Consider the following 72,089-nt stretch of genomic DNA (forward strand, 5'->3'; position numbering starts at 1 on the left):
TGTGGGAGCTGTATATAGTAATTACTGGGGCTGCATATAGTGATTGCTAGGGGCAGTATAAAGGAATTGCTGTGGAAGCTGTATATAGTGATTCCTGGGGGTTGTATATAGTGATTACTGGGGGAGCGGTATATAGTGATTACTGGAGGAGCTGTATATAGTGATTACTGGGAGCTGTAAATAGTGATTACAGGGGGCTGTGCATAGTGATTGCTAGGGACTGTATACAGTGATTGCTGTGGGAAGCGGTATATAGTGATTACTGGGGGCTGTATATAGTGATTGCTAGGGGCTGTATAAAGAGATTGCTGTGGGAGCTGTATATAGTGATTACTGGGGGAGCTGTATATAGTGATTACTGGGGGAGCTGTATATAGTGATTCCTTGGAGAGCTGTGTATAGTCATTGCTAGGGTCTGTATAAAGTGATTGTTGTGGGAGCTGTATATAGTGATTACTGGGGGCTGTATATAGTGATTACTGGGGGAGCTGTACATAGTGATTGCTAGGAACTGTGTAAAGTGATTGCTGTGGGAGCATTATATAGTGATTGCTAGCGGCAGTATAAAGGGGGCAGTATAAAGGGATTGCTGTAGGAGCTGTATATAGTGATTCCTGGGGGCTGTATATAGTGATTACTGGGGGAGCTGTATACAGTGATTACTGGGGGAGCTGTATACAGTGATTACTGGGGGAGATGTATATAGTGATTAGTTGGCGCTGTATATAGTAATTACTGGGAGCTGTAAATAGTGATTACAGGGGGCTGTACATAGTGATTGCTAGGGGCTGTATAAAGTGATTGCTGTGGGAGCTGTATATAGTAATTACTGGGGCTGCATATAGTGATTGCTAGGGGCAGTATAAAGGAATTGCTGTGGAAGCTGTATATAGTGATTCCTGGGGGTTGTATATAGTGATTACTGGGGGAGCTGTATATAGTGATTACTGGGGGAGCTGTATATAGTGATTACTGGGAGCTGTAAATAGTGATTACAGGGGGCTGTGCATAGTGATTGCTAGGGACTGTATAAAGTGATTGCTGTGGGAAGCGGTATATAGTGATTACTGGGGGCTGTATATAGTGATCGCTAGGGGCTGTATAAAGGGATTGCTGTGGGAGCTGTATATAGTGATTCCTGGGGGCTGTATATAGTGATTACTGGGGGAGCTGTATATAGTGATTACTGGGGGAGCTGTATATAGTGATTCCTTGGAGAGCTGTGTATAGTCATTGCTAGGGTCTGTATAAAGTGATTGTTTTGGGAGCTGTATATAGTGATTACTGGGGGCTATATATAGTGATTACTGAGGGAGCTGTATATAGTGATTGCTGGGGAAGCTTTATATAGTGATTGCTGGGAAAGCTGTATATAGTGATTGCTGGGGGAGCTGTATATAGTGATTACTGGGGGCTGTATATAGTGATTACTGGGGGAGCTGTATATAGTGATTGCTGGGGAGCTGTATAAAGTGATTGTTGTGGGAGCTGTATATAGTGATTACTGGGGGAGCTGTATATAGTGATTACTGGGGGAGCTGTATATAGTGATTACTGGGGGCTGTATATAGTGATTGCTGGGGGAGCTGTATATAGTGATTGCTGGGGAAGCTGTATATAGTGATTGCTGGGAGAGCTGTATATAGTGATTGCTGGGGGAGCTGTATATAGTGATTACTGGGGGCTGTATATAGTGATTACTGGGGGAGCTGTATATAGTGATTGCTGGGGAAGCTGTATATAGTGATTGCTGGGAAAGCTGTATATAGTGATTGCTGGGGGAGCTGTATATTTTCAAGCCTATTAAGTCTATTAATTTCATGAAAGGTGAAGCCATATTTTATCAAAAATAGAAATAAAGATGCCACGTTTTTACATTTGTTAGTATGTTCAGAGAGTTGAGATAAAGAGAGTGTATACATGGAGGTAGTAGCAGTTGTGTTAGGGATGTTTAACCAAAGCTTCTTGATGGTGAAGGTTTTTTTGTGCCAGTCCACCACTCGACTGATGTGGTAATCTTACATTGGTCATCCACGGCTGCCTTGCTTCCAAAATAAACTTTTAACATTTTTCTAATAAACCATATGGGCTTTGGGGTGAGAGCAGAGGCTTTGAGAGCTTCAGCTTCACAAGCTGTAACACTGTCTCCTCCTCCATTATGCTCTCTCAGCTCTAAGCTCCTCCTCCTCTCTCTGCTTAATATAAACCCTCACAGTGGGAATGGGGAGGCTCCTTCACAGTGTAGCTGCCTGTGAAGCTAAAGCACAAGGGGCTTTGGTCATGGGAATAATTTTTAAAGTCGATTTTAGAAGAAAGGAAGTTCCAATAACAAATATAAGAAAATACCACAATCGTGGTGTCTGGATTAGGTAAGTAAGTTTATCATGTTTGGCTTTCTAGTACATTTCCTTTAGGACTAGTCATCTATATATATATGTATATGTATTAAAATAAGAACATAGTAAATTTTATTTAATAATGAATATTTTTATTTCCATTTCTACAAACCTTCAGAATGGATCCTGGAGATTATAACCTGACCTCAGCTAATACAACTCTGGATTACAACGATCGGTATGTTCACATTCCTTCTTCTTGTTTACATGATTGCATAATAATGTTTTAAAGTTTATTTTAATGTTTCTTTAAAAAGATGAAAATTTTGATACACTGTAGTTTTCAATCGGGAATGTAAGTGTCAAAATATGTAAACTTCCATGCCGTGTACTGGGAAGAGGGAAAACAAGTCCAAATACAGTGAAATTGGTGAAAAAACGCATTTGCCCCATTTTCTTGTGGGCTTGGATCTTATGGCTTTCACTGTGCGCCCCAAATGACAGGTCTACGTTATTCTTTGGGTTGGTGGGACCACGGGGATGTCGCCCATGCGCTGCCATCCTTTTGAAGGTTAACACCGATCTCTGGGTTAATGTGTGTGTTTTTGTAATGTGAATAAAGTAATAATAATAAAAAGTGATAAAATAATTTTTGATCCCATTCTGTTTAAAGGGAAACTGTTATCACAATTAGTATTTTTCAGTGCCGACAGGATCAAAAAAGGTATTTATAATGCCCAATATAAATCCGGATCCCTGCCAGAATCCTGCGCTGTGTCCCATGGGGATCTCTGGTCATCTGCTCAATCACATCCCTCTTCCCTTCAGCATTGCTCCTTACTCCTCTTCAAATCAACCCCTCCCACATCCTATGTCTCCTCCTCCCCCTGCAGACAACCATTTAGTCCTACTTCCTGGGACTCAGTGCAGGATTCTGGCAATGAGCTAGGTGAGATAAACTAAAGAATTGTAAAGAAGAAAAATGCCCTTTGTGGTGACAGATTTCCTTTAAATTTTGGTGTACATTGTTTGTTATTTTGGCATTTTCTGTGTGTAGTACTGATATTTTACACATAGGAGTCAGTTCACAAAGAGACGTCTATGGTGATATAATATTGCTATGTTCATAAACGTTACCTTATTGTGTCTTCTAAGGTCATCATATCAAGATCATGAGACAAGAGATGATATTGAAAATATAGATGAAATTATAGAAATGATAAAGAATGTATCATTCACATTATACGGCATCATTTTCATCCTTGGGATTATCGGGAATGGATTGGTCATCTGGATTGCCGGATTCAGGATGAAGAAGACAATCAGTGCCGTGTGGTTCCTCAACCTGGCCATCGCTGACCTCCTGTCCTGCGCTTCTCTCCCCCTGCGCATTGCTGAGTGGTTTTGCTATCACCAAAAAAATGATTTCTCAGATTTAGCTCTTTGTATATGTAATATTATTCTGTTCACTTTAAACATGAGCGCCAGTGTTCTCCTTCTGACGGCCATGAGTATTGATCGCTGGGTATCGGTCATGTGGCCATTTTGGGCTAAAGTCCATAGGACACAGAAACTAGTGAAAATCACTGCAGGGATAATTTGGGTGATGGGTTTGCTCATAACTGGTGTTGTGCTTTACTTTTATTTGTTTTATTTTATTGGTTTTTCGGAATGGTGTGTTCTTCCTTTTACTTTCGATCCCTATAACATAAAAGACACAGTGCAGTTGACCAGGTTAGTTGTGATGTTTGTGATCCCTTTTCTCATCATCTTCACCAGTTATGTCACCATTTTTCTCAAACTTAGAAAAAGTAAGAGACCCCAGAGATCTCAGAGACCCTACAGGATCATCACCGCTGTTATATTGTGTTTCTTTATCTGTTGGGCTCCGTATTACATTTGGCCACTCATAAATGAGTATAGTTGGAGTTTCCTTCAATACTCCATAACAAATTCCGTTGTTATTTCCCTGGCTTTCCTTAACAGTTGCATCAACCCAATCATTTATGTTTTTATGGGACATGATTTTAGACATAATTTCCTGAGATCCATCCCCTTCAGGCTAGAAAAAGCCTTAGGTGAACCAACAAATGACCCCCATGGAGAAGGAGAGGACATTGCACCTACTCAAACTACAGATCCTTAAAGCTTTTTCCCCCTAACTTATGTGGAACCTACTTGAAGGAGCTCAAAGAATATATTCTGGTTAAATAGCTTAAAATTAATTTAAATTACCACATGTTTTGGACTATACAGGACACCGTACTATAAGATAAACCTAAGATTTGGCCATCAGAACAGGAGAACTATATTTGACATAAACATATCTGCAATACCTCTGTTAAATTCGCAGTGACAGCTCAGCTATATACTCATAGACAGCTCTGCTACATTCATGCACACATATTATTGTGTCTTATAGTTCTTAGAAAATGGTGAAATATGTAATGGAGAATTGATCCCTCTATACTGTCCCGTTGGACAAACCATCAGCAGATTTATTTTCCAGTATTATCTTTTATGCTGATGACACCCAGCTATATACTTCTACATATAACATTACCCCTGTCTTACTCCAGAACACTAGTGACTGTCTCTTCTGTCTCTACCATCATGTCCTCTCTCTTCTTGAAACTTAATCTTTCTAAGAAACAACTTCTCGTGTTTCTATCATCTACTAACTGATCCAACTCTGACCCCTCCATTCATGTCTGTGGTATCACCATAACCCTGAGGCATCAGGCCGCTATGTTGGGGTTGTGCTGGACTCTGACCTCTCCTTTGCATCATACATTCAATCTCTTGCTCGCTTTTGCCAGCTGCAATTCAAAACATCTTTATTCTGCCCATTTCTTACAAATGAAACCTCTAAATTGCTTCTGTTTTCAGACAAAATGATACACGGATGCCTCCAGTCTGTGCCAGTCAATGCACTTTTTGAACGTCTCCTTTTGAATTCAGTTTAAAATATTAACCCTCATCCACAAAGCTCTGCCCATTGCTGCACATCCCTATATCTCATCTCTCATTTCAGTCTATCTACCAACCTGTGCTTCAGTCTCAATTTGAACCTCTCACTCATGTCTCCAGGGCGTATCCTGAGCGGCAATGATTTTCTGGATTAATATCCAACCTCCACAGCTTTAAACATACTCTTATACCCATCTGTTTAGACAGACGTATCACACTCTCTAACTACATAAAACTTCAACCCTCTCTTTACCAACCCATCCTGTGTCCTCCTCCCATCTGTTATCCAGCAAACACCAGATGGCTAGCAAACTCTAGGCTTCTCTGCAGTCACATTTACCTTGGACCTTGTATATAGGATGCGGCTGATGACTGGTTCAAGCAGCAGAATATTTATGTGTTAAATTATTTTATACTGTTCCCTTGACTGGGACATTAAACAAGCTCTTATACCTCTAATCTCACCCCTCATCCTAATGGACCGTAAGCTTTTGTGTACCCCCTCATCCTCATAGACTGTAAGCTCCTATGTCCTCCTTTAATTCTCATAGAAAGTAAGCTCTTGTGCCCTCCCTTCATCCCTTCATTAGCATATGTCCCTCATGATTAGAAAGCACTGCAGAATATTTGTTGAATAAAGATTATTGAAATCATTGAGTTATCTCTGCATTTCTTTGTAATATTCTAGTTTTCACCCATATGAGGCAGATAAAGTAAGACTGGAATTTTTTATTACTTTTCTTTTTCTTCTTCTTTGTTTTATTATAGTAACTAGAGAAGGGCTACCAGAGCCCTTTGTTTCAGGTGATAACTCAGGGACCACTGCAGAAAAGTAGACAATGGAGAACATTGAAGAAAGACGGTAGTAGACCCAACAAGAAATCATGAGTCAATAAAAAAAATAAATTTATATACTCACCCTCCGGCGACCCCGATGAACAGCGCGGCGACTCTTCTGTCATGGTATCTCCCGGCCGGCGTATACTATGATGTCAGCAGCGGCCGCGTCATAGTAAGGAGAAAACGAAATCTAAAATGCTTGCAGTAGATCTATTGTATTTCAATACACATCTTTATGCTGACAAGTTCTCATCCTAAATACTCAAAAAACCACTAGGGGAATGTCTGGGTTGACCGAAAAACACAGTGCACTTGCCCTGCTCTGGCTTCAGGGTCTAGGGTTGTGGAAATCTCATATTTTTCCACAGTACAGAATAGAACTTCCTGCACATTACAGGTTCTGCACCATGAGCCCCATAGTTCAACACAACAACCAGTAGTGCGGAAGACCGGGAGCACTCTGCAGCGTTGGAACCGGGAGCCGGACAAGTAGGAGAAGGACAAGTAACTTTTTGAGTTTGTCGCACCTTATGAGTTTGTACGAAATAAAAAAAAAATATGTACCATGACTAAATTATCGAGTACCGTATTTACCCGAGTATAAGCCGACCCAAGTATAAGCCGAGACCCCTAATTTTACCACAAAAACCTGGGAAAACCTACTGACTTGTGTATAAGCTGAGGGTGGGAAATGCATTGGTCACAGCCTCCCCAGTATATAGCCTGCCGGACCCTGCCCCATAGTATATAGCCTGCCAGCCCCCCTGTATATAGCCTGCCAGCCCATATCCTCCAGTATATAGCCAGCCCTCTGCACCAGTATATAGCCAGCCCCCTGCCCCAGATATAGCCTGCACCTCCCACCCAGTATATAGCCTGCCAGCCCATATCCTCCAGAATATATCCAGCCCCCTGCACCAGTATATAGCCAGCCCCCTGCCCCAGATATAGCCAGCACCTCGCACCCAGTATATAGCCTGCCAGCCCATATCCTCCAGTATATAGCCAGCCCCCTGTACCAGTATATAGCCAGCCCCCTGTCCCAGTATATAGCCAGCAGCGGGGGAAGCTAGAAAGGTGAGTTTTCAGCAAATTTTTTTGTGCTAAAAAACTAGGCTTATACTCGAGTATTTATGGTATTTCCATATGAGGCTTCATGCAGTTGAACATAGCTGATTCTCCTCTGTGCCAAAAATCAGCGTGTGTGTGCGCAAATGTTTCCAATGTTCTATTCACGTAAATAGTCTGTCAAATGGGTCAAGTACGAAGTAAAATCTAAAATATTGCCTGGTACTCTCTGCACTGGGGTATGATATTTGGAGGATGACATATTAATGACTAAAAAAATTATGAATTAAAATAGTTACTGTGTCCTGTGATAATTTTATGCACTTAGTAGAAGAATCAGGTCGGGTCAGAGAAGTATATACAGCATATACAGTAGATAGCAGCAAGGTCCCCGGATGTATAGACAGAGGTCATCACAGACCAAAGGAGAAAGATGAGTAGAGAAAAGGAAATGCAATATTTCACATGCAAAGTGAAGCAATAACCAAACTTATTGCAAAGATAAAGGACCAGAACCAAGAGTACTCCATAGATGCAGAACCAGAGCCAAGCAGATTCCCTTTATACTGCACCAGATTTATAAAAGGGGCTGATTTTGGATGATAAATCTGATGTTCTATACGACTGTCTCAATATAGGTCACCCTGATAGGAGAAGATATCATAAAGTAGAAGCCCAGAGGAGAAGCTGCAGAATTGGGAGCTCATGGGTATCAACAGTTACATTACATGTGGTGACTCATTGATGACACCTTGGGTTGGAGACTTTCTTCTTCTATCCGGCCACCATGTCAGCTCTTTTCCAGTCATGACTCGTCTCTGCAGTTTGAGCAATACAAACATTTTAGGTTCCTCACTGCTTCATCATCTCTTGTACCATCTTATCACAAGCATAATATAGTTCCCTTGCCCCTTTAAAGTTCGCTATAATAACACCACAGGAGCTAATAATGTAACAGTGCTCCCACAGTAGCCTATGTAGTATCAGGGGGCCTTACTTTGCTGAACATGGTAACATAGTAACACACTACCCAAACTGTACAAAAGACAATAGATACAGGGAACTCATAGTAGCCATAATAGTATCAATGCTGCCACAGTAGTCAATATAAAAACTGTGTCCCACAGTTTCCTTTAGTCACAGTGCCAGTAGTAACAGTGCCAGTAGTCACAGTGCCTGTAGTAACGGTGCCAGTAATCACAGTGCCAGTAGTCACATTGCCAGTAATCACAGTGCCAGTAGTCACATTGCCAGTAGTCACAGTGCCCCCAAAGGAGTCAATAGTCACAAAGCAAAAACATACATACAAAAACACTGCCCCCACAGCAGCCCATTTAGTATTAGTGTTCCCATAGTATCCAAAGGTCACAGTGTCCACACAGTAGCCAATATAGTAACATTGGGGCAGATTTACTTACCCGGCCCATTCGCAATCCAGCGGCGCGTTCTCTGCGGTGGATTTGGGTCTTCCGGCAATTCACTAAGGTAGTTCCTCCGCAGTCCAGGTGGCGCTGCTGCGCTGAAGTTCCCCGAGGCCCGCTGGAATGCCCTGAAATTCACCAGCCTATACCTGGTGAAGGTAAGTGCAATTTTCGCAACACATTTTTTTTTAAAAAAGCGTCCGTTTTTCCTAATGCGTCGGGTTTTCTTTTGGCCACGCCCCCTGATTTCCGTCGCGTCCATTCCGGGGGCCGATGCGCCTAAATCCGATCGCGTGCGACAAAATCCCGGGACAATACAGGAAAAATCGGCGCAAATCGGAAATATTCGGGTAACACGTCTGGAAAACGCGAATCGGGCCCTTAGTAAATGACCCCCATTGTGTCTACAGGTGATCATGCCCAGCTAGACTTGACTGTAAATTCTGCTAAGAGAGGATAACTTTTCTGCCCTGAATACTGCCATAGTCTGAGCAACTCCTCGCTTACTTGGTGTAAAGATGGCATGAGGGATCACAATTCCTGGCTATCCTCCAGTAATTGAAACTTTTTCATGGCTTGTATTCCACAAACCTTGTGAACAAGCCATCATGAATTCTACCCAATATGTTTGCTAAAAAGTTATTGGACAGTAGATATCACACCTTGTACAGTAGGGAAGTTCTTACTTTATACTAAAATATGATACAAAGACCTCCCGTCTACGACCCTCTAACAGTTAATACAGTACCGGGGGGCTGAGGTGTGGCAGACAAATCAGAAGTCCTCGCATAATATTTAGGTATAATGCAAGGACTCCCCTTCTGTACAAGTAGTGCTGTCCTTGTGGTTATGTACCTGCTTCCACAATGTGCAGGGGACATCTAGCAACTTCTCTTACTGCACAGAATAATATATCACTAACGCATTTAAGTCCAACCGCTGGGGCCCTGATCCCATGGATGATTGTGCGCTCTCTTAAAACAATTGTGCACTTAAAGGGAACCTGTCACCAGGAGACCCATTTTTAGCACTTCCTCAGTCCCCACAGAGCATAGTACATACACTGCCAAAGTGTTTTTGTATTAAAAATAGGTTTTACAGAAAAAAAGATATGTTATATTGTAACTTTCATTAGCATCTGCTGTGTGACTAGGCAGTTGCCAAAAGGGAGGGTCTGGAAAGGAGCAGTTCCCCCCCACGAAGATTGAAGAAGCAGATTTAAAAAGCCTTCTGGGAAATGGGCAGCGGCAATTAGCAGTGCACTGGCCCTTTAAATTACTTGAAGCCAGTGAGTGCGTGCCCTAGGATACGGGGCGCGCGCACGGACCGAGGACTGGAACCCAGAGGAGCACAGTCCCCCCCACCCTTAGGAACAGCTTCTCCATGTGACCTTTTCAAATATATGAATAACTCCCCACACTCGGGATTAGCTGTAGAGCAGCAGGGGGCGTAGCTAAGCCCAGTGAGGGGTGTTTTCATATATTTGAAAAGGTCACATGGAGAAGCTGTTCCTAAGGGTGGGGGGGACTGTGCTCCTCTGGGTTCCAGTCCTCGGTCCGTGCGCGCGCCCCGTATCCTAGGGCACGCACTCACTGGCTTCAAGTAATTTAAAGGGCCAGTGCACTGCTAATTGCCGCTGCCCATTTCCCAGAAGGATATTTAAATCTGCTTCTCCAATCTTCATGACTTGTGCCCTAGAGAAAGCTTTGTCTGATGCCCTGTGATATTATTGTGATTTTCCGTTGTGACCCCGGTTCCGTTCACGACTACTCTCCTCCGCTGCATGCCTTGACCTATTTCGATGTCCCCAACTCTGATACCGTGCTGCCCGTCCTGACCTCCAGCCTGCCCCGGCTACAATATTGCCTGCCGTTCCTGTACCTCGGCCTTGGCAGCCACCGCGGACAAGTCACGCCTGTGGAATGACCTGGTGGTAGCATCCTGCTTTGCGGCGGGCTCTGGTGAAAACCAAGTGCAACTTAGACTCCGTCCCAGGTGTTGGCTTCTGTCATCGTCCTTAGTGGTTCAGAGGATCCACTACCTCCTCCCCTGACACTAAGGGATAATTTAGGTTTTTATATCATTGCTTTTCTATGGGTCTTAGGCCAATATATACCACGTCCTGGTCAGCCTTATCCCACAATCTCAGCCAATCATTTTTTCCACTGTAAATCCTCCTCTAGGTGGCAGGGTCACAGCAGCAGGTAGTTCTAGGGAATGTAGGAATAAAGTCCATTCTACTGCAGGAGAAGAAGTGCTGCAGATTTTTTTTTTTTTTTTGGATTTGCATTTTGATGTTTGCGCATTATGTATCATTGATTTGTGCCAAAAGAACACATGTATACACTTGTGCAAAAACAGTAGCATGATTAGAAGTTATGCTCTGAGTACATCTCAAACCCCCCTCCTCCCCGTGTGCCACAGAGGACCCAGTATCCATGTTAGGATCGATCATGGGGAGTTAACGCTTCAAACGCCACTGGCAAAGTTGCCAACAGCATTTAATCTACTGTGGCCACGTGTCCCTAATGGCAAGCCAGTGGCGTAGGGTGCTGCCATTTTGCCTAGGATTGTCTTTCCCCCAATGACATCAATTTAAATTTCACTGCCTACTTTGCCTGATACAGTGCTGGACAGTGGTTGGGTGGGGGTGTCCGGCCGTCAGGAAGCTAACGGAATTGGAAAACCCCTTTAATCACCAAGGAATTCAGTAGAAGATATATTATTGTGTCAGAAAAAGTTTTTTGTCTATGTTTGCATGAAAAAAAGTCTTTGGAGCTTGTATGTTTGTAACCATGTAATTAGTAGGACTAAGAAAGCAACAAGCGTAAACTGTCTAGTTTGTGTTCCCCTGTTTATATAATATTAACTGTAACATTATTGTTTGCAACCGTACCCCTAACTCATCCAGAGTAGGGCCGGCTCCAGGTTTTAGTAGGCCCCTGGGCGATAGAGCCACAGTGGCATTTTTGAAGTGAATTCACGTGACTGCATTAAAAATTCATGAACTAAAACAAACTACTGTTCCCTAAAACATCCCTACTTTACCAAACAGCCCCCTCATGGGTATTTGATATAAATGAATAATAATAATCTGGAGACACAAGAGCTTACAGTCTATGAGGACGAGGAGAGGACACAAGTGCTTACAGTCTATGAGGATGAGGAGAGGACACAAGTGCTTACAGTCTATGAGGATGAGGGGAGGACACAAGAGCTAACAGTCTTTGAGGATGAGGGGGTGACACAAGAGCTTACAGTCTATGAGGATGAGGGGGTGACACAAGAGCTTACAGTCTATGAGGATGAGGGGGTGACACAAGAGCTTACAGTCTAAGACGATGAGGGGGTGACACAAGAGGTTACAGTCTATGAGGATAAGGGGTTGACACAACAGCTTACAGTCTATGAGGATAAGGGGGTTACACAAGAGCTTACAGTCTATGAGGATGAGGGGGTGACACAAGAGCTTACAGACTATGAGGATGAAGGGGTTACACAAGAGCTTACAGTCTAAGACGATGAGGGGGTGACACAACAGCTTACAGTCTATGAGGATGAGGAGGTGACACAAGAGCTCGCAGTCTAGGAGGATGAGGGGCTGACACAAGTGCTTACAGTCTATGAGGATGAGGAGGTGACACAAGAGCTTACAGTTTATGAGGATGAGGGGGTGACACAAGAGCTTGCAGTCTATGAGGATGAGGGGGTGGCACAAGAGCTTACAGTCTATGAGGATGAGGGGGTGACACAAGTGCTTACACTCTATGAGGATGAGGGAGGACACAAGAACTTACAGTCTATGAGGATGAGGGGGAGACACAAGAGCTTACAGTCTATGAGGATGAGGGGGTGACACAAGAGCTCACAGTCTATGAGGATGATGGGGTGACACAAGAGCTTACAGTCTATGAGGATGAGGGGGTGACACAAGTGCTTACACTCTATGAGTATGAGGGAGGACACAAGAACTTACAGTCTATGAGGATGATGGAGTGACACAACAGCTTACAGTCTATGAGGATGAGGGGGTGACAAATGAGCTAAAAGAGCTTGTATAGTGGACCAGCCATTTTTATAATGGGATGGAATAAAGATAATTTAATAAATAAAAAAAAATGCTGCTACTTGAACCACCCATCAGCCACCACCTTAAATACAAAGTCCAAAGTCAGTGGGACTGCAGAGAAGCATTTTCTGGATAACAGATAAAGGGAATACCGAGAATTGGTTGGTAAAGAGTTAAAGTTGCATGCAGTCAGCAAGTGTGATAGCCCTGCCTAAATAAATGAGTTGTAAGAGAATGTTTGAAGCATTGGGGGTTGGGTATTAGTCTCATAGAGTGGGGTAGGGCAATACAGAGAACTGGTGCAGCTCTAGATAAACCCCTCTCACACCCTTTGGATTCATTAGATAGAGCCTTATATGGGGCCCCAGCAGCTCTGGGCCCCAGCACTTGCCCAGGTATGCCCAGTGCTAGTGCCGACCGTCATTACAGGGATCAACAAAGTTGTATTTACAATACATAAATTTACTTGACAACATCCACTACCGGCCTCAAAAACATTATCTGACAAGTATACAGTCATTGTTCATATTATGGTCACTTCCTGAACTGACCCGAGCCGCTCGGCCCCCTCCAGTGAGTCTTCACTTTTATCACCTTAAATTTAAAAAAAAAATAATTTTAAGCGGACGCACACTAAAAGAAATGACTGAAAACAATTCTAAAAGAAAAAAATGCAAAACTTAAAAGAAAAAGAAAGGAAAATGACAAAACTTCCATAGCTGCTCGTTCCCTGCAGCTCTTACGCTCTTCTTAGATGCTCAGATGTTTCCTTCATCCAAAGCTTTTCCCTTCTTTATGTGGTCTAGATAATCTTTCATCCGTTTATCCCACGATATGGGAGAGGTGTGGAACAAATGATTTGCTCCATTCATTCCCAACAGAAGACTGGAAAAATCTAGGCCCCACATCACAACAAAATATGGGTCGTATTCCTTGCAGATCCATAGAAAATAATGGGATGTAAGGAGCCACAAACACAACACAGAACAGGACATGCTCGATTCTTGTGGCAATGACTGCAAGGTCATTCAAGAGGCAGCGGAAAAAAGGCCACGAAGACGATGTCATAGAATAAAATGTGGCAGTGTATTTGCTGTACAAAAAGGAGCAAAATAAATCTGTTGTGTGCAGGTGCCCCGATTCTGCAGGAAAACTTTGTAAGAAGAAGCGGCAGCTGCCTCCTACCGGGCTCCATGCTCTGCACCGCCATAGCCCTAGCAGCCGGTGCCAAGAAGTTTTTCTTTTTAAGATTTTACTCTTTTATTCACATTTAAGTTTTAAGAAATAACCTTTCTTATAATGTTTTTACAGAAATAAATATTTTAGGAGCATTTTTCTGCATAATTACTTAATGTTGTATTAACTAAATAAATCATGAACAAGTAATCATTGTTTCCTGTGATAATTTTATGCACTCAGTAGAAGTGGTGGATGGGTTGGGTTAGAGAAGTTTACAGTATATACAGTAAATAGATAATAGCAAGGGTCCTGCATTTACCCAGAAGATCATCTGCACTCACTGACCAACGGAAGGAGATCCTGGAAGAGAACAAAGGAAAGGTAAAGAGATACACAAAATATTGGGGAAAAATCAGGAATTACAATATGTGATCATCTATTTGGCTTTTCTTTCTTTTAAAGTAATCTCTAAATTATATCTAAAACATACATAAAAAATCTAAATTATTATAATTCAAATATTGAAGCTTAAAATAAATCTGTAGTTGTATCAGACAATTATAATAGTTTATATAACAGCATTAAAAAATGTAATTATCAATTGAATAGGATTATATTTCTACAAGAACATTATTTGTATTGAGTGTAGAATTAGAAGAGAATTCAGGTTGGGACAAGTTCTGTACCCGAAGTGATAGAAGCTACTTGGGCCCCCCCCCCCCCAATGTTTTTGGGATACGGAGCTAATATATTTTACCAATTCTAAGTGGGTTATGGTTGTAGCTTGGGCACCTAGTCTCTAAAAGGTTCACCATCACTGCTCTAGCCTATAAAAACTCAGTCATATCTCCGTATGATAGATAAATAATATATAGAGTACAATGTAGAGACCCCAACCCCCTACTGCACTATCGTTATGAGGAAAGTACATAACACCCGGTTATTATATTTATTATTCATTTTGTTTTCATTTCTATAGTTACAGAGAATGGATCCTGCTGATTACAACTGGACCTCAACACCGGATTATAATGGGTAGGTTTATATTCCTTTATTCTGTATCAATTATTTCAGTATGATGCTTTTCTGTCTGTGATAATCAAGCAAAACTTGTGAACAATTTTGAGAAAAAATGGGGAAGATTCATCATGACAAAGAAACATTAATTTGTATTTTTATTCGAATAATTTCTTCTTTAGGGCAGCGTCATTCTATGCATTTTATAGTCTTTAAAGATGTTACATAGAAATTAAGAAACCTGACTGTCACTGACAAGAACCTCCAGCCTCCATGACACGGCTGCGACATTAAAGGGTGCGACATGGGTGCGACATTCTCCAGCTTTCATAAAAATTCTATAGGTGGGCTGGGGAAGCCTGTAAAAATTAACAAGTACTTACCACCTCCTGTGCCACCATCCGTTACTGCTGTCCCCCCGTTTGTTTACAGACACTTGGCACCTCAGCTCCAAACTGCTGGAGCTGGCAGGGGTAGTGAACACATATGCACATATACAATAATATCTCTACCAAAGGTTGCAAAGCCAAATTAAAGAAAAAAATGCATTACTACTAGAGATGAGCGAGCACTAAAATGCTCGGGTACTCGTTATTCGAGACGAACTTTTCCCGATGCTCGAGTGCTCGTCTCGAATAACGAGCCCCATTGAAGTCAATGGGAGACTCGAGCATTTTTCAAGGGGACCAAGGCTCTGCACAGGGAAGCTTGGCCAAACACCTGGGAACCTCAGAAAAGGATGGAAACACCACGGAAATGGACAGGAAACAGCAGGGGCAGCATGCATGGATGCCTCTGAGGCTGCTTAATCGTACCATTATGCCAAAATTATGGGCAACAGCATGGCCATGACAGAGTGACAGAATGAAGCTAGATAGCATCTAAAACATCCAATAATTGACCCTGACACTATAGGGGACGGCATGCAGAGGCAGCGGAAGCAGTGGCAGGCTAGAGAGTGTCATGGCGACATACCCTAAATGGACTCAGGTTTCACCAAAGGAGGTGAAATGATTTCCTATGTGAACAAAAGGTTGACGGTATATTTAGTCGATAACACAGCATGGTGGCGACATAGTGACCAAGTTCCATAACGTATCTGGTGAAACACCCGAAAAATGAGCCTGACACAGCTCTTTTGATAAGTTACGACATGTGGAGGCAGCCATGGAGACGACTTCCATGATTAAGAGCGACAGTAATGGGGCATTCATATTGCGCTGCTATGATTGCAACTTTTAGGTCTCCAGCATGGCGGCGACAGATGGGCCGAGTTCCACTATGTATCTGGTGAAACACCTGAAAATTCTGCCTGACACAGCTCGTTTGATAAGGGGATGATGTGCTGCATATCCTCTCGTGCTCCAGCGTCTGGGGTATAGACAGTTGAAAGTTGCACATGGAGACATTGGTGGACGCTGTGGAGGATCGTGGAGGCGAAATGGACAGGAAACAGCAGGGGCAGCATGCATGGATGCCTCTGAGGCTGCCTAATCTTGGGATGGAGCTGGCGGTCCGCTGCCAGGCGAGCTTTTGCCTGTCCAAGCCCCTGTCTCTCGGCTCCTCCCAACCCAAAATGGGCCTGGGGGCCAGAAGCGTTTACTTTGAAAAAATTATAATTTTCAAAGCAGGCCGGGTCGTTTGAATATTTCACCTAGGAATAATGGTATAGCATAGTGGTTCTATTTTTAATTGTTTTTACGGAAATGGTTCCATGATTAAGAGCGACAGTATGGGGCATCCATATTGCGCTGCTATAATTGCAACTTCAGGTCTCCAGCATGGCGGCGACAGATGGGCCGTGTTCCACTATGTATCTGGTGAAACACCTGAAAATTCTGCCTGACACAGCTCGTTTGATAAGGGGACCATGTATGGAGGCAGTGAACTAGTAGTAGATTAAAGGTGCTGCAGTTAAAACTATGTTAGTTGGATCTTGGGATGGAGCTGGCGCTCCGCTGCCAGGCGAGCTTTAGCCAATCCAAGCCCCTGTCTCTAGGCTACTCCCCAAACAGCACTTCTAAGAACCTTTTGTATAAGATCAAGTGTAGTAGCGTTCTTATAAGTTTGGGATATGGCGGGTGAGGGGAATGTAAACAGATGCGCAAGAAGCGCTGAAATAATATCGGTAAATGATAAAAGTTTGCCAGTATATTTTGTGGATTACACAGCAGGGTGGCGACAAAGTTAACAAGTTTGATGTGGAATCCATGAAAACAACCCAAAATTCTGCCTGATACAGCTCGTTTGATAAGGGGACCATGTATGGAGGCAGTGAACTAGTAGTAGTTTAAAGGTGCTGCAGTTAAAACTATGTTAGTTGGATCTTGGGATGGAGCTGGCGCTCCACTGCCAGGCGAGCTTTCGCCAATCCAAGCCCCTTTCTCTAGGCTACTCCCCAAACAGCACTTCTAAGAACCTTTTGTATAAGATCAAGTGTAGTAGCGTTCTTATAAGTTTGGGATATGGCTTGAGGAAACGCTGAACTATGAGATTTAACACATGGGCCAGGCATGGCACATGTGTCAGTCTGCCGAGTTGCAGAGCCGCCACCAGGTTACGGCCGTTGTCACACACAACCATGCCTGGCTTCAGGTTCAGCGGTGCCAGCCACACATCGGTCTGCGCCGTGATGCCCTGTAATAGCTCTTGGGCGGTGTGCCTTTTATCGCCTAGGCTCGACAGTTTGAGCACGGCCTGCTGTCGCTTAGCGACGGCACTGCTGCTGTGCCTAGAGCTACCGACTGATGGCGCCATGCCCACGGATGGTAATTCAGAGGATCTTGGGATGGAGCTGGCGCTCCGCTGCCGGGCGAGTTTTCGCCAATCCAAGCCCCTGTCTCTAGGCTACTCCCCAAACAGCACTTCTAAGAACCTTTTGTATTAGATCAAGTGTAGTAGCGTTCTTATAAGTTTGGGATATGGCGGGTGAGGGGAATGTAAACAGATGCGCAAGAAGCGTTGAAATAATATCGGTAAATGATAAAAGTTTGCCAGTATATTTTGTGGATTACACAGCAGGGTGGCAAGAAAGTTAACAAGTTTGATGTGGAATGCCCTGTAATAGCTATTGGGCGGTGTGCCTTTTATCGCTAGGCTCAGCAGTTTGAGCACCGCCTGCTGTCGCTTAGTGACGGCACTGCTGCTGTGCCTAGAGCTACCGACTGATGGCGCCATGCCCACGGATGGTAATTCGGAGGAGGAGGAGGTGGAGGAGGGGTGGGAGGAGGAGGAGGTATAGTAGGCCTTTGAGACCTGGACCGAGGTAGGCCCCGCAATCCTCGGCATCAGCAGTATATGACCAGCCCCAGGGTCAGACTCGGTCCCAGCCTCCACCATGTTAAGTGTAGTAGCGTACTTATAAGTTTGGGATATGGCGGGTGAGGGGAATGTAAACGGATGCGCAAGTAGCGCTGAAATAATATCCGTAAATGGTAAAAGTTTGCCAGTATATTTTGTGGATTACACAGCAGTGTAATCAACAGATGAGCAAGAAGCGCTGAAATAATATCGGTTAATCATAAAAGTTTGCCAGTATATTTTGTGGATAACACAGCAGGGTGGCGACAAAGTTAACAACTTTGATGTGGAATCCATGAAAACAACCCAAATTTCTGCCTGACACACCTCGTTTGATAAGGGGACGATATATGGAGGCAGCTATATGGACGACTTTTGGAGGTAGCAATGGAGACAACATGTGGAGGCTGCTATGGAGACAATTTAATTTGGATAGTGCCTGTATGTGGCAGTCCAAAAAAGTTTTCAAACCAGAGGAGCAGGTAGGTGGCCCTCCAGAAAAATGAAATAGATTGAGTGCCTGTATGTGGCAGTCCAAAAAAGTTTTCAAACCAGAGGAGCAGGTAGGTGGCCCTCCAGAAAAATTGAATAGATTGAGTGCCTGTTTGTGGTAGTCCCAAAAATTGTTTAAAACAGAGGACCGGGTAGGTGGCCCTCCAGAAAAATTAAATGCATAAAGTACTGTAGCTAGAGCCAGTGGGCCCTGTCAAAAAATAGCCAGTTTCCTCTGCTTTAGTGTACAAAGAGGAGGAGAAGGAGGAAAATGAGGAGGAGGAGTGCATAAATTATTCAGGTTGAGCTTCCTTCACCTGGTGGAGATTGGAAATTAGGAGAAATCCAGGCTTTATTCATCTTAATAAGCGTCAGCCTGTCAGCGCTGTCAGTCGACAGGCGTGTACGCTTATCGGTGATGATGCCACCAGCTGCACTGAAAACCCGCTCGGACAACACGCTAGCGGCAGAGCAGGAAAGAACCTCCAAGGCGTACAGCGCCAGTTCGTGCCACATGTCCAGCTTTGAAACCCAGTAGTTGTAGGGAGCTGTGTGATCATTTAGGACGATGGTATGGTCAGCTACATACTCCCTCACCATCTTTCTGTAAAGATCAGCCCTACTCTGCCGAGACTGGGGACAGGTGACAGTGTCTTGCTGGGGTGACATAAAGCTGGCAAAAGCCTTGTAAAGCGTACCCTTGCCAGTGCTGGACAAGCTGCCTGCTCGCCTACTCTCCCTCGCTACTTGTCCCGCAGAACTATGCACTCTGCCGCTAGCGCTGTCAGAAGGGAAATACTGTTTCAGCTTGTGCACCAGGGCCTGCTGGTATTCATGCATTCTCACACTCCTTTCCTCTCCAGGGATGAGAGTGGAAAGATTTTGCTTGTACCGTGGGTCCAGGAGAGTGAACACCCAGTAATCGGTGCTGGAATAAATTCTTTGAACGCGAGGGTCACGGGATAGGCAGCCTAGCATGAAATCTGCCATATGCGCCAGAGTACCAACGCGCAAGAATTCACTCCCCTCACTGGCCTGACTGTCCATTTCCTCCTCCTCCAACTCCTCTTCTTCTGCCCATACACGCTGAACAGTGAAGGACTCAACAATGGTCCCCTCTTGTGTCTCGCCAACATTCTCCTCCTCTTCCTCCTCATCCTCCTCCACTTCCTCCGATATGCGCTGAGAAACAGACCTGAGGGTGCTTTGGCTATCAACAAGGGAATCTTCTTCCCCCGTCTCTTGTGACGAGCGCAAAGCTTCCGACTTCATGCTGATCAGAGAGTTTTTCAACAGGCCAAGCAGCGGGATGGTCAGGCTGATGATGGCGGCATTGCCACTGACCATCTGTGTTGACTCCTCGAAGTTACTCAGCACCTGACAGATATCAGACATCCACGTCCACTCCTCATTGTAGACTTGAGGAAGCTGACTGACCTGACTACCAGTTCTGGTGGAAGTTGACATCTGGCAGTCTACAATCGCTCTGCGCTGCTGGTAAACTCTGGATAACATGGTTAATGTTGAATTCCACCTCATGGGCACGTCGCACAACAGTCGGTGAGCGGGCAGTTGGAGGCGGCGCTGCGCTGCCCTGAGAGTGGCAGCATCTGTGCTGGACTTCCTGAAATGCGCACAGATGCAGTGCACCTTCGTGATCAAATCAGACAGATTGGGGTATGTCTTGAGGAAACGCTGAACTATCAGATTTAACACATGGGTCAGGCATGGCACATGTGCCAGTCTGCCGAGTTGCAGAGCCGCCACCAGGTTACGGACGTTGTCACACACAACCATGCCTGGCTTCAGGTTCAGCGGTGCCAGCCACAGATCAGTCTGCGCCGTGATGCCCTGTAATAGTTCTTGGGCGGTGTGCCTTTTATCGCTAGGCTCAGCAGTTTGAGCACCGCCTGCTGTCGCTTAGCGACGGCACTGCTGCTGTGCCTAGAGCTAGCGACTGATGGCGCCATGCCCACGGATGGTAGTTCGGAGGAGGAGGTGGAGGAGGGGTGGGAGGAGGAGGAGGCATAGTAGGCCTGAAAGACCTGGACCGAGGTAGGCCCCGCAATCCTCAGCGTCGGCAGTATATGACCAGCCGCAGGGTCAGACTCGGTCCCAGCCTCCACCAAGTTAACCCAATGTGCCGTCAGCGATATATAGTGGCCCTGCCCGGCAGCACTCGTCCACGTGTCCGTGGTCAGGTGGACCTTGTCAGAAACGGCGTTGGTCAGGGCACGGATGATGTTGTCCGACACGTGCTGGTGCAGGGCTGGGACGGCACATCGGGAAAATTAGTGGCGGCTGGGGACCGAATACCGAGGGGCGGCCGCCGCCATGAGGTTGCGAAAGGCCTCGGTCTCTACTAGCCTATAGGGCAGCATCTCCAGGCTAAGCAATCTGGAGATGTGGACATTAAGGGCTTGGGCGTGCGGGTGGGTTGCACTATATTTCCTTTTCCGCTCCAGCGTCTGGGGTATGGAGAGCTGAACGCTGGTGGATGCTGTGGAGGATCGTGGAGGCGACGATGGGGTTTTTGTGCCAGGGTCCTGGGCAGGGGGCTGACTATCAGCTGACACAGGGGAAGGAGCAGTGGTGTGCACGGCCGGTGGTGAACGGGCTTGGTGCCACTGAGTGGGGTGTTTAGCATTCATATGCCTGCGCATACTGGTGGTAGTTAAGCTAGTAGTTGTGGAACCCCTGCTGATCCTGGTTTGGCAAAGGTTGCACACCACAGTCCGTCGGTCATCCGGTGTTTCCTTAACCCCTTAAGGACGGAGGGTTTTCCGGCTCATTTCTCGCTCTCCAACTTCAAAAATCCATAACTTTTTCATTTTTACGTGTACAGACCTGTGTGAGGGCTTATTTTGTGCGTAACAAATTTTACTTTCCCGTAATGTTATTTATTTTAACATGCCGTGTACTGCGAAGCTGAAAAAAAATTCCAAATGTGGAAAAATTGAAAAAAAACCGCACGTGCGTCACGTTCTTGTGGGCTCAGTTTTTACGACTTTCACTCTTCGCTCCAAATAACACGCCTACTTTATTCTTTGGTTCGGTGCGATCGCGGTGATACCAAATTTATATAGGTTTTATTGTGTTTTAATACATTTTCAAAAATTAAACGAATGTGTACAAAAAAGAAAAAAAAATTTTTGCCATCTTCTGACGCTAATAACTTTTTCATACTTTGGCGCACGGAAATGTGTGAGGGGTCATTTTTTGCGAAATGAGGCAACGTTTTCATTGCTACCATTTTGAGGTCTGTGTGACATTTTGATCATTTTTTATTTCATTTTTTATGTTATGTAAAAAGGTGTAAAAGTCGCATTTCGGACATTTGGGCGCCATTTCCCGCCTCGGAGGTCACCGCCGGCCGTAACAGTTTTTATATTTTGATAGATCGGGCATTTTGGGACGCGGCGATACCTAATATGTCTGTGATTTTTACTGTTTGTTATGTTTTATATCCGTTCTAGGGAAAGGGGGGTGATTTGAACTTTTAATATTTTATTAATTTTTTTTATTTTTTAAACTTTTTTTTTTCTTTTTTTTTTCACTATTTTTTAGACCATCTAGGGTACAATAACCCTAGATGATCAGATCGCTCCTACCATATACTGCAATACTACAGTATTGCAATATATGGCGTTTTTGCAGGTCTTACATTACAATGAGCCACTGGCTCATTGTAACGAACCTGCATAAACCATGTAGCCTCGTGTCAAGAGAAGACACGAGGCTACCATGGTAACCGATCGCCGCCCCCCGATGACGTTCGGGGGCGTGGCGATCGAAAAAAAGATGGCGGCGCCCGCGCGCCGCCGTCTTTTAAACGCCGCCCGCGACTTTGCGGGCGGCGTTTAGAGGGTTAATAGCCGCGATCGGTGCAAGCACCGACCGCGGTTATTAGCGGTGGGGGTTTTGTGCAAAATGCAAAAACCCCCACCTCTGTATGAAGAGGACTCAGCCCGTGAGCCCTCTTCATACATCCCTTATACCTCTGCGCCGTAGAGCTACGGCGCAGAGCGTTAAGGGGTTAAAGAACCTCCAGACTTCTGAAAATCTAGCCCTCGCCGCAGGAGCCCTCGCCACGGGAGCTTCACTACGTGACACATTTGGTGCTGATGCACCAGCTCTGGCCCTGCCTCTCCATCTGGCCCCACCACTGCCTCTTCCAACCTGTTCTGGTCGAGGACTCTCCTCCGTCTCAGAAGCACTGTGTTCACCCGGCCTATCAACCCAGCTTGGGTCTGTCACCTCATCATCCTCCGATCCCTCAGTCTGCTCCCCCCTCGGACTTCCTGCCCTGACAACAACTTCACCACTGTCTGACAACCGCGTCTCCTCATCGTTGGACACCTCTTTACACACTTCTTCCACTACGTCAAGAAGGTCATCATCACCCACAGACTGCGACTGGTGGAAAACCTGGGCATCGGAAAATTGCTCAGCAGCAACCGGACAAGTGGTTTGTGACTGTGGGAAGGGTCTAGAAAACAGTTCCTCAGAGTATGCCGGTTCAAATGCCAAATTTTCCTGGGAGGGGGCAGACTGGGGGGGAGGAGGCTGAGGTGCAGGAGCTGGAGGAGTGCCGATTTCGGTGACATGGGTGGACTGCGTGGAAGACTGACTGGTGGACAAATTGCTCGAAGCATTGTCGGCAATCCACAACATCATCTATTCGCACTGTTCTGGCCTCAACAGTGCTCTACCACGAGTCCCAGTAACTTCAGACATGAACCTAGGGAGTGTAGCTCTGCGGCGTTCCCCTGCTCCCTCATCAGCAGGTGGTGTCTCACCCCGCCCAGGACCACGGCCTCTGACCCCTGCAGTAGTTGGACGCCCACGTCCCCGCCCTCGTCCTCTACCCCTAGCCCTCGGGTTAAACATTTTGAAAATGAAAGTTATAACTTTAATTTTTTTTTTTACTTTTTTTTTGTGTTTTTTTTTTTTTGTGTTTTTTAGTTTTTTAAACCAAACGATGCTATCCTATTGCTATGGCTATTTTCTAGCCAAGTATGAAAGCACACTGCTATGCCAGATGAGATGACGCTGAGTTATGAAAAAATAAACGTAAAATAAAAAGTAAATGGCAGACTGTGCCTAATTGAAAACAAACCCCTAATAAATTGTCCCACTTTGGTGTTTGAGGTGGATATGTGTGTCACTAAGAGCTAAACACAACGGTAGCAAGTCCCCCTGCAAATTCCTCACAATATGGTACTAGCTGCAAATAAAAAAAAAAAATGTATAACGTTATTGTAGCCCTAAGAAGGGCTGTTGGGTTCTTGTAGAATCACTCCTGCCTAACACTATTCTAATAGAACAGCCTAACGCTTTCCCTGACCAGCAGCAGCTCTCTCCCTAGCGGCATCCAGACACAGAATGATCCGAGCAGCGCGGGCAGCGGCTAGTCTATCCCAGGGTCACCTCATCTGGCCAGCCAACCACTGCTATCGACGTGTAAGGGTACCACGTCATGCTGGGTGGAGTGCAGAGTCTCCTGGCTTGTGATTGGCTCTGTTTCTGGCCGCCAAAAAGCAAAACGGCGGGAGATGCCATTTTCTCGAGCGGGCGAAGTATTTGTCCGAGCAACGAGCAGTTTCGAGTACGCTAATGCTCGAACGAGCATCAAGCTCGGACGAGTATGTTCGCTCATCTCTAATTACTACATGGAATTTGCAAAAAATTTCATAAAAACAAAAAGACATCCAATAGTCTTGGTTTCCCAATTTGTGTCACTGTAGTTATCCTGGAGCAGTGCTTTTACTACCTCAGCCTGGTAGTTACACGATCCTCCTCCATCCAGGCTTAGCCTTATAACTCCCAAATAACCGGGCCCTTTTTTTGTTTTTTCCATTTTTCCCTCCCCACTTTCAAAATTGTATCACTTTTTTATTTTTCCCTATACATAGATATATGAGGGCTTGTTTTCTGTGAAACAGATTGTACTTTGTAGTGACAGTATTTCATATTGCATTGCCATATACGGGGACTTGGGGAAAAAAATTCCAAAAGCTTTTGCACCATTTTATTGTGGGCTCAGTTTTTACAGCTTTCACTCTGTGCGACAAATGATATATCTTTATGATCACATGGATTTGGTTAAATTTGAGACGTTCCACAAGACTTGGCTTCCCTGGGTCACTTTTCGCTCCTGGCTGACTACTGACGTCACTAATTCCAACCACAACATCGTGACTTAAGATGCTCTGCTCTCCTTTATGCCGCTCACCCTCCCCGGCTTCTCCAGTTCCTGTCTTGTCTCCCCTCCCATTTCTTTTATTCCCCTCCTCTCTGTCTGGGTTGTTTAAAACATTACAGACGGCCGGGTTAGGCCCATGAAGGTTGAACATGTTTTACCTCGTTATTCTCTGTTTCCACTCATTGTAAACCAGTTACATCACTATGTACTCAATACCCCTGTCAGCTTATACAAGACCTGTATCACATACTGGGTCTGGAATACTCATCAGTGCCTGTTATTTGTGAATGTGCATGATCAATAAAAACCTTAATGAATGATATAAAGGTCTTTAAACACATTTTAAATATTTAAAACCTTCAGCACGAAAAAATTGTTTATTTTTCCATTTTCGGATGCTAATAATTTTTTGATACTTCAGACCTTTGTCAGGGTAATTTTTTGCAGATGAGATGATGTTTACATTGCTACCAATTTGCAGGTTGTGAAGCCTTTTGAATACATTTTATACAAAATTTCAAAATGGTAAAAATGTCATTTTGGAGATTTGAGCTTGAAGTTCAACGCTGGAAATAACCATTTTTATATTTTGGAAGATTTTCAGAGAATTTTGGGATGTAGAGATACTTGACATGTTTTTGATTTTATTTATTTTGGAAAGGGATTTGTAACTTTTTTTTAAATTTAAACTATTTCAGATCCCCTTGGTTGTTATAACCCTAGGGAGTCTGATTGCTCATACCATGTACTGCAATGCTAAGGTACTGCAGTATATGGAGAATTTGCTACAGATCTGAGGCTTTGCCAGCGGTAGTTAAAAGGTTACCTCCTGTGATTGGGTTAACATCAATTGTGGGTGTACCGGTGTTTGCTGCAAACTGCAACAACCTGCTAGCATGGCAATATATTAGCCCATGAGAGCTCTCCATACTCCCTTAGTGAAGTTGTGATATACTAGTATGTCATAAAACGTTGAGTGGTTAATAAGGTCACTTCTTCCAACAAAAGATTTTGAGCTATTTCACCACCGATCCATTCGAGGATCAAAAAGCTACCAGACATACAATAAGATGCAGGTCATTTGTATATCTATCACACCTGAGATTTAGAGGCACATGTCAAACATTGATAAGATTACACAAGAAAACGCTATGATCCATATGGAACATGTATTGAGGTGTGAAAGATGAGAAGATTTAGGAAGTAAACTTTTTAGGTTTTTAGCAAATATGAAAATAGAAATATGTCAAACGTTCATGTTTATTACTAGAGATGAGCGAACACTAAAATGCTCGGGTACTCGTTATTCGAGACGAACTTTTCCCGATGCTCGAGTGCTCGTCTCGAATAACGAACCCCATTGAAGTCAATGGGAGACTCGAGCATTTTTCAAGGGGACCAAGGCTCTGCACAGGGAAGCTTGGCCAAACACCTGGGAACCTCAGAAAAGGATGGAAACACCACGGAAATGGACAGGAAACAGCAGGGGCAGCATGCATGGATGCCTCTGAGGCTGCCTAATCGCACCATTATGCCAAAATTATGGGCAACAGCATGGCCAAGACAGAGTGACAGAATGAAGCTAGATAGCATCTAAAACATCCAATAATTGACCCTGACACTATAGGGGACGGCATGCAGAGGCAGCGGCAGCAGGCTAGAGAGTGTCATGGCGACATACCCTAAATGGACTCAGGCTTCAAACCAATGGGTGGCAGAGAGGAACCAAAGGAGGTGAGCAAGAAGCGCTCAAATAATATCGGTACATGATAAAAGTTTGCCAGTATATTTTGTGGATTACACAGCAGGGTGGCGACAAAGTTAACATGGAAGCCATGAAAACAACCCAAAATTCTGCCTGACACAGCTCGTTTGATAAGGGGACCATGTATGGAGGCAGTGAACTAGTAGTAGATTAAAGGTGCTGCAGTTAAAACTATGTTAGTTGGATCTTGGCATGGAGCTGGCGCTCCGCTGCCAGGCGAGCTTTCGCCAATCCAAGCCCCTGTCTATAGGCTACTCCCCAAACAGCACTTCTAAGAACCTTTTGTATAAGATCAAGTGTAGTAGCGTTCTTATAAGTTTAGGATATGGCGGGTGAGGGGAATGTAAACAGATGCGCAAGAAGCGCTGAAATAATATCCCTAAATGGTAAAAGTTTGCAAGTATATTTTGTGGATTACACAGCAGGGTGGCGACAAAGTTAACAACTTTGATGTGGAATGCCCTGTAATAGCTCTTGGGCGGTGTGCCTTTTATCGCCTAGGCTCAGCAGTTTCAGCACCGCCTGCTGTCGCTTAGCGACGGCACTGCTGCTGTGCCTAGAGCTACCGACTGATGGCGCCATGCCCACGGATGGTAATTCGGAGGAGGAGGAGGTGGAGGAGGGGTGGGAGGAGGTATAGTAGGCCTTTGAGACCTGGACCGAGGTAGGCCCCGCAATTCTCTGCGTCGGCAGTATATGACCAGCCCCAGGGTCAGACTCGGTCCCAGCCTGCACCAAGTTAAGTGTAGTAGCGTTCTTATAAGTTTGGGATATGGCGGGTGAGGGGAATGTAAACAGATGCGCAAGAAGCGCATGATGCGCATGGAGCTGGCGTTCCGCTGCCAGGCGAGCTTTCGCCAATCCAAGCCCCTGTCTCTAGGCTACTCCCCAAACAGCACTTCTAAGAACCTTTTGTATAAGATCAAGTGTAGTAGCGTTCTTATAAGTTTAGGATATGGCGGGTGAGGGGAATGTAAACAGATGCGCAAGAAGCGCTGAAATAATATCCCTAAATGGTAAAAGTTTGCCAGTATATTTTGTGGATAACACAGCAGGGTGGCGACAAAGTTAACAACTTTGATGTGGAATCCATGAAAACAACCCAAATTTCTGCCTGACACACCTCGTTTGATAAAGGGACGATGTATGGAGGCAGCTATATGGACGACTTTTGGAGGTAGCAATGGAGACAACGTGTGGAGGCTGCTATGGAGACAATTTAATTTGGATAGTGCCTGTATGTGGCAGTCCCAAACATTTTTCAAACCAGAGGAGCAGGTAGGTGGCCCTCCAGTAAAATGGGATAGATTGAGTGCCTGTATGTGGCAGTCCCAAAAATGTTTCAAACCAGAGGAGCAGGTAGGTGGCCCTCCAGTAAAATGGAATAGATTGAGTGCCTGTATGTGGCAGTCCCAAAAATTCTTCAAACCAGAGGAGCAGGTAGGTGGCCCTCCAGTAAAATGGAATAGATTGAGTGCCTGTATGTGGCAGTCCCAAAAATTGTTCAAACCAGAGGAGCAGGTAGGTGGCCCTGCAGTAAAATGGAATAGATTGAGTGCCTGTATGTGGCAGTCCCAAAAATTGTTCAAACCAGAGGAGCAGGTAGGTGGCCCTGCAGTAAAATGGAATAGATTGAGTGCCTGTATGTGGCAGTCCCAAAAATGTTTCAAACCAGAGGAGCAGGTAGGTGGCCCTCCAGTAAAATGGAATAGATTGAGTGCCTGTATGTGGCAGTCCCAAAAATTGTTCAAACCAGAGGAGCAGGTAGGTGGCCCTGCAGTAAAATGGAATAGATTGAGTGCCTGTATGTGGCAGTCCCAAAAATGTTTCAAACCAGAGGAGCAGGTAGGTGGCCCTCCAGTAAAATGGAATAGATTGAGTGCCTGTATGTGGCAGTCCCAAAAATTGTTCAAACCAGAGGAGCAGGTAGGTGGCCCTGCAGTAAAATGGAATAGATTGAGTGCCTGTATGTGGCAGTCCCAAAAATGTTTCAAACCAGAGGAGCAGGTAGGTGGCCCTCCAGTAAAATGGAATAGATTGAGTGCCTGTATGTGGCAGTCCCAAAAATTGTTCAAACCAGAGGAGCAGGTAGGTGGCCCTGCAGTAAAATGGAATAGATTGAGTGCCTGTATGTGGCAGTCCCAAAAATGTTTCAAACCAGAGGAGCAGGTAGGTGGCCCTCCAGTAAAATGGAATAGATTGAGTGCCTGTATGTGGCAGTCCCAAAAATTGTTCAAACCAGAGGAGCAGGTAGGTGGCCCTGCAGTAAAATGGAATAGATTGAGTGCCTGTATGTGGCAGTCCCAAAAATGTTTCAAACCAGAGGAGCAGGTAGGTGGCCCTCCAGTAAAATGGAATAGATTGAGTGCCTGTATGTGGCAGTCCCAAAAATTGTTCAAACCAGAGGAGCAGGTAGGTGGCCCTGCAGTAAAATGGAATAGATTGAGTGCCTGTATGTGGCAGTCCCAAAAATGTTTCAAACCAGAGGAGCAGGTAGGTGGCCCTCCAGTAAAATGGAATAGATTGAGTGCCTGTATGTGGCAGTCCCAAAAATTTTTTAAAACAGAGGACCGGGTAGGTGGCCCTCCAGAAAAATGGAATAGATTGAGTGCCTGTATGTGGCACTCACAAAAATTGTTTCAAACAGAGGACCGGGTAGGTGGCCCTCCAGAAAAATTAAATGCATGAAGTACTATAGCAAGAGCCAGTGGGCCCTGTCAAAAAATAGCCATTTTCCTCTGCTTTACTGTACAAAGAGGAGGAGAAGGAGGAAAATGAGGAGGAGGAGGAGGAGTGGATCAATTATTCAGGTTGAGCTTCCTTCACCTGGTGGAGATTGGAAATTCTGAGAAATCCAGCCTTTATTCATTTTAATAAGCGTCAGCCTGTCAGCGCTGTCAGTCGACAGGCGTGTACGCTTATCGGTGATGATGCCACCAGCTGCACTGAAAACCCGCTCGGACAAGACGCTAGCGGCAGGGCAGGCAAGAACCTCCAAGGCGTACAGCGCCAGTTCGTGCCACATGTCCAGCTTTGAAACCCAGTAGTTGTAGGGAATTGTGTGATCATTTAGGACGATGGTATGGTCAGCTACGTACTCCCTCACCATCTTTCTGTAAAGATCAGCCCTACTCTGCCGAGACTGGGGACAGGTGACAGTGTCTTGCTGGGGTGACATAAAGCTGGCAAAAGCCTTGTAAAGCGTACCCTTGCCAGTGCTGGACAAGCTGCCTGCTCGCCTACTCTCCCTCGCTACTTGTCCCGCAGAACTACGCACTCTGCCGCTAGCGCTGTCAGAAGGGAAATACTGTTTCAGCTTGTGCACCAGGGCCTGCTGGTATTCATGCATTCTCACACTCCTTTCCTCTCCAGGGATGAGAGTGGGAAGATTTTGCTTGTACCGTGGGTCCAGGAGAGTGAACACCCAGTAATCGGTGCTGGAATAAATTCTTTGAACGCGAGGGTCACGGGATAGGCAGCCTAGCATGAAATCTGCCATATGCGCCAGAGTACCAACGCGTAAGAATTCACTCCCCTCACTGGCCTGACTGTCCATTTCCTCCTCCTCCAACTCCTCCAACTCCTCTTCTTCTGCCCATACACGCTGAACAGTGAAGGACTCAACAATGGTCCCCTCTTGTGTCTCGCCAACATTCTCCTCCTCTTCCTCCTCATCCTCCTCCACCTCCACCTCCTCCGATATGCGCTGAGAAACAGACCTCAGGGTGCTTTGGCTATCAACAAGGGAATATTCTTCCCCCGTCTCTTGTGACGAGCGCAAAGCTTCCGACTTCATGCTGACCAGAGAGTTTTTCAACAGGCCAAGCAGCGGGATGGTGAGGCTGATGATGGCGGCATCGCCACTGACCATCTGTGTTGACTCCTCAAAGTTACTCAGCACCTGACAGATATCAGACATCCACGTCCACTCCTCATTGTAGACTTGAGGAAGCTGACTGACCTGACTACCAGTTCTGGTGGAAGTTGACATCTGGCAGTCTACAATCGCTCTGCGCTGCTGGTAAACTCTGGATAACATGGTCAGTGTTGAATTCCACCTCGTGGGCACGTCGCACAACAGTCGGTGAGCGGGCAGTTGGAGGCGGCGCTGCGCTGCCCTGAGAGTGGCAGCATCTGGGCTGGACTTCCTGAAATGCGCACAGATGCGGCGCACCTTCGTGAGCAAATCAGACAGATTGGGGTATGTCTTGAGGAAACGCTGCACTATCAGATTTAACACATGGGCCAGGCATGGCACATGTGTCAGTCTGCCGAGTTGCAGAGCCGCCACCAGGTTACGGCCGTTGTCACACACAACCATTCCCGGCTTGAGGTTCAGCGGTGCCAGCCACAGATCAGTCTGCGCCGTGATGCCCTGTAATAGCTCTTGGGCGGTGTGCCTTTTGTCGCCTAGGCTCAGCAGTTTGAGCACCGCCTGCTGTCGCTTAGCGACGGCACTGCTGCTGTGCCTAGAGCTACCGACTGATGGCGCCGTGCCCACGGATGGTAGTTCGGAGGAGGAGGTGGAGGAGGGGTGGGAGGAGGAGGAGGCATAGTAGGCCTGAAAGACCTGGACCGAGGTAGGCCCCGCAATCCTCGGCGTCGGCAGTATATGAGCAGCCCCAGGGTCAGACTCGCTCCCAGCCTCCACCAAGTTAACCCAATGTGCCGTCAGCGATATATAGTGGCCCTGCCCGGCAGCACTCGTCCACGTGTCCGTGGTCAGGTGGACCTTGTCAGAAACGGCGTTGGTCAGGGCACGGATGATGTTGTCTGACACGTGCTGGTGCAGGGCTGGGACGGCACATCGGGAAAAGTAGTGGCGGCTGGGGACCGAATACCGAGGGGCGGCCGCCGCCATGAGGTTGCGAAAGGCCTCGGTCTCTACTAGCCTATAGGGCAGCATCTCCAGGCTAAGCAATCTGGAGATGTGCACATTAAGGGCTTGGGCGTGCGGGTGGGTTGCACTATATTTGCGTTTCCGCTCCAGCGTCTGGGGTATGGAGAGCTGAACGCTGGTGGATGCTGTGGAGGATCGTGGAGGCGACGATGGGGTTTTTGTGCCAGGGTCCTGGGCAGGGGGCTGACTAGCAGCTGACACAGGGGAAGGAGCAGTGGTGTGCACGGCCGGAGGTGAACGGGCTTGTTGCCACTGAGTGGGGTGCTTAGCATTCATATGCCTGCGCATACTGGTGGTAGTTAAGCTAGTAGTGGTGGAACCCCTGCTGAGCCTGGTTTGGCAAATGTTGCACACCACAGTCCGTCGGTCATCCGGTGTTTCCTTAAAGAACCTCCACACTTCTGAAGATCTAGCCCTCGCCGCAAGAGCCCTCACCACGGGAGCTTCACTAGTTGACAGTGGCGCTGATGCACCAGCTCTGGCCCTGCCTCTCCGTCTGGCCCCACCACTGCCTCTTCCAACCTGTTCAGGTCGAGGACTCTCCTCCGTCTCAGAAGCACTGTGTTCACCCGGCCTCTCAACCCAGCTTGGGTCTGTCACCTCATCATCCTCCGATCCCTCAGTCTGCTCCCCCCTCGGACTTCCTACCCTGACAACAACTTCCCCACTGTCTGACAACCGTGTCTCCTCATCGTCGGACACCTCTTTACACACTTCCACTACGTCAAGAAGGTCATCATCACCCACAGACTGTGACTGGTGGAAAACCTGGGCATCGGAAAATTGCTCAGCAGCAACCGGACAAGTGGTTTGTGACTGTGGGAAGGGTCCAGAAAACAGTTCCTCAGAGTATGCCGGTTCAAATGCCAAATTTTCCTGGGAGGGGGCAGACTGGGGGGGAGGAGGCTGAGGTGCAGGAGCTGGAGGAGTGGGGATTTCGGTGACATGGGTGGACTGCGTGGAAGACTGACTGGTGGTGGACAAATTGCTCGAAGCATTGTCAGCAATCCACGACATCACCTGTTCGCACTGTTCTGGCCTCAACAGTGCTCTACCACGAGTCCCAGTAACTTCAGACATGAACCTAGGGAGTGTAGCTCTGCGGCGTTCCCCTGCTCCCTCATCAGCAGGTGGTGTCTCACCCCGCCCAGGACCACGGCCTCTGACCCCTGCAGTAGTTGGACGCCCACGTCCCCGCCCTCGTCCTCTACCCCTAGCCCTCGGGTTAAACATTTTTAAAATGAGAGTTATAACTTTTTTTTTTTTTTTACTTCTTTTTGTTTTTTTTTGTGTTTTTTTGTGTTTTTTTTTTTTTTTGTGTTTTTTGTTTTTTTTTGAGTTTTTAAAACCAAACAATCCTATCCTATTGCTATGGCTATTTTCTAGCCAAGTATCAAAGGAAGCACACTACTATGCCAGATGAGATGACACTGAGTTAGTGCCTAATAGAAATCCAACCCCTACTGAATTTTGCCACTTCGGCCTTTGCTATGGATATGTGCGCCACTAAGCGCAGAACACAGCGGTCGCAAGTCTCACTACAAATTGCTCAGAATTGGCAAGTACATGCACTGCAGAAACTACAGCCACCAGCAGATCAACCAGAAATCAAATATATAGAACGCTACTGTAGGCTTCAAGAAGCTGTTTGTATTCTCCTATGGCTATTTTCTAGCCAAGTATCAAAGGAAGCACACTACTATGCCAGATGAGATGACACTGAGTTATTGCCTAATAGAAATCCAACCCCTACTGAATTTTGCCACTTCGGCCTTTGCTATGGATATGTGCGCCACTAAGCGCAGAACACAGCGGTCGCAAGTCTCACTACAAATTGCTCAGAATTGGCAAGTACATGCACTGCAGAAACTACAGCCACCAGCAGATCAACCAGAAATCAAATATATAGAACGCTACTGTAGGCTTCAAGAAGCTGTTTGTATTCTCCTATGGCTATTTTCTAGCCAAGTATCAAAGGAAGCACACTACTATGCCAGATGAGATGACACTGAGTTATTGCCTAATAGAAATCCAACCCCTACTGAATTTTCCCACTTCGGTCTTTGCTATGGATATGTGTGCCACTAAGAGCTAAACACAACGGTAGCAAGTCCCCCTGCTAATTCCTCACAAAATGGTACTAGATGCAAATTAAAATAAAAAAAGTAGAACGTTATTGTAGCCCTAAGAAGGGCTGTTGGGTTCTTTGAGAATCACTCCTGCCTAACAGTAAGCTAATAGAACACCCTAACGCTTTCCCTGACCAGCAGCAGCTCTCTCCCTAGCGGCATCCAGAGACAGAATGATCCGAGCAGCGCGGCCAGCGGCTAGTCTATCCCAGGGTCACCTGATCTGGCCAGCCAACCACTGCTATCGACGTGTAAGGGTACCACGTCATGCTGGGTGGAGTGCAGAGTCTCCTGGCTTGTGATTGGCTCTGTTTCTGGCCGCCAAAAAGCAAAACGGCGGGAGCTGCCATTTTCTCGAGCGGGCGAAGTATTCGTCCGAGTAACGAGCAGTTTCGAGTACCCTAATGCTCGACCGAGCATCAAGCTCGGACGAGCATGTTCGCTCATCTCTATTTATTACATATATGACCAAGAGGTGTAACAAGTCAAGAAGAAGGATAAAACGAGCCTCTGGGACCTGAGAAGTAATAACGCACTGGTGTCACTGACTACAATGTTACTTTGCTTTAAATGTTGCTTCTAACCTCGTACATTTCATTCAGATTCAGTTATTATGGTGCAATCATTTGCCCCTGATCCTAACTCCTCCCCTATTCTGTCTTCTAAGGTCATTTGCTGAAGAATACAAGGAATTGAGCAATTTCTTATCTTATTTATATGACCCATATTTAAGAGTCACATCTATTACATTATTCAGCATCATTCTCATCCTTGGGATTATCGGGAATGGATTAGTCATCTGGATTGCCGGATTCAGGATGAAGAAGACAATCAGTGCCGTGTGGTTCCTCCAGTTGGCTATCGCTGACTTCCTGTGTTGCGCTTCTCTCCCCCTGCGCTTAGGAATGTTTGATATTTTCTCTTATCTTACTGCTGCCATTACTTGTCTTTGTAGCATTATTGTGTTCAGTATAAACATGAGCGCCAGTGTTCTCCTCCTGACGGCCATGAGTGTTGATCGCTGGGTATCGGTCATGTGGCCATTTTGGGCTAAAGTCCATAGGACACAGAAACTAGTGAGAATCACTGCAGGAATTATCTGGGTGATGAGTTTTCTCATCTCAGGCTCATTAATTACCATACATGTGTTTGTATTACGTGATTTCTCTGAATGGTGTTATTATGTCCCTTATAAACTCTATTACAGAAAGATGAGTTACCTGATCAGGTTATTTATAATGTTTGTGATCCCTTTCCTCATCATTGTCACCAGTTATGTCACCATTTTCCTCAAACTTAGAAAAAGTAATAGACCCCAGAGATCTCAGAGACCCTACAGGATCATCACCGCTGTTATATTGGGTTTCTTCTTCTGTTGGGCTCCGTATTACATTTGGCCACTAACATTTAGCCACAGAAATCTCAATAACTATCAATTCTTTATAGTAAATACTATTATTAGCGGCCTGGCTTCTCTGAATAGTTGTATCAACCCGATCATTTATGTTTTTATGGGCCAAGATTTTAGACACGGTTTCCTGAGATCCATTCCCTTCAGGGTTGAAAGGGCTTTAGATGAAAATCCTGATGACCCCAACAGAGAAGGGGAGGATTGTGAACCTGCCCCCAACACAGATGTTTAATGTGTACTCCCTTTACCTATGTTGAAGCATCTTAATCCCCCATGATTAAAGACCCCCATGATTTCCTGTCTTGCTTTACAGAGGGGGGAAAGGAGAGACAAACTGCCCCTCCCAGGGCTCCCTGTAACATTCTGTGCAATATACTGGGAAGCCCAAAATATCCGAATTCAGTGAAATAGAAAAATAAGCACACTGACCTTTTTATACTGTTTTTTGTTATTTTTAACCCTCCAATGACCAGGCCAGAAAAGGTTTCAATGACAGAGACATTTCTTACAAATGTTCTTATTTAGTGAATTAAGGGCCACATTTTTTTGTGTTTGGTATCTTAAATTTTTTTTTGCAGAGTTTTTTCATGACACATTGGGCTAAGTTAAAACATTTAAGGACATATTTTCATTTTTATTTTTTGGGGGGCTTAAATTTACAAAAAGTAGAACCAAAGTAACGTACAGTATATAAATATAAAGATTTTTTTGATTTTCAAATTAACTCAAAATGAACATTATAAATGAATTCTCTATTTCGTGACCGTCGTGTTGACATGTAAAGTCTTGGGCACATGTTTTTTATAGAGTAGCAAGGGTTTTTTTTTGTAATTTCTTGGGAATGTGTGTTTTTAAATATTAATTACTATTTTGTGTTTGTGTGTACGTTTTAATTTATATGTCCCCCATGAGGTCATAAAAGAACCCTAGTGGGTTCCCTTACAAGTTTTACTTTGTAACTAGGGCAACTATAAGAGCCCCAGATACTGGGGGAAAATAACCCCATGGGGCAGATGTTTGATCAGAGCTGGACTTGTTGTGATTAGACCCAGCAACTCTGATTAACCCCTACAGACCCGGCAATAACATGACAGTGCCCACTCTTCTAATGGCTTCTTCCTCCTCCCTAGGGTCTCAAGCTGTGTCTTTATAGCTTTGTTTTATCCTACTACTACAATGTCTTGCATATTCATATTCTAACACTCGTACCTGTTTCAAACTTCAGTCTTCGGGGCTGGGTAAGATGTCATTTTTTTACATTATGTATTATATCATTTTGACAACTGTAAGACCCTTTGATTATTTTCTATTTAAATGTGTTGAGGTTTCTAAAATGGCAATAAAGGATTGTTTGGATTTTCTTAAATATTTCAATAAATTGAACATTTAAAAAAAAATGTACCTTCACGGATCTACCTAAAAAGGTAGATCCAATGGCAGGTTCTTTTATTCGGGATAAGTCCTGTACTTTTTATTTCAAAATCTTCAGCAGCCGATATCCTGATAAAAGAATATCTTGTATATATGCAAATTACATGAAGAGGCTAGCGGGGCGTGGAGTTGCTGAAATGTGGAGCAAAACTCCTCGGGCAATAGCCTCTATGTAGCAATCCTGCCCTATCTCCAGCACACAGCTCACTGGAGCTATACACACACGTCCGCAAAGCCGATTGATCTGTGCATGCACAGAGCGCACACTCAAGGCTGCTCGTCTATAGAGGCTACCCTCTGATACCAGTTATAGAACAATCCATAATTTTGAGATATTTGTTGCTCCAATAATCTATTATACTATTTACCTCTATATCCATATCATATCTTATATCCATGTAAATATGTTTATGCTTGCACGCTGTATAAATAATGGTATTAGATGTAAGTGGCATCTCAAAAAATGTTTCATTAAAAAAATTGGAAAACATGTTACTGACTTAATAAATGACAATAATAAAAATAGTTGTGTCCTGTGTTAATTGTATTCACTAAGTAGAAGTGTCAAATGAGTTGGATCAGAGAGATATACAGTATATAGATAAAATGCAGGGCCCTGGATATAGACAGAAATGGAAGAAAATCATGATGCAGGGCAAAGGAAAGTTAAAAAATATAGGAAAAACATATAAAAACACAATCTATCTCTTTATTATGTCTATCATGACACAATAATCTACAGTATAATCTTTTTTTTTTGACATGGGGAATAACAAAATAACAATTCCTTCACATGTGAAACAAATGTATCTCGTATTGTGTTTAACAATCAAGGGAAATGACAGAGAGATTCCAAGGAAGGGGAACCCCAAGATCAGACCTTGGAACAGGCACTCAGGAAATTGACACCCCTAGCATCTAGCCATGGATTTGGTTGGTCAGAGCTGTACCTATCGGCAATCATAGTCCTGGATCATTGCTTGTCCCCAGACCAATCATAGCCATGGCTGGTTGCTAGGCGCGTCAAATTGCCAGATTGGCTGTTCGGCTGGCAATCGAGTAATACTTGCGGGTTGCATGTCTGAAAACAAATGGCGGGACAGCTCATTGTGGGTAAAATGTATTATAATCAGAATATCCTCTAAGATTTGCACATTTGAACTTGCATGTGCATTGGGTCAATGTGTGAAGTTTTCAAGTAAAAGATAATTTCATTATTCTTTTGTTTTGCTGTTTATGTTATATAAAGTCCTTTTGTAGGTTAATAATTATATTCTACAAAAGCATCTACTAGAGCAGTGGTGACAAACCTTTTACAGGCCGAAAGCCCAAACTACAACTGTAACCCATGAATCTTTTTGCAAAGTGCCGTCACAGATTTCAATCATCTGTGTGTCCAGAGGACACCAATCCACTGGTGGAAGGAGAAATACAGATTATTATTGTAGCTTCCCTCCAAGGTCCCCTGAAAAATTGAATCTCCGGGCCTATGGGAGATGTTCCTGTGGTAATTCAGCTCTATCCATACTTTCTCTTTCCTCCAGCAGTCCCAGAAAGCCTGGGAAGTGTTGCCTTAAAGTAGCTAGCACAGAATATCATGAGCTGCCTGGGACTTCAGGAGGAGGTCTTGAGTCCTGTCTGTTGAACCCTGTGCTGGGGTGACGGTCTGGGTGCCCACATAGAGGACTCGGAGTGCCACCTTTGGCACCCATACCATAGGTTCACCACCACTGTACTAGAGGATCCAAGAACACAACATTTATATAAACTATATATGAAAGTTACACAAGTCTTTGCTGGTGGAGCGTAAAACAAGGTTGACACCCAGCATCGGGAGATTCACTTTCTTGGTTAAAATGTTTCTTTTGTTGGTATTTTATTTGTAGTCATCCATAAAATATCTACACAAATGATAATCAGCAATATAAAAGATCATTCCAAAGTGTTTTATGTCCTTAACAAAAAATGGCAATTGTGGAGATATTTTATGGATCACTACAAATAAAATACAAACAATAGAAACATTTTAACCAAAAAGTGGATCTCCCGGTGCCGGATCTTATCCTTCTTTTGCTTGTTTAATATCATACTAGTCCACGTTTAGGATCCATGTAGCAGAGAGCTATCACCTATTTTGGACTTGTCACCTGAAAAAAGATACTATATTATTTTACTTTATTGGTCGTCTATGATAGCATTTGTACTACAACCCAGAATTCTCATCTCCTGTAAGGATCCAGGATAGTATAAAGACGCTTAAATACATAACACTCATCCTCTGCAGCATAGATGTACAGAAACATTTTTTGTCATCTACTGCACTGCCATGATGATAAAGTTATATAATATCCCGTTGTTGTTTTTTTTTTAATTTCTCTAGTAATTTTTTTAAAATGTTTCACATTGTAAATATTAAATAGGATGGCATTAAACATCAACCAATATATATCCTTAAACCACCCCTGTCCTACCACCATTCCACCCCTCCCTGGTCAGAGAAAAAGAAGAAAAAAAAACCCAAAACAAAATAAAAACAAACAAAAAGAAACAAAAAAACCCAACATTTTTTTATTTTCTCTTTTTTTCAATCTTACCCCTTTCTTTCTTTCCCCCTTTCCACTCCTCTACCAACCATTTCTTATGCCACAATTTAATTTTATCAAAATTTTTTAATTTCTCCAGTTGAATCCCCTATTAATTTATCGATGGAGCTCTATGGGATTTCCACCCTAATATCAATAGGTATCTGGACACATATAATGTAGTAGAAATCCTGTTTTTTGTAACCAGGGCCTATCAATTCCCCGATATTTCCTAAAGCCAATACCTCTGATGTATTAGGGATAGCCAAACTCACAGTCTTACATATCTCAGTATGGACCAATTCCCAAAATGTGATCACATGTTTACAGTTCCAGACCATATGGAAAAAGTCAGCATTACTAAGATCACATTTAAGACACTTAACACTGTTAGAAGGTTTGAAAAAAATAATCAATTTAGGGGAATAATACAATCTATAAATTACTTTCAATTGCATTAGCTTATAAGCTTCTGAAACTGTTGAATGTTTGACATTTTGAAAAATTTAAGTCCATTGAAATTCTATTAATGTCCCTATCTCCTTGCACCACTTTATCTTGCTGCCATGTTACACATTTCCCATTATATCATGAGATGAAAGTTTATAGATTTTGGATAGGGTTCTACTTGCACCCTTTAGTTTCTCCAAAACCTCTAATTCTGTATATTTTTTCACTCCTTTCCCTTTAATCGTGTTAACCCTTTATGTCAACCGAAGATATTGAAAATAAGACTTATCCTCTATAACAAATATTTCTTTTAACAGTGAAAATGGCATCAATCTGCCCTCAATAAATATTTGTGCAACAAGATTTTCCCTCTGTCCTGCCAGAATTTAGATCCGTGAAATTGTGTTAATTCCTGTAGGTAAAAATGTGGCCATAACCTCGTGTACGTCGTGCCACTATTAATTGCAAATTTATTTTTAAACCACTTCCAAATTTTATCAAAACTCTTACATATTGGAATGCGTGCAAGAATTGGTGACCCCAATAGACCGGATTCTAACAAAACTAAACCATCCTCAGTGTCTAACTCCACTTTTTGTGCTATTGCCCTAATAATTAAAGCATTGTCTCCCACTACCAAAAACAGCAACATGGCAGCAGCAAAGTATCCCAAAAAAATCTGGTAATACCATTCCCCCTGTCCCTCTCCGCTTACAAAGGAATCCATACTTGATCCGAACTCTTTTCCTTCCCCAGATCAACTCATTTAATAATATTTCTATGAGCTTAAAAATTTGTTCCAAATTGGCAATACCGTGATAATATATAATATTTGGGGCAAAATAATCATTTTTATGAGGGCCATCCTATCAACCTGAGATATTGGGAGCTTCATCCAAATTTAGATTTTTTTTTCCTTATCCGTTGAATCAATGGTACCAGGATTTTTTCCACATATACGTTAGGGTCAGAAGATACTTTGATACCAAGATATTCAATGTCCTCATCACTTCTCATCCCTTTCAAACCCCCCTATATTGTTGAAGTTGAAATTATCTAAAAGCAATTTTGTTGATTTTATCCAATTCACCTCAAGTCCAGAAAGGGAACCAAATTCCTTCAACATTTGCATAACTAATGGAACTGTTTTATTTGTTTGATTAAACATAAAAAGCCATGACTAAGAACAGCCAGTCCGTTTGAAACGCGTTGGCCAAGACTATCTGCAGTGGAATTTTACTATTTGCCTAAATAAAGATTATGAGTGACTCCTGACAAGGCTGGATATTGGAATTTTTTCACTCTTTTAATTCCTCCACTGAAATAGCTTTATCTAAAGTATCTCTTTGTTCCCTCTTTAAATCCACCATTTTAGTTTTCTTCAGATATTCCCTAATATTCATCAAATTCATGGATGTATTTGCGGTATATAAGTTTGAAAAGAATTTAACAAATTGCTTTTTAATATCAGATCTATTCCCTGTGATCTTCCCTGTCATGGTTCTTATGGAGTTTATACCTATATTTGGATCTTGACTTTTTATAATTTTTGCAAGGGTTTTCACGGGTTTACCACCTTCATTAAATCTTTTACACCCTATAAAACAAGCTGTGTGCTGAGCTTTGTTATATAAAAAGAGATTATACTTTGTATGTGCTTTATTTAACTCTTCAAAGGACTTTTCACTAATGTCTGTATTGAAATTTGACCTACACTTATTTATATTATTTTTAAGCTCTTCCCCTTCTTTACGTCTCTGTTTCTTACACCAGTGGATCTTATAGTATAAGTGACCACGTATAAATGCTTTTAGTGGGTCCCACTCTGAATGTGCTTTATTCTCATTCCAAAACAAAGTGATCTCTTCCATAATTTTTTTATCATCATTTAATATGGTTAACCAGTATGCATTCACTCTGAAGGGAATAGTGAGGGCCTCCCTATCTCGTCCCGTCCTTAAGTCAACAGTAACTATGTAATGATCTGAGATAGTATTTGGTTAATATTTCATACTACTGATTCTCTCGAAACAGGCGCCTATTAAGCCAATCTCATGACAATTTTTTTACGTGCTGTATCCCCTCTTACCTTCCCCTTTTGTCCAATGGAAACTCTGTCTATTTCTGCATTCATTACACAGGTATAATCGCCACAGGACAGGAGGGGACAATCTTTACATTTTTCCATAAAGACAACAAATTTATGTATGATATCTTGGGAATACGGTGGGGGGATATAAACAAAGGAAAGCACACACCATAATCCTTCAAGAATACCATCCAAGAATATATATTGCCCATATTCATTGACAGCTTGCCATGTTTATAATTATCCAGGGGTGGGCATATTTCAGCGTTGAGCAAGCTGAACCTGAACCTAAATGGAAATATCGGGTCAGCTCATCTCTAATCACATATATTGAGCAGCTTGCAATATACCCCATTTAATTAAGGTTCTTCCTTTAACCATTCATTTTTGGTTCCCACTGTAGGGGACCATAAATGGTTGTGGAGTAGACCACTGGTCCATAGGTCACTTTCCTTATAAGCTCCTGTCCTGCAGCAACAAGGCCATTGGAGCAGCATGGAGCTCTTTGTTTCAACTGCAGAATCCCAGAATGGTTCAACCCTCATCCACACCTTCAGCCCAGAACACCAAGAGCACCCACCCCCCTTCCCAAAGATCATGGCTACTAGAGAGTAATAGCACATCTTCCTAGGCAACAAAACCCTAGGTGTTCAAGGGAGTGGCCACCAGTACTTTTCTTCTACCCACTCTCCCCATTTCAACCCCAAGAGGGTGCAATTGTCACTAATACCCCCTGAAAAATAGAAGGGTTGTGGAAGATAGTGGGACCAGAAGACACTAGATACATCAAGAACATGCGAAGCGCATGGAATCGGGTCGTATATAGGCCTCATCCCATAGACTGCACAGAGATGGTGTTTGCTGAAAAGACAATTGCTGTTTGCTGAACAGGTGCGCCGATTCTGCAGGAAAACTCCATAAGAAGCAGCAGCAACTGCCTCCTACCGGGCTTCATGCTCTGTGCTGCCATAACCCTAGCAGCCAGTAGGGATCTGAGTGTGAGGACGTTATCACCAGGATGTGCAGCCCTGGCACCAAGAAGTTTTACTCTTTAAGATTTTACCCTTTTATGCACTTTAAAGTTTTAAGAAATAACTTATAATGTGTTTAAAAAATAAATATTTTAAGAGCATTTTTTCTGTATAATAACTTGGATAATGTTGTATTAACTAAATAAATCATGAACACAAATAATGATTGTTTCCTGTGATAATTTTATGCACTTAGTAGAAGTGTTGGGTGGGTTGGGTTAGAGATGTTACAGTATATACAGTATATAGATAATAGCAAGGGTCCTGGATATATCCAGAAGATCATCTGCACTCACTGACCAACGGGAGGAAATCCTGGAGGAAAACAAAGGAAAGGTAAAGTAATACACAAAATATTGGACCAAAAATCAGGAATTACAATATGTGATCATGTATTTGGCTTTTTTTTTTCATTCAAATTTTATATCTAAAATGCAACATAAATAAAATACCTAAATTATTAGAATTCAAATATTGAAACGTAAAAGAAATCTGCAGTTGTATCAAACAATTATAATAGTTTATGTAACAGCATAAAAAAAGTTCATTATCAATTGAATTGGATTATATTTCTACAAGAACATTATTTGTATTGAGTGTAGAATTAGAAGAGAATTCAGGTTTGGGACAAGTTCTGTACACGAAGTGCTAGAAGCTTTTCGGGTCCCCGGATGTTTTTGGGATACGGAGCCAATGTATTTTACTGATTCTTTTCTCTAGCCTATAAAAGCTCAGCCATATCTCCGAATGATAGATAAACAATATAAAGTGTACAATGTGGTGACCCCCAACCCCCTACCGCACTATCGTTATGAGGAAACTACATAACACCCGGTTATTATATTTATAATTCATTTTGTTTTCATTTCTATAGTTACAGAGAATGGATCCTGCTGGTTATAACTTGACCTCAACACCGGATTATAATCGGTAGGTTTATATTCCTTTATTCTGTATCAATTACTTCAATATGATGCTTGTCTGTCTGTGATAATCAAGCAAAACTTGTGAACAATTTTGAGAAAAAATGGGGAAGATTCACCATGACAAAAAACCATTAATTTGTATTTTAATTCAAATTATTGCTTCTTTAGGGCAGCGTCATTCATTGCATCTTATACTCTTTAAAAATGTTAAATAGAAATAAAGAAACCTGACTGTCACGGACTAGAACCTCCAGCCTCCATCACATGGCTGCGACATTAAAGGGGTTCTCCAGCTTTCATCAAAATTCTATAGGTGGGCTGGGGGAGCCTTTAAAAAAACAAGTACTTACCACCCCCTGTGCCACCATCCATTACTGCTGCCCCCCCCCTTGTTTGCTAGCAGACATTTGGCACCTCAGCTCTGAACTGCTGGAGCTGGCAGGAGCAGTGAACACATATGCACATATACAATAATATCTATGCACAAAAACAGGTAACCTCAGCCGAAGGCTACAAAGCCAAAAAACGAATAAAACGAGGTCTATTAAAAGGGCTAGCGATTTGGGTAAATTTGAGACATTACACAAGACTTGGCTTCCCTGGGTCACTTTTCGCTCCTCACCCGACATGAGCCCCTGGCTGACTACTGATGTCACTCACTTACCCTCCCCGGCTTTTCCAGTTCCTGTCTTGTCTTTACCCCTATTTCTTTTTTCCCCTCCTCTCTGCCTGGTTTGTTCAAAGCGTTACAGAAGGCCGGGTTAGGCTCCTGAAGGTTGAACATGTTTTAGCTCGTTATTCTATGTTTCCACTCATTGTAAACCATTTACATCACTATGTACTCAATACCCCTGTCACCGTATATAAGACCTGTATCACATACTGGGTTTGGAATACTCTTAGATGCCTGTTAATTTGTGAATGTGTGTCACAGTCTCAGTCTCAGGGGAATAGACAGTGGACTCCCTGGACCACCGCGGGAGATAACAACCTTAGCCGCACCCGGGAGCGGAGTCTAAGTGAACTCCTGGTCTTCGCCAGAGCCCTCCGCAAAGCGGGATGGTCTTGCTGCGGCGGGGAGTCACCAGGTCACTCTGCAGGTGCGACTAGGCCAGCGGTGGTAGCCAAAGTAGGGACACGGGGACCACGGGAAGGCAGGCAGGCAGGACCACGGAAAGCAGGCAGAGAGGACCACGGGAAGGCAGGCAGGACCACGGGAGGCAGGCAGGACCACGGGAAGGCAGGAAGGACCATGGGAAGGCAGGCAGGACCTCGGATGACAGGCAGGACCTCGGATGGCAGGCAGGACCGCCACAGGACACCAGGACCGCCACAGGATTGAAGGAACACGAGAATCACCAGTAACAGGACATGAAGATTCGGCAGGGGATGCTAAGAGTCGCCAGGCTATATAGCCGAGCCAGGAATGCCAGAGCCAATAAGGAGGACGCTGGCCCTTTAAGGCTGGGAGAAGTCCGCGCGCTCCCCCCCTAGTGTCGGGAGTGCACGACTGCAGGGAAGAAGCAGGCCAGAGCCATTAGAGGTAAGTGAGGGCTGGGGGAGCGGGGACCGCGGCAGCAGGCACGGGTGCACCCTCAATCCGTACCGAGGATCGCGGGTGTAACCGTGACAGTACCCCCCCACCCCCTTAGGGCCCCTCTTCTCTTCTTCTTCATCCCGCTGTTCTTCTTTCTTCGCCTCCTCCAATTCTTCTTGGTGATGAGACACATTAGGAGGAGAGAAGGCACCAGGAAGACTTGGGAAGCCGCAGGCTGGGTCGGCTCTAGGCACACCGGAGCAGCCTCAGGGGAGGCCGGTGGAGACTCTGGAGCGGCTTCAGGGGAGGCCAGTGGAGACTCTTGAGCGGCCTCATGGGAGGCCGGTGGAGATTCTGGAGCGGCCTCAGGGGAGGCCGGCGGAGACTCTGGAGCGGCCTCAGGGGAGGCCGGCGGAGACTCTGGAGCGGCCTCAGGGGAGGCCGGCGGAGACTCTGGAGCGGCCTCAGGGGAGGCCGGCGGAGACTCTGGAGCGGCCTCAGGGGAGGCCGGCGGAGACTCTGGAGCGGCCTCATGGGAGGCCGGCGGAGACTCTGGAGCGGCCTCAGGGGAGGCCAGCGGAGACTCTGGAGTGGCCTCAGGGGAGGCCGGAGCAGCTGTGGGAAGCTGCAAAGTCTGGGGCGCCACTGGAGCAGCACTGGCAAGCTGCAGAGGCTGGGGCACCACTGGAGCAGCACTGGCAAGCTGCGGAGTCTGGGGTGCCACTGGAGCAACACTGGCAAGCTGTGGAGGCTGGGGCACCACTGGAGCAGCACTGGTAAGCTGCGGAGTCTCTGGAGCAGCACTGGCAAGCTGCGGAGTCTCTGGAGCAGCAATGGCAAGCTGCAGAGTCTCCGGAGCAGCACTGGCAAGCTGCGGAGCTTCTGGAGCAGCACTGGCAAGCTGCAGAGCCTCTGAAGCAGCACTGGCAAGCTGCGGAGCCTCTGGAGCAGCTGCGGGGAGCTGCGGAGCCACTGGAACAGCTGCGGGGAGCTACGGAGCCACTGGAGCAGCTGCGGGGAGCTGCAGAGCCACTGGAGCAGCTGCGGGGAGCTGCAGAGCCACTGGAGCAGCTGCGGGGAGCTGCAGAGCAACTGCAGCAGCTGCGGGGAGCTGCAAAGGCTTGGGTACCGCTGGAGTAGCTCTGGGAAGCTGCGGAGACACTGGAGCAGCTGCTTGAAGCTGCGGAGACACTGGAGCAGCTGCTTGAAGCTGCGGAGACACTGGAGCAGCTGCGGGAAGCTGCGGAGACACTGGAGCAGCTCTGGGAAGCTGCAAAGGCTTGGGTACTGCTGGAGCAGCTCTGGGAAGCTGCGGAGGCTTGGGCACCGCTGGAGCAGCTCTGGGAAGCTGCAGAGGCCTGGGCACCGCTGGAGCAGCTCTGGGAAGCTGCGGAAGCTTGGACGCCGCTGGAGCAGCTCTAGGAAGCTGCGGAGGCCTGGGCGCCAATGGAGCAGCTCTGGGAAGCTGCGAAGGCTTGGGCACCGCTGGAGCTCTGGGAAGCTGCAGAGTCACAGGAGCAGCTCTGGGAGGCAGTGGAGACATTGGGGACACCAGGACCAAGCTGGACAGGCGAGGGAGACCCGAACTTGAGGTGGTTGAAACCTGGACCGGATTTTTGCCAGGAACTTGGTATGGGAGACCATGTCTGGGTCACAACTATCCAATAGAGGGGTAGCCCAGGCCAGGGCCTCTCCAGAGAGCAGACGTAGATGAACGCCACCTTAGAGCGTTCGGTGGGGTACTGGGAGGATAACAGTTCAAGGTGCTGCGAGCACTGGGAAATAAATCTCCGGCACAATTTGGGGTCGCCATCAAATTTGTCCGGCAAAAGATTTTCGGGTCCAGAAATGGGAGGAGTCAAGGGAGCCTGCTGCTGGGAGGCAATCATCCGAAGAGTGGCAGCGAGTTTGTCCAAGAGTTCCTTTTGGGCAGCAATCTCTTGGGACTGCCGGGCGATGGTGCTATGGAGGTCACTTAGTAGCAGGTACGGATCCTTGACACAGTCCATGGCTTTTGCAGGATACAGGACCTTGGTGGAGTCCATGGCCGGATCTTACTGTCACAGTCTCAGTCTCAGGGGAATAGACAGTGGACTCCCTGGACCACCGAGGGGAGATAACAGCCTTAGACTCACCCGGGAGCGGAGTCTAAGTGAACTCCTGGTCTTCGCCAGAGCCCACCGCAAAGCGGGATGGTCTTGCTGCGGCAGGGAGTCACCAGGTTGCTCCGCGGGTGTGACTAGGCCCACGGTGGCAGCCACGGTAGGGACCACGGGAAGGCAGGCAGGACCACGGGAAGGCAGGCAGGCAGGACCACTGGAAGGCAGGCAGGACCACGGGAAGGCAGGCAGGACCACAGGAAGGCAGGCAGGACCACGGGAAGGCAGGCAGGACCACAGGAAAGCAGGCAGGACCAAGGGAAGGCAGGCAGGCAGGACCTCAGATGGCAGGCAGGACCTCAGATGGCAGACAGGACCGCCACAGGACACCAGGACCGCCACAGGATTGCAGGAACACGGGAATCACCACAGTAACACGGGAGCACACGACTGCAGGGAAGAAGCATGCGGCCTACACGCTGGGAGCCAGAGTGCAGGCCAGAGCCAGGAGAGGTAAGTGAGGGCTGGGGGAGTGGGGACCACGGCAGCAGGCACGAGGTCAACCCTCAATCCGTACCGAGGATCGCGGGTGTAACTGTGACAATGTGCATGATCAATAAAAACCTTATTGATATAAAAGTCTTTTAATACATTTTAAAAATTTTAAACCTTCAGTACGAAAAAAATTGCTCATTTTGCCATTTTCGTATGCTAATAATTTTTTGCAGATGAGATGATGCTTTCATTGCTACCGATTAGCAGGTTGTGTAGCCTTTTAATCACATTTTATAAAAAATTGCAAAATGGTAAAAATGTCAATTTGGAGATTTGGGCTTTATGAGGTTCAACGCTGGAAATAATCATTTTCATATTTTGAAAGATCAAGAATTTTTCTGCCCAAAAGATGTGGAGATACTTGATATGTTTTTGATTTTATTTGTTTTGGGAAAAGGATTTGTAATAAAATAATAATAATAATAAAAAAAATTCTAACTTTTTTGTTTCAAATATAAACTATTTCAGATCCCCTAGGTTACTATAACCCTAGGGAGTCTGACACCATATACTGCATTGCTAATGTACTGCAATATATGGAGAATTTGCTATAGATCTGAGGCTTTACCAGCGATAGTTAAAAGTTTACCACCTGTGATTGGGTTAACATCAATTGTGGATGTACCGTTGTTTTCCGCAACAACCTGCTAGCATGGCAATATCTTAGCCCATGAGAGCTCTCCATACTCCCTTAGTGGAGTTGGGATGTACTAGTATGTCATTAGCCGCTCAGGGGTTAATAAGGTCACTTCTTCTAATAAATTTTTTTTAGCTATTTCACCACATATTCATTTGAGGATCAAAAACCTACCAGACATACAATAAGATGTAGGTCATGTGTATATCTATCACACCTGAGATTTAGAGGCAAATACAAAACATTGATAGGATTTCACAAGAAAATTCTATGATCCGTATGGAACATGTATTGAGGTGTGAAAGATGAGCAGATTAAGGAAGTAAACTTTTTAGGTTTCTAGCGAATATGAAAATTGAAAAAATGATATTTCAAACGTTTATTTTTATTGTGTTTGCGACCAAGAGGTGTAACAAGTCAACAAGAGGGATAAAACGAGCCTCTGGGTCCTGAGATGTTGCTTCTAACCTAGTACACCAATCATTTCCCCCTGAACCTAACTCCTCCCCTATTCTGTCTTCTAAGGTCATTGGCTGAAGAACACGAGGAATGGAGCAATGAAGATTTGTTATTTTATTTCTATGGCCCATATTTAAGAGTCACATCTATTACATTATTCAGCATCATTTTCATTCTGGGGATTATCGGGAATGGATTAGTCATCTGGATTGCCGGATTCAGGATGAAGAAGACAATCAGTGCCGTGTGGTTCCTCAACCTGGCCATCGCGGACTTCCTGTGCTGCGCTTCTCTGCCTCTGCGCTTAGTAATGTTGTTTTATTTGTTCACCTCTAGTGTTTTTGCTACTTGTATTTCTAGCATGATTGTGTTCAGTATAAACATGAGCGCCAGTGTCCTCCTCCTGACGGCCATGAGTGTTGATCGCTGGGTATCGGTCATGTGGCCATTTTGGGCTAAAGTTCACAGAACACAGAAACTACTGAGAATCACTGCAGGAATTATCTGGGTGATGAGTTTTCTCATCTCGGGCTCATTAATTACCATACATTGGTTTGTATTAAATGATTTATCTGAATGGTGTTATGAAGTCCCTTATAAACTCTATTACAGAAAGACAGTTTACCTGATCAAGTTATTTATAATGTTTGTGATCCCTTTCCTCATCATCTTCACCAGTTATGTCACCATTTTCCTTAAACTTCGAAAAACTAAGAGACCCCAGAGATCTCAGAGACCCTACAGGATCATCACCGCTGTTATATTGTGTTTCTTCATCTGTTGGGCTCCGTATTACATTTGGCCACTTACTTTTAACAGAAATACCAATAGATATCAATTCTTTATAGTAAATACTATTATTATCGGCCTGGCTTCTCTGAATAGTTGTATCAACCCAATCATTTATGTTTTTATGGGCCAAGATTTTAGACACGGTTTCCTGAGATCCATCCCCTTCAGGGTTGAAAGGGCTTTAGATGAAAATCCTGATGACTCCAACAGAGAAGGGGAGGATTGTGAACCTACCCCCAACACAGATGTTTAATGTGTACTCCCTTTACCTATGTTGAAGCATCTTAATCCCCCATGATTAAAGACCCCCATGATTTCCTGTCTTGCTTTACAGAGGGGGGAAAGGAGAGACAAACTGCCCCTCCCAGGGCTCCCTGTAACATTCTGTGCAATATACTGGGAAGCCCAAAATATCCGAATTCAGTGAAATAGAAAAATAAGCACACTGACCTTTTTATACTGTTTTTTGTTATTTTTAACCCTCCAATGACCAGGCCAGAAAAGGTTTCAATGACAGAGACATTTCTTACAAATGTTCTTATTTAGTGAATTAAGGGCCACATTTTGTTGTGTTTGGTATCTTAAATTTTTTTTTGCAGAGTTTTTTCATGACACATTGGGCTAAGTTAAAACATTTAAGGACATATTTTCATTTTTATTTTTTGGGGGGCTTAAATTTACAAAAAGTAGAACCAAAGTAACGTACAGTATATAAATATAAAGATTTTTTTGATTTTCAAATTAACTCAAAATGAACATTATAAATGAATTCTCTATTTCGTGACCGTCGTGTTGACATGTAAAGTCTTGGGCACATGTTTTTTATAGAGTAGCAAGGGTTTTTTTTTGTAATTTCTTGGGAATGTGTGTTTTTAAATATTAATTACTATTTTGTGTTTGTGTGTACGTTTTAATTTATATGTCCCCCATGAGGTCATAAAAGAACCCTAGTGGGTTCCCTTACAAGTTTTACTTTGTAACTAGGGCAACTATAAGAGCCCCAGATACTGGGGGAAAATAACCCCATGGGGCAGATGTTTGATCAGAGCTGGACTTGTTGTGATTAGACCCAGCAACTCTGATTAACCCCTACAGACCCGGCAATAACATGACAGTGCCCGCTCTTCTAATGGCTTCTTCCTCCTCCCTAGGGTCTCAAGCTGTGTCTTTATAGCTTTGTTTTATCCTACTACTACAATGTCTTGCATATTCATATTCTAACACTCGTACCTGTTTCAAACTTCAGTCTTCGGGGCTGGGTAAGATGTCATTTTTTTACATTATGTATTATATCATTTTGACAACTGTAAGACCCTTTGATTATTTTCTATTTAAATGTGTTGAGGTTTCTAAAATGGCAATAAAGGATTGTTTGGATTTTCTTAAATATTTCAATAAATTGAACATTTAAAAAAAAATGTACCTTCACGGATCTACCTAAAAAGGTAGATCCAATGGCAGGTTCTTTTATTCGGGATAAGTCCTGTACTTTTTATTTCAAAATCTTCAGCAGCCGATATCCTGATAAAAGAATATCTTGTATATATGCAAATTACATGAAGAGGCTAGCGGGGCGTGGAGTTGCTGAAATGTGGAGCAAAACTCCTCGGGCAATAGCCTCTATGTAGCAATCCTGCCCTATCTCCAGCACACAGCTCACTGGAGCTATACACACACGTCCGCAAAGCCGATTGATCTGTGCATGCACAGAGCGCACACTCAAGGCTGCTCGTCTATAGAGGCTACCCTCTGATACCAGTTATAGAACAATCCATAATTTTGAGATATTTGTTGCTCCAATAATCTATTATACTATTTACCTCTATATCCATATCATATCTTATATCCATGTAAATATGTTTATGCTTGCACGCTGTATAAATAATGGTATTAGATGTAAGTGGCATCTCAAAAAATGTTTCATTAAAAAAATTGGAAAACATGTTACTGACTTAATAAATGACAATAATAAAAATAGTTGTGTCCTGTGTTAATTGTATTCACTAAGTAGAAGTGTCAAATGAGTTGGATCAGAGAGATATACAGTATATAGATAAAATGCAGGGCCCTGGATATAGACAGAAATGGAAGAAAATCATGATGCAGGGCAAAGGAAAGTTAAAAAATATAGGAAAAACATATAAAAACACAATCTATCTCTTTATTATGTCTATCATGACACAATAATCTACAGTATAATCTTTTTTTTTTGACATGGGGAATAACAAAATAACAATTCCTTCACATGTGAAACAAATGTATCTCGTATTGTGTTTAACAATCAAGGGAAATGACAGAGAGATTCCAAGGAAGGGGAACCCCAAGATCAGACCTTGGAACAGGCACTCAGGAAATTGACACCCCTAGCATCTAGCCATGGATTTGGTTGGTCAGAGCTGTACCTATCGGCAATCATAGTCCTGGATCATTGCTTGTCCCCAGACCAATCATAGCCATGGCTGGTTGCTAGGCGCGTCAAATTGCCAGATTGGCTGTTCGGCTGGCAATCGAGTAATACTTGCGGGTTGCATGTCTGAAAACAAATGGCGGGACAGCTCATTGTGGGTAAAATGTATTATAATCAGAATATCCTCTAAGATTTGCACATTTGAACTTGCATGTGCATTGGGTCAATGTGTGAAGTTTTCAAGTAAAAGATAATTTCATTATTCTTTTGTTTTGCTGTTTATGTTATATAAAGTCCTTTTGTAGGTTAATAATTATATTCTACAAAAGCATCTACTAGAGCAGTGGTGACAAACCTTTTACAGGCCGAAAGCCCAAACTACAACTGTAACCCATGAATCTTTTTGCAAAGTGCCGTCACAGATTTCAATCATCTGTGTGTCCAGAGGACACCAATCCACTGGTGGAAGGAGAAATACAGATTATTATTGTAGCTTCCCTCCAAGGTCCCCTGAAAAATTGAATCTCCGGGCCTATGGGAGATGTTCCTGTGGTAATTCAGCTCTATCCATACTTTCTCTTTCCTCCAGCAGTCCCAGAAAGCCTGGGAAGTGTTGCCTTAAAGTAGCTAGCACAGAATATCATGAGCTGCCTGGGACTTCAGGAGGAGGTCTTGAGTCCTGTCTGTTGAACCCTGTGCTGGGGTGACGGTCTGGGTGCCCACATAGAGGACTCGGAGTGCCACCTTTGGCACCCATACCATAGGTTCACCACCACTGTACTAGAGGATCCAAGAACACAACATTTATATAAACTATATATGAAAGTTACACAAGTCTTTGCTGGTGGAGCGTAAAACAAGGTTGACACCCAGCATCGGGAGATTCACTTTCTTGGTTAAAATGTTTCTTTTGTTGGTATTTTATTTGTAGTCATCCATAAAATATCTACACAAATGATAATCAGCAATATAAAAGATCATTCCAAAGTGTTTTATGTCCTTAACAAAAAATGGCAATTGTGGAGATATTTTATGGATCACTACAAATAAAATACAAACAATAGAAACATTTTAACCAAAAAGTGGATCTCCCGGTGCCGGATCTTATCCTTCTTTTGCTTGTTTAATATCATACTAGTCCACGTTTAGGATCCATGTAGCAGAGAGCTATCACCTATTTTGGACTTGTCACCTGAAAAAAGATACTATATTATTTTACTTTATTGGTCGTCTATGATAGCATTTGTACTACAACCCAGAATTCTCATCTCCTGTAAGGATCCAGGATAGTATAAAGACGCTTAAATACATAACACTCATCCTCTGCAGCATAGATGTACAGAAACATTTTTTGTCATCTACTGCACTGCCATGATGATAAAGTTATATAATATCCCGTTGTTGTTTTTTTTTTAATTTCTCTAGTAATTTTTTTAAAATGTTTCACATTGTAAATATTAAATAGGATGGCATTAAACATCAACCAATATATATCCTTAAACCACCCCTGTCCTACCACCATTCCACCCCTCCCTGGTCAGAGAAAAAGAAGAAAAAAACACCCAAAACAAAATAAAAACAAACAAAAAGAAACAAAAAAACCCAACATTTTATATTTTCTCTTTTTTTCAATCTTACCCCTTTCTTTCTTTTCCCCTTTCCACTCCTCTACCAACCATTTCTTATGCCACAATTTAATTTTATCAAAATTTTTTAATTTCTCCAGTTGAATCCCCTATTAATTTATCGATGGAGCTCTATGGGATTTCCACCCTAATATCAATAGGTATCTGGACACATATAATGTAGTAGAAATCCTGTTTTTTGTAACCAGGGCCTATCAATTCCCCGATATTTCCTAAAGCCAATACCTCTGATGTATTAGGGATAGCCAAACTCACAGTCTTACATATCTCAGTATGGACCAATTCCCAAAATGTGATCACATGTTTACAGTTCCAGACCATATGGAAAAAGTCAGCATTACTAAGATCACATTTAAGACACTTAACACTGTTAGAAGGTTTGAAAAAAATAATCAATTTAGGGGAATAATACAATCTATAAATTACTTTCAATTGCATTAGCTTATAAGCTTCTGAAACTGTTGAATGTTCGACGTTTTCAAAAATATTAGTCCATTGAAATTCTGTTAATGTCCCTATCTCCTTGCACCACTTTATCTTGCTGCCATGTTGCACATTTCCCATTATATCATGAGACAAAAGTTTATAGATTTTGGATAGGGTTCTACTTGCACCCTTTAGTTTCTCCAAAACCTCTAATTCTGTATATTTTTTCACTCCTTTCCCTTTAATCGTGTTAACCCTTTATGTCAACCGAAGATATTGAAAATAAGACTTATCTTCTATAACAAATATTTCTTTTAACAGTGAAAATGGCATCAATCTGCCCTCAATAAATATTTGTGCAACAAGATTTTCCCTCTGTCCTGCCAGAATTTAGATCCGTGAAATTGTGTTAATTCCTGTAGGTAAAAATTTGGCCATAACCTCGTGTACGTCGTGCCACTATTAATTACAAATTTATTTTTAAACCACTTCCAAATTTTATCAAAACTCTTACGTATTGGAATCTGTGCAAGAATTGGTGACCCCAATAGACCGGATTCTAACAAAACTAAACCATCCTCAGTGTCTAACTCCACTCTTTGTGCTATTGCCCTAATAATTAAAGCATTGTCTCCCACTACCAAAAACAGCAACATGGCAGCTGCAAAGTATCCAAAAAAATCTGGTAATACCATTCCCCCTGTCCCTCTCCGCTTACAAAGGAATCCATACTTGATCCAAACTATTTTCCTTCCCCAGATCAACTCATGTAATAATATTTCTATGAGCTTAAAAATTTGTTCCAAATTGGCAATATAATATATATATATATATAATATATAATATTTGGGGCAAAATAATCATTTTTATGAGGGCCATCCTATCAACCTGAGATATTGGGAGCTTCATCCAAATTTAGATTTTTTTTGCTTATCCGTTGAATCAATGGTACCAGGTTTTTTTCCACATATACGTTAGGGTAAGAGGATACTTTGATACCAAGATATTCAATGTCCTCATCACTTCTCATCACTTTCAAACCCCCTATATTGTTGAAGTTGAAATTATCTAAAAGCAGTATTGTTGATTCAATCCAATTCACCTCGAGTCCAGAAAGGGAACCAAATTCCATCAACATTTGCATAACTAATGGAACGGTTTTATTTGTTTGATCAATCATAAAAAGTAAATCATCCGCATACAGCATTAACTTGTCATCTGGTCCATTACAGCCACACCCCTCAATATCTGTAATTAATTGCTAAAGGCTCCAAAAACAATGTGAAAAGAATTGGAAACAGCGGGCAACCACGTCTAGTGCCTCTTGAGATCTCAAAGCTCTCCGTTAGTTCCGGCCCAATTCTAATTCTTGCATATGGGTCTGAATACAATAACTGAGTGCTTTTAATAAATCTCTCTCCACATTCCACCTTCTGCAATACTTCCCAGAGGAAGATCCACTCCACCCTGTCAAAGGCAGGCATCTATTAACAATATGGAGCAGGTCTCCCCCCATCCCAGCTGCATGCTGGCAAATAGATTGTTTGATGCATGACTACCCGGCTTGGTCTGGGTTCATCAGTTCCCTTATCTTAATCTGATCGCCAAGACCTTTGCATACAGCTTACTATCAGCATTAGTGATGAGCGAGTATACTCGTCCGAGCTTGATGCTCGGTCGAGTGTTAGCATACTCGGACCGGCTCGTTGCTCGGACGAGTATTTGCCCTGCTCGATAACGAGCATTTAATTTAAAAAAAAAAAAGTAAAGAACAGTAATAAAATACAATTAAAACATTTAATTTAATCATTTAATTGAAGAACACAGTGAAAGAACGCTGTGCAGAATAGATTGCAGATGTTCGCGAACATCTGCGATCTGCTCCGGAGACACGCGTGCAGAACGGTGTTCTCCGCAATAGTATTCGAAGAACAATATGTGTAGAGAACAACTTGCAGATGTTGTCAAACATCTGCAAGTTGTTCTTCACACATATTGTTCTTCAAATACTATTGCGGAGAACACCGTTCTGCACGCGTGTCTCCGGAGCAGATCGCAGATGTTCCGGAGACACGCTTGCACGGTGCAATAGTATTTGAAGAACAATATGTGTGAAGAACAACTTGCAGATGTTTCCAAACATCTGCAAGTTGTTCTTCACACATATTGTTCTTCAAATACTATTGCAGAGAACATCGTTCTGCACACGTGTCTCCGGAACAGATCGCAGATGTTCGCGAACATCTGCAATCTGTTCTGCAGTGTTCTTTCACTCTGTTCTTTTAGTGAAAACATCTGCACTGAACAGTGCTCGTTCAGTTTTTAATTTTACTAAAAAATGCTCGGGTCTCCCATTGATTTCAAAGGGGCTCGTTACTCGAAACGAGCACTCGAGCATCAGGAAATGTTCGGCTCGAGTAACGAGTACCCGAGCATTTTAATGCTCGCTCATCTCTAATCAGCATTCATAAGTGATATTGGACGGTTTGCTTCTACCTCTTGTCCATCTTTATTTTTTTTTTTCAAGATGAGAGGGATGATTGCTTCTCTCATAGAACTTGGCAGCATTGCTTCTTTAAGGGATATATTCAATACCTCCAGAAACATTGGAAGTAACACATATGCCCATCTTCTTTATATTTCGAAAGGAAGCCCGTCAGCCCCTGGTGCTGTATTCCCTGTAATAGAGGCCAAGGCCTCTTTTAATTCCTCCACTGAAATAGGTTTATCTAAAATATCTCTTTGTTTCCTCTTTAAATCCACCATTTTAGTTTTCTTCAGATATTCCCTAATATTCATCAAATTCATGGATGTATTTGCAGTATATAAGTTGGAAAATAATTTTACAAATTCTTTTTTAATATCAGATCTATTCCCTGTGATCCTTCCTGTCTCTGTTCTTATGGCGTTTATACCTATATTTGGATATTTTATACCTATATTTGGGTTTTCCCGGGTTTATCACCTTCATTAAATCTATTATACCCTTAAAAAAAGCCTATGTGTTGAGCTTTGATATATATAAAGAGATTTCCATATACACTCGTGTATAAGCTGAGTTTTTCAGCACAAAAAAATGTGCTGAAAAATCTCCCCTCGGCTTATACACGAGTCAATAAAAAACAAAAAACTTCCATACTCACCCTCCGGAGGCCCAATGGTCGCCGTGGCTCCCTATGTTCGGCGGCTCCTATTTTGTCTTCCCCGTGGCTGGTCTTAGGCCTTCTCTCTTCTCTGTGTTGTATCAGCTCGCAGATACGCATCCACGCGATCTGCCGGCTTGTGCACAATATCACGTGGCAGTGTCGCCGCTGATGACGTAATTAGCGGCAACACCACCGTGTCATATTGTGCGCTATCCGGCAGATCGCATGGACGCGTATCTGCCGGCTGATACAATACGGAGAAGAGAGAAGACCAAAGACCAGCCGCGTGGAACAGAGCATCAGGGAGTGGCAAAGATCATCAGAACCGCCTGTAGGTGAGTATGGAAGTTTTTTTATGTGCTTGGCAAATGGGGCTGGCAGGCTGTATACTGAACGGGGCTGGCAGTATACTAAAGGCTGTCCGGCTCTGTAATTAAGGGGGCTTGCAGGCTGTATACTTAAGGGGGCTGGCAGGCTGTATACTTAAGGGAGCTGGCAGGCTGTTTACTTAAGGGGGCTGGCAGGCTGTATACTTAAAGGGGCTGGCAGTCTGTATACTTAAAGGGGCTTGCTGTATATTAAGGAGGCTGGCAGGCTGTATACCTCAGGGGGGCTGGCTGGCTATGTACTACTGGGGGCTGGATGGCTATATACTGGGAGGCTGAGACCAATGCATTTTCCACCCTCAGATTATACCCGAGTCAATAGGTTTTCCCAGTTTTTGGTGGTAGGGGCCTTGGCTAATACTCGGGTCGGCTTATACTCGAGTATATACGGTATACTTTTTATGTGCTTTATTTAACTCTGCAAAGGAATTTTCACTAATGTCTTCATTGAAATTTGACCTACACTTATTTATATTATGTTTAAGCTCTTCCTTTTCTTTACATCTCTGTTTCTTACGCCATTGGATCTTATTGTATAAGTTTCCACGTATAAATGCTTTTATTGAGTCCCACACTAGTCTCAACTCAGAGTGTGCTATATTCTCAAAACAAAGTAATCTCTTTCATAATTTTTTTTATCATCATCCCATATGGTTAACCAGTGTGCATTTACTCTGAAGGGATATATTGAGGGGATCCTTATTTTGTAACTGTGTAATGATCTGAGATAGTATTTGGTTCATATTTCATACTATTGATTCTCTCAAAACAAGCGCCAAACGTCTATTAACCCCTTAATGACCGCCCTATCGGGATTCTACGTCGGTCATTAAGGGTACTTCTTCTGATGCGACGCCTTTCTACGGCGCTGCGTCAGAAGAAGATTTCGGGACATCGGGTCAGTCTAGTGCCGGTGTCGGGCTGTGATATCACAGCCCAGACCCGGCACTAACACCCGGGATCGGAAAAACTCTGATCCCGGGTGTTTAACCCCTTGCACGCCGCGGTCAAGCATGACCGCGGCGTGCAAGTGTGTCCCCCGTGGATCGGACCCCCCCCGGTGTGCTTACCGGGGGATCCGATCCCTCCTGCCGCTGCCCCGGGTTCCGACGAGTGACCCGAGGCTGTCGGCTCCTCTTCTCGCCGGGTCCTGCCTTCCTGGCAGGACCCGGCTGTAAGTAACTGAGCATGAGCGGCATGCTCAGTTACTTACACTATACACTGCAATACAAGTGTATTGCAGTGTAAAGGCTTGAATAAGCGATCGGATGATCACTTATTCAAGCCAAGAAGTAGAAAATGTAAAAAAGTAAAAAAAAAAAAAAATTAAATCTTTTTATAATATAATTAAATAAATAAATAAAATAAAAGTCCCATAATCTCCCCAGTAACACATAAAATGCAAATAAAGTAAATAAAACACAAAAACACGTACACGTACAATAACAACTGTACAATAAATCTAAATCAATATTGAACCCGCTCGGTGAACTACGTAAAAAAAAAACTCGAAAAACTTCCCATAATATACAATTTTTCATCAAACACCATCACAAAAAATGTTCTAAAAAGTGATCAGAAAAAGTTATGTTACCTAATATGATACGACTGAAAAGAACAACTGTTTTTGCAAAAAATAAGCCCTCAACCAGATCTGACAACAGAAAAATACAGAAGTTATGGCCACGAAAAGTTGTCAATAGTAAAAACAATGCGATTTTCTCCAATATTGGTTTTGCTCAGGAAAATTTCCTGGGAGGACTCGGGAGGAATTGGGCATCAAGCGTTGCAGTGCGTTTCATCATTTAATTTATTCTGAAAATGTCAGTTTTGGCCTAAATGAATGTATTTCCAAAAAAATTCTAGTTTCTAAATCGCAGGTCCATATTTTTTAACCCATGTGAAACACTTAAAGGGTTAATGGACTTAATAGAAGTTGTTTTACATATGTTGAGGGGTGAACTTTCTATAGTGGGGTAATTTATGGGGTTTTACTATTATTTAGGCCTCTCAAAGTCACTTGAAAGCTGAGTTGTCCCTCAAAATGTGAGTTTTGGCAATTTTCATGAGAATAAGAAAAATCGCACCTAAAGTTCTGCGCCTCATAACATCCTAGAAAAATGACCGGAAGCATAAAATATCATCCCAACATAAAGCAGATATTCTGTAGATGTTAATTATCAAACTTTTTGGGTAGTTTTACTTCCTGTCTGGAAACCAGAACATTTCAAACTTGGAAAATGAAGAATTTTTACAAACTTTTGCCAAATTTTCACTTTTTTTCAGAACGAAACGCAAAACTTATCACTTAAATTTTATAACTAACATGAAGTATAATGTGTCACGAGAAAACATTCTAAAAATCACCAGGAGATGTTAAAGCGTTCCGAAGTTATAACCAATTATCGTGAGACATGTCAGATTTGAAAAATCGAGTCTGGTCATTGAGCTGAAAACTAGTGTAAGGGGTTAAGTCAATCTCATCCCAATTTTTTTTAAGCGGTGTATCCCCTTTTACCTTCCCCTACTGTTCTCTGGAAACTGTGTCTATTTCCGCATTCATTACACAGTTATAAAAGCCACAGGACAGGAGGGGGCAATCCTTACGTTTTTCCATAAAGACAACCAATTTATGCATGATATTTTGGGAAAATGGTGGAAAACACACACCTTCAAGAATACCATCCAAGAATATACACTCACCGGCCACTTTATTAGGTACACCTGTCCAACTGCTCGTTAACACTTAATTTCTAATCAGCCAATCACATGGCGGCAACTCAGTGCATTTAGGCATGTAGACATGGTCAAGACAATCTCCTGCAGTTCAAACCGAGCATCAGTATGGGGAAGAAAGGTGATTTGAGGCCTTTGAACGTGGCATGGTTGTTGGTGCCAGAAGGGCTGGTCTGAGTATTTCAGAAACTGCTGATCTACTGGGATTTTCACGTACAACCATCAGAGAATGGTCCGGAAAAGAAAAAACATCCAGTGAGCGGCAATTCTGTTGGTAGAATTGCCTTGTTGATGCCAGAGGTCAGAGGAGAATGGGCAGACTGGTTCGAGCTGATAGAAAGGCAACAGTGACTCAAATCGCCACCCTTTACAACCAAGGTAGGCAGAAGAGCATCTCTGAACGCACAGTACGTCGAACTTTGAGGCAGATGGGCTACAGCAGCAGAAGACCACACCGGGTGCCACTCCTTTCAGCTAAGAACAGGAAACTGAGGCTACAATTTACACAAGCTCATCGAAATTGGACAGTAGAAGATTGGAAAAACGTTGCCTGGTCTGATGAGTCTCGATTTCTGCTGCGACATTCGGATGGTAGCGTCAACAACATGAAGGCATGGATCCATCCTGCCTTGTATCAACGGTTCAGGCTGGTGGTGGTGGTGTCATGGTGTGGGGAATATTTTCTTGGCACTCTTTGGGCCCCTTGGTACCAATTGAGCATCGTTGCAACGCCACAGCCTACCTGAGTATTGTTGCTGACCATGTCCATCCCTTTATGACCACAATGTACCCAACATCTGATGGCTACTTTCAGTAGGATAATGCGCCATGTTATAAAGCTGGAATCATCTCAGACTGGTTTCTTGAACATGACAATGAGTTCACTGTACTCAAATGGGCTCCACAATCACCAGATCTCAATCCAATAGAGCATCTTTGGGATGTGGTGGAACGGGAGATTCGCATCATGGATGTGCAGCCGACAAATCTGTGGCAACTGTGTGATGCCATCATGTTAATATGGACCAAAATCCCTGAGGAATGCTTCCAGCACCTTGTTGAATCTATGCCACGAAGAATTGAGGCAGTTCTGAAGGCAAAAGGGGGTCCAACCCGTTACTAGCATGGTGTACCTAATAAAGTGGCCGGTGAGTGTGTATTTCCCATATATCACCCGTATTCATTGACAGCTTGCCATGTCTATGCTTCTCCAGGGGTGGGCATATTTAAGCATCAAGCAGGTTGAACCTGTACCTAAATGGAAATATCGGGTCAGCTCATCTCTAATCACATATATATTGAGTAGCTTGCAATATACCCCATTTAATTAAGGTTCTTTCTTCAACCATTAATTTTTTGTTCCCACTGGAGGGGACAATAAATGGTTGTGGAATAGACCACTGATCCATAGGTCACCTTCATTATAAGCTCCTGTCCTGCAGCAACATGGCCATTGCCTGCAGCACATGGAGCTCTTTGTTTCAACTGCAGTTGCACTGAATCCCAGAATGGTTCAACATTCATCCACACCTTCAGCCCAGAACACCAAGAGCACCCATCCCCCTTCTCAAAGATCATGGCTACTAGAGAGTAATAGCACATCTTCCTAGGGAACAAAACCCTAGGTGATCAAGGGCGTGACCACCAGTACTTTTCTTCTACCCACTGTCCCCATTGCAACCACAACAGGGCACAAGATAGTGGGACCAGAAGACACTAGATACATCAAGAACATGCGCAGCACATGGAATTGGGTTGTATATAGGCCTCATCCCATAGACTGCACAGAGGTGGTGTTTGCTGAACAGACGATTGCTGTTTGCTGAACAGGTGCGCCGATTCTGCAGGAAAACTCCATAAGAAGCAGCAACAGCTGCCTCCTAGGGGGCCCCATGCTCTGTGCTACCATAGTCCTAGCAGCCGGTAGGGATCTGAGTGTGAGGACATTATCCCCAGGATGTGCAGCCCTGGCACCAAGAAGTTTTGCTTTTTAAGATTTTCCCCTTTTATTCACTTTTAAGTTTTAAGAAATAACTTTTCTTATAATGTGTTTACAGAAATAAATATTTTAGGAGCATTTTTTCTGCATAATAACTTGGATAATGTTGTATTAACTAAATAAATCATAAACACAAGTAATCATTGTTTCCTGTGATAATTTTATGCACTTAGTAGAAGTGTTGGGTGGGTTGGGTTAGAGAAGTTTACAGTATTTACAGTATATAGATAATAGCAAGGGTCCTGGATATATCCAGAAAATCATCTGCACTCACTGACCAACGGAAGGAGATCCTGGAAGAGAACAAAGGAAAGGTAAAGTAATACACGAAATATTGGGGAATATCAGGAATTACAATATGTGATCATTAGAGATGAGCGAACACTAAAATGCTCGGGTACTCGTTATTCGAGACGAACTTTTCCCGATGCTCGAGTGCTCGTCTCGAATAACGAACCCCATTGAAGTCAATGGGAGACTCGAGCATTTTTCAAGGGGACCAAGGCTCTGCACAGGGAAGCTTGGCCAAACACCTGGGAACCTCAGAAAAGGATGGAAACACCACGGAAATGGACAGGAAACAGCAGGGGCAGCATGCATGGATGCCTCTGAGGCTGCTTAAACGCACCATTATGCCAAAATTATGGGCAACAGCATGGCCATGACAGAGTGACAGAATGAAGCTAGATAGTATCTAAAACATGCAATAATTGACCCTGACACTATAGGGGACGGCATGCAGAGGCAGCGGCAGCAGGCTAGAGAGTGTCATGGCGACATACCCTAAATGGACTCAGGCTTCAAACCAATGGGTGGCAGAGAGGAACCAAAGGAGGTGAGCAAGAAGTGCTCAAATAATATCGGTACATGATAAAAGTTTGCCAGTATATTTTGTGGATTACACAGCAGGGTGGCGACAAAGTTAACATGGAAGCCATGAAAACAACCCAAAATTCTGCCTGACACAGCTCGTTTGATAAGGGGACCATGTATGGAGGCAGTGAACTAGTAGTAGATTAAAGGTGCTGCAGTTAAAACTATGTTAGTTGGATCTTGGCATGGAGCTGGCGCTCCGCTGCCAGACGAGCTTTCGCCAATCCAAGCCCCTGTCTCTAGGCTACTCCCCAAACAGCACTTTTGTATAAGATCAAGTGTAGTAGCGTTCTTATAAGTTTAGGATATGGCGGGTGAGGGGAATGTAAACAGATGCGCAAGAAGCGCTGAAATAATATCCCTAAATGGTAAAAGTTTTCCAGTATATTTTGTGGCTTACACAGCAGGGTGGCGACAAAGTTAACAACTTTGATGTGGAATGCCCTGTAATAGCTCTTGGGCGGTGTGCCTTTTATCGCCTAGGCTCAGCAGTTTCAGCACCGCCTGCTGTCGCTTAGCGACGGCACTGCTGCTGTGCCTAGAGCTACCGACTGATGGCGCCATGCCCACGGATGGTAATTCGGAGGAGGAGGAGGTGGAGGAGGGGTGGGAGGAGGTATAGTAGGCCTTTGAGACCTGGACCGAGGTAGGCCCCGCAATTCTCTGCGTCGGCAGTATATGACCAGCCCCAGGGTCAGACTCGGTCCCAGCCTGCACCAAGTTAAGTGTAGTAGCGTTCTTATAAGTTTGGGATATGGCGGGTTAGGGGAATGTAAACAGATGCGCAAGAAGCGCATGATGCGCATGGAGCTGGCGTTCCGCTGCCAGGCGAGCTTTCGCCAATCCAAGCCCCTGTCTCTAGGCTACTCCCCAAACAGCACTTCTAAGAACCTTTTGTATAAGATCAAGTGTAGTAGCGTTCTTATAAGTTTAGGATATGCCGGGTGAGGGGAATGTAAACAGATGCGCAAGAAGCGCTGAAATAATATCCCTAAATGGTAAAAGTTTGCCAGTATATTTTGTGGATAACACAGCAGGGTGGCGACAAAGTTAACAACTTTGATGTGGAATCCATGAAAACAACCCAAATTTCTGCCTGACACACCTCGTTTGATAAAGGGACGATGTATGGAGGCAGCTATATGGACGACTTTTGGAGGTAGCAATGGAGACAACGTGTGGAGGCTGCTATGGAGACAATTTAATTTGGATAGTGCCTGTATGTGGCAGTCCCAAACATTTTTCAAACCAGAGGAGCAGGTAGGTGGCCCTCCAGTAAAATGGAATAGATTGAGTGCCTGTATGTGGCAGTCCCAAAAATTCTTCAAACCAGAGGAGCAGGTAGGTGGCCCTCCAGTAAAATGGAATAGATTGAGTGCCTGTATGTGGCAGTCCCAAAAATTGTTCAAACCAGAGGAGCAGGTAGGTGGCCCTCCAGTAAAATGGAATAGATTGAGTGCCTGTATGTGGCAGTCCCAAAAATTCTTCAAACCAGAGGAGCAGGTAGGTGGCCCTCCAGTAAAATGGAATAGATTGAGTGCCTGTATGTGGCAGTCCCAAAAATTCTTCAAACCAGAGGAGCAGGTAGGTGGCCCTCCAGTAAAATGGAATAGATTGAGTGCCTGTATGTGGCAGTCCCAAAAATTTTTCAAACCAGAGGAGCAGGTAGGTGGCCCTCCAGTAAAATGGAATAGATTGAGTGCCTGTATGTGGCAGTCCCAAAAATGTTTCAAACCAGAGGAGCAGGTAGGTGGCCCTGCAGTAAAATGGAATAGATTGAGTGCCTGTATGTGGCAGTCCCAAAAATTCTTCAAACCAGAGGAGCAGGTAGGTGGCCCTCCAGTAAAATGGAATAGATTGAGTGCCTGTATGTGGCAGTCCCAAAAATTGTTCAAACCAGAGGACCGGGTAGGTGGCCCTCCAGAAAAATGGAATAGATTGAGTGCCTGTATGTGGCACTCACAAAAATTGTTTCAAACAGAGGACCGGGTAGGTGGCCCTCCAGAAAAATTAAATGCATGAAGTATAGCAAGAGCCAGTGGGCCCTGTCAAAAAATAGCCATTTTCCTCTGCTTTACTGTACAAAGAGGAGGAGAAGGACGAAAATGAGGAGGAGGAGGAGGAGTGGATCAATTATTCAGGTTGAGCTTCCTTCACCTGGTGGAGATTGGAAATTCTGAGAAATCCAGCCTTTATTCATTTTAATAAGCGTCAGCCTGTCAGCGCTGTCAGTCGACAGGCGTGTACGCTTATCGGTGATGATGCCACCAGCTGCACTGAAAACCCGCTCGGACAAGACGCTAGCGGCAGGGCAGGCAAGAACCTCCAAGGCGTACAGCGCCAGTTCGTGCCACATGTCCAGCTTTGAAACCCAGTAGTTGTAGGGAGCTGTGTGATCATTTAGGACGATGGTATGGTCAGCTACGTACTCCCTCACCATCTTTCTGTAAAGATCAGCCCTACTCTGCCGAGACTGGGGACAGGTGACAGTGTCTTGCTGGGGTGACATAAAGCTGGCAAAAGCCTTGTAAAGCGTACCCTTGCCAGTGCTGGACAAGCTGCCTGCTCGCCTACTCTCCCTCGCTACTTGTCCCGCAGAACTACGCACTCTGCCGCTAGCGCTGTCAGAAGGGAAATACTGTTTCAGCTTGTGCACCAGGGCCTGCTGGTATTCATGCATTCTCACACTCCTTTCCTCTCCAGGGATGAGAGTGGGAAGATTTTGCTTGTACCGTGGGTCCAGGAGAGTGAACACCCAGTAATCGGTGCTGGAATAAATTCTTTGAACGCGAGGGTCACGGGATAGGCAGCCTAGCATGAAATCTGCCATATGCGCCAGAGTACCAACGCGTAAGAATTCACTCCCCTCACTGGCCTGACTGTCCATTTCCTCCTCCTCCAACTCCTCCAACTCCTCTTCTTCTGCCCATACACGCTGAACAGTGAAGGACTCAACAATGGTCCCCTCTTGTGTCTCGCCAACATTCTCCTCCTCTTCCTCCTCATCCTCCTCCACCTCCACCTCCTCCGATATGCGCTGAGAAACAGACCTCAGGGTGCTTTGGCTATCAACAAGGGAATATTCTTCCCCCGTCTCTTGTGACGAGCGCAAAGCTTCCGACTTCATGCTGACCAGAGAGTTTTTCAACAGGCCAAGCAGCGGGATGGTGAGGCTGATGATGGCGGCATCGCCACTGACCATCTGTGTTGACTCCTCAAAGTTACTCAGCACCTGACAGATATCAGACATCCACGTCCACTCCTCATTGTAGACTTGAGGAAGCTGACTGACCTGACTACCAGTTCTGGTGGAAGTTGACATCTGGCAGTCTACAATCGCTCTGCGCTGCTGGTAAACTCTGGATAACATGGTCAGTGTTGAATTCCACCTCGTGGGCACGTCGCACAACAGTCGGTGAGCGGGCAGTTGGAGGCGGCGCTGCGCTGCCCTGAGAGTGGCAGCATCTGGGCTGGACTTCCTGAAATGCGCACAGATGCGGCGCACCTTCGTGAGCAAATCAGACAGATTGGGGTATGTCTTGAGGAAACGCTGCACTATCAGATTTAACACATGGGCCAGGCATGGCACATGTGTCAGTCTGCCGAGTTGCAGAGCCGCCACCAGGTTACGGCCGTTGTCACACACAACCATTCCCGGCTTGAGGTTCAGCGGTGCCAGCCACAGATCAGTCTGCGCCGTGATGCCCTGTAATAGCTCTTGGGCGGTGTGCCTTTTGTCGCCTAGGCTCAGCAGTTTGAGCACCGCCTGCTGTCGCTTAGCGACGGCACTGCTGCTGTGCCTAGAGCTACCGACTGATGGCGCCGTGCCCACGGATGGTAGTTCGGAGGAGGAGGTGGAGGAGGGGTGGGAGGAGGAGGAGGCATAGTAGGCCTGAAACACCTGGACCGAGGTAGGCCCCGCAATCCTCGGCGTCGGCAGTATATGAGCAGCCCCAGGGTCAGTCTCGGTCCCAGCCTCCACCAAGTTAACCCAATGTGCCGTCAGCGATATATAGTGGCCCTGCCCGGCAGCACTCGTCCACGTGTCCGTGGTCAGGTGGACCTTGTCAGAAACGGCGTTGGTCAGGGCACGGATGATGTTGTCTGACACGTGCTGGTGCAGGGCTGGGACGGCACATCGGGAAAAGTAGTGGCGGCTGGGGACCGAATACCGAGGGGCGGCCGCCGCCATGAGGTTGCAAAAGGCCTCGGTCTCTACTAGCCTATAGGGCAGCATCTCCAGGCTAAGCAATCTGGAGATGTGCACATTAAGGGCTTGGGCGTGCGGGTGGGTTGCACTATATTTGCGTTTCCGCTCCAGCGTCTGGGGTATGGAGAGCTGAACGCTGGTGGATGCTGTGGAGGATCGTGGAGGCGACGATGGGGTTTTTGGGCCAGGGTCCTGGGCAGGGGGCTGACTAGCAGCTGACACAGGGGAAGGAGCAGTGGTGTGCACGGCCGGAGGTGAACGGGCTTGTTGCCACTGAGTGGGGTGCTTAGCATTCATATGCCTGCGCATACTGGTGGTAGTTAAGCTAGTAGTGGTGGAACCCCTGCTGAGCCTGGTTTGGCAAATGTTGCACACCACAGTCCGTCGGTCATCCGGTGTTTCCTTAAAGAACCTCCACACTTCTGAAGATCTAGCCCTCGCCGCAAGAGCCCTCACCACGGGAGCTTCACTAGTTGACAGTGGCGCTGATGCACCAGCTCTGGCCCTGCCTCTCCGTCTGGCCCCACCACTGCCTCTTCCAACCTGTTCAGGTCGAGGACTCTCCTCCGTCTCAGAAGCACTGTGTTCACCCGGCCTCTCAACCCAGCTTGGGTCTGTCACCTCATCATCCTCCGATCCCTCAGTCTGCTCCCCCCTCGGACTTCCTGCCCTGACAACAACTTCCCCACTGTCTGACAACCGTGTCTCCTCATCGTCGGACACCTCTTTACACACTTCCACTACGTCAAGAAGGTCATCATCACCCACAGACTGTGACTGGTGGAAAACCTGGGCATCGGAAAATTGCTCAGCAGCAACCGGACAAGTGGTTTGTGACTGTGGGAAGGGTCCAGAAAACAGTTCCTCAGAGTATGCCGGTTCAAATGGCAAATTTTCCTGGGAGGGGGCAGACTGGGGGGGAGGAGGCTGAGGTGCAGGAGCTGGAGGAGTGGGGATTTCGGTGACATGGGTGGACTGCGTGGAAGACTGACTGGTGGTGGACAAATTGCTCGAAGCATTGTCAGCAATCCACGACATCACCTGTTCGCACTGTTCTGGCCTCAACAGTGCTCTACCACGAGTCCCAGTAACTTCAGACATGAACCTAGGGAGTGTAGCTCTGCGGCGTTCCCCTGCTCCCTCATCAGCAGGTGGTGTCTCACCCCGCCCAGGACCACGGCCTCTGACCCCTGCAGTAGTTGGACGCCAACGTCCCCGCCCTCGTCCTCTACCCCTAGCCCTGGGGTTAAACATTTTTAAAATGAGAGTTCTAACTTTTTTTTTTTTTTTACTTTTTTTTGTGTTTTTTTGTGTTTTTTGTTTTTTTTTGTGTTTTTTTTTTTTTTTGAGTTTTTAGAACCAAACAATCTTATCCTATTGCTATGGCTATTTTCTAGCCAAGTATCAAAGGAAGCACACTACTATGCCAGATGAGATGACACTGAGTTATTGCCTAATAGAAATCCAACCCCTACTGAATTTTGCCACTTCAGCCTTTGCTATGGATATGTGCGCCACTAAGCGCAGAACACAGCGGTCGCAAGTCTCACTACAAATTGCTCAGAATTGGCAAGTACATGCACTGCAGAAACTAAAGCCACCAGCAGATCAACCAGAAATCAAATATATAGAACGCTACTGTAGGCTTCAAGAAGCTGTTTGTATTCTCCTATGGCTATTTTCTAGCCAAGTATCAAAGGAAGCACACTACTATGCCAGATGAGATGACACTGAGTTAGTGCCTAATAGAAATCCAACCCCTACTGAATTTTCCCACTTCAGCCTTTGCTATGGATATGTGCGCCACTAAGCGCAGAACACAGCGGTCGCAAGTCTCACTACAAATTGCTCAGAATTGGCAAGTACATGCACTGCAGAAACTAAAGCCACCAGCAGATCAACCAGAAATCAAATATATAGAACGCTACTGTAGGCTTCAAGAAGCTGTTTGTATTCTCCTATGGCTATTTTCTAGCCAAGTATCAAAGGAAGCACACTACTATGCCAGATGAGATGACACTGAGTTAGTGCCTAATAGAAATCCAACCCCTACTGAATTTTCCCACTTCAGCCTTTGCTATGGATATGTGCGCCACTAAGCGCAGAACACAGCGGTCGCAAGTCTCACTACAAATTGCTCAGAATTGGCAAGTACATGCACTGCAGAAACTAAAGCCACCAGCAGATCAACCAGAAATCAAATATATAGAACGCTACTGTAGGCTTCAAGAAGCTGTTTGTATTCTCCTATGGCTATTTTCTAGCCAAGTATCAAAGGAAGCACACTACTATGCCAGATGAGATGACACTGAGTTAGTGCCTAATAGAAATCCAACCCCTACTGAATTTTCCCACTTCAGCCTTTGCTATGGATATGTGCGCCACTAAGCGCAGAACACAGCGGTCGCAAGTCTCACTACAAATTGCTCAGAATTGGCAAGTACATGCACTGCAGAAACTAAAGCCACCAGCAGATCAACCAGAAATCAAATATATAGAACGCTACTGTAGGCTTCAAGAAGCTGTTTGTATTCTCCTATGGCTATTTTCTAGCCAAGTATCAAAGGAAGCACACTACTATGCCAGATGAGATGACACTGAGTTAGTGCCTAATAGAAATCCAACCCCTACTGAATTTTCCCACTTCAGCCTTTGCTATGGATATGTGCGCCACTAAGCGCAGAACACAGCGGTCGCAAGTCTCACTACAAATTGCTCAGAATTGGCAAGTACATGCACTGCAGAAACTAAAGCCACCAGCAGATCAACCAGAAATCAAATATATAGAACGCTACTGTAGGCTTCAAGAAGCTGTTTGTATTCTCCTATGGCTATTTTCTAGCCAAGTATCAAAGGAAGCACACTACTATGCCAGATGAGATGACACTGAGTTAGTGCCTAATAGAAATCCAACCCCTACTGAATTTTCCCACTTCAGCCTTTGCTATGGATATGTGCGCCACTAAGCGCAGAACACAGCGGTCGCAAGTCTCACTACAAATTGCTCAGAATTGGCAAGTACATGCACTGCAGAAACTAAAGCCACCAGCAGATCAACCAGAAATCAAATATATAGAACGCTACTGTAGGCTTCAAGAAGCTGTTTGTATTCTCCTATGGCTATTTTCTAGCCAAGTATCAAAGGAAGCACACTACTATGCCAGATGAGATGACACTGAGTTATTGCCTAATAGAAATCCAACCCCTACTGAATTTTCCCACTTCGGTCTTTGCTATGGATATGTGTGCCACTAAGAGCTAAACACAACGGTAGCAAGTCCCCCTGCTAATTCCTCACAAAATGGTAAAAGATGCAAATTAAAATAAAAAAAGTAGAACGTTATTGTAGCCCTAAGAAGGGCTGTTGGGTTCTTTGAGAATCACTCCTGCCTAACAGTAAGCTAATAGAACACCCTAACGCTTTCCCTGACCAGCAGCAGCTCTCTCCCTAGCGGCATCCAGAGACAGAATGATCCGAGCAGCGCGGCCAGCGGCTAGTCTATCCCAGGGTCACCTGATCTGGCCAGCCAACCACTGCTATCGACGTGTAAGGGTACCACGTCATGCTGGGTGGAGTGCAGAGTCTCCTGGCTTGTGATTGGCTCTGTTTCTGGCCGCCAAAAAGCAAAACGGCGGGAGCTGCCATTTTCTCGAGCGGGCGAAGTATTCGTCCGAGTAACGAGCAGTTTCGAGTACCCTAATGCTCGACCGAGCATCAAGCTCGGACGAGCATGTTCGCTCATCTCTAGTGATCATCTATTTGGCTTTTTTTTTTAATTCAAATTTTATATCTAAAATGCAACATATATAAAATACCTAAATTATTAGAATTTAAATATTGAAACTTAAAAGAAATCTGCTGTTGTTTTAGACAATTATAATACTTTATATAACAGCATAACAAAGTTCGTTATCATTTATATTGGATTATATATCTACAAGAACATTATTTGTATTGAGTGTAGAAATAGAAGGGAATTCCGGTTGGGACAAGTTCTGTACCCGAAGTGTTGGAAGCTTCTTGGGGTCCCCCCAATGTTTTTGGGTACGGAGCCAATGTATTTTACCGATTCTCTTCTCTAGCCTATAAAAGCTCAGTCATATCTCCGTATAATATATAAATACAGTAATATATAGTGTACAATGCAGTGACCCCAACCCCCTACCGCACTATCGTTATGATAAAAGTACATAACACCCGGTTATTATATTTATCATTCATTTTGTTTTCATTTCTATAGTTACAGAGAATGGATCCTGCTGGTTATAACTGGACCTCAACACCGGATTATAATCGGTAGGTTTATATTCCTTTATTCTGTATCAATTACTTCAATATGATGGTTTTCTGTCTGTGATTTTCAAGTAAAATTTGTGAACAATTTTGAGAAAGAATGGGGAAGATTCTTCATGACAAAAAACATTAATATGTATTTCAATTTGAATAATTGCTTTAGGGCAGCGTCATTCTATGCATCTTATACTCTTTAAAAAAGGTTGAAAAATAAAAAAAGGAACCTGAGTTTCACGATCTAAACCTCCAGCCTCCATGACATGGGTGAAACATTAA

General features: G+C 44.3%; 3 protein-coding genes across 3 annotated transcripts; all 3 read left to right on the forward strand.

Annotated features, from left to right (window-relative positions):
- Positions 1-2,515: 2,515 nt before the first annotated feature.
- LOC140065834 (C5a anaphylatoxin chemotactic receptor 1-like) lies at positions 2,516-4,482 on the forward strand. Its single transcript, XM_072113390.1, has 2 exons — positions 2,516-2,574; positions 3,492-4,482. Exons 1-2 carry the CDS (start codon positions 2,516-2,518, stop codon positions 4,480-4,482), a joined length of 1,050 nt encoding a protein of 349 aa, XP_071969491.1.
- Positions 4,483-14,213: 9,731 nt separating this feature from the next.
- Positions 14,214-49,943, forward strand: LOC140065365 (C3a anaphylatoxin chemotactic receptor-like). The gene is made up of 4 exons (XM_072112959.1): positions 14,214-14,264; positions 14,863-14,918; positions 43,560-43,615; positions 48,965-49,943. The coding sequence occupies exons 3-4, from the start codon at positions 43,569-43,571 to the stop codon at positions 49,941-49,943; spliced, it is 1,026 nt and encodes a 341-aa protein (XP_071969060.1). The 5' UTR covers positions 14,214-14,264; positions 14,863-14,918; positions 43,560-43,568.
- On the forward strand, positions 14,800-35,334 carry LOC140065835 (chemerin-like receptor 1). Its single transcript, XM_072113391.1, has 3 exons — positions 14,800-14,808; positions 14,863-14,918; positions 34,359-35,334. The coding sequence occupies exons 1-3, from the start codon at positions 14,800-14,802 to the stop codon at positions 35,332-35,334; spliced, it is 1,041 nt and encodes a 346-aa protein (XP_071969492.1).
- Positions 49,944-72,089: the final 22,146 nt, after the last annotated feature.

Source organism: Engystomops pustulosus, chromosome 6 (genome assembly GCF_040894005.1).
Source record: "Engystomops pustulosus chromosome 6, aEngPut4.maternal, whole genome shotgun sequence".
Classification (NCBI taxonomy): domain Eukaryota; kingdom Metazoa; phylum Chordata; class Amphibia; order Anura; family Leptodactylidae; genus Engystomops; species Engystomops pustulosus.

Excerpts from the sequence above, each read along its gene's own strand:
- LOC140065834 (XM_072113390.1), top strand. The coding sequence starts at position 2,516 with ATGGATCCTGGAGATTATAACCTGACCTCAGCTAATACAACTCTGGAT. Across the intron at positions 2,575-3,491 it reads ACTCTGGATTACAACGATCG|GTCATCATATCAAGATCATG; the intron begins GTATGTTCACAT and ends GTGTCTTCTAAG.
- LOC140065835 (XM_072113391.1), top strand. Across the intron at positions 14,919-34,358 it reads TCAACACCGGATTATAATGG|GTCATTTGCTGAAGAATACA; the intron begins GTAGGTTTATAT and ends CTGTCTTCTAAG.
- LOC140065365 (XM_072112959.1), top strand. The coding sequence starts at position 43,569 with ATGGATCCTGCTGGTTATAACTTGACCTCAACACCGGATTATAATCG. Across the intron at positions 43,616-48,964 it reads TCAACACCGGATTATAATCG|GTCATTGGCTGAAGAACACG; the intron begins GTAGGTTTATAT and ends CTGTCTTCTAAG.